The sequence below is a fragment of the Lathyrus oleraceus genome, chromosome 3, assembly GCF_024323335.1.
Source record: "Lathyrus oleraceus cultivar Zhongwan6 chromosome 3, CAAS_Psat_ZW6_1.0, whole genome shotgun sequence".
Classification (NCBI taxonomy): Eukaryota; Viridiplantae; Streptophyta; class Magnoliopsida; order Fabales; family Fabaceae; genus Lathyrus; species Lathyrus oleraceus.
In genome coordinates this window covers 208,429,665-208,501,753 of record NC_066581.1, presented here as the reverse complement: position 1 = coordinate 208,501,753, position 72,089 = coordinate 208,429,665, and the positions used below count along the sequence as shown (strand labels likewise).

Sequence of the window (72,089 nt, the reverse complement as noted above, 5' to 3'; positions counted from 1 at the left end):
AAATAAATATGCTATGATGCACATGATGCAGACTGGACTGGCTGGTTGCGCAAACTCTGATTGCTGGGTTGAAACTTCAGTCAAAATCGGAACATAAATCCAACTTAAGGTCAACTGAAAACTGTCGTCTGAACTAGAGTCACCAACAGAACCAAGTCACCAACAGAACCGAGTCACCAACAGTACCTGTAATGAATAACCCTTCCCCACTCACGGTGTAGTCTAGGCCAGGGTAAGGCTGAGAGAAACGCAGGATAAACAACCCTTTCAAGAAGTATTATCCTGTGCACACCCGATGTATGCACCGATAATACCCCATCAGAGTCTGAACTGCTCGTGATATCAATGTTCCGCTAAGTGGCGTACACCACCCGCTTCCCATGAATCACTCTATTCCTAGGTATCCTAGATTGCACTCATGGTCTGGGTATTGGACCTTTTACCTCAACTGACTCCCCCCCACACAGAGAAAAACAGACAGCCAGCCAGCAATGAATAATGAATATGAATGCAAACATCAATGCACACAATCAATGCAAACAATAAATGTACATATATACAATGAATGCAATAAAATACAACAAGCAGAAAGCAACCAAAACCCTAATCCTAGAGAGCGCTAGGAGAGACTCGCTCAGGGAAGATGGACCAGCATAGGTCAACTTCTCTACATCCCCAGCAGAGTCGCCAGCTGTCGCATCGCGCGAAAAACCGGCGGGAAAAGAAAGAAACAACAGAGCCGCCACCGTGCGTTATTTATCCCAAAAGAGGGAAAGGAAACGCTCGAAGTAAACCTGGGAAAGAACATGGTCTCGCGACCAAAGAGGATGGGTTCGGGAGTCGGTTATGCGAAGGGAAGGTGTTAGGCACCCTACGCATCCGTAGTACTCTACGGGATCCACGCACAAAAGGAAGGAATATTGGTTGCTAAACACTGCTCAAACTCACACACACTGGCTGAAAGAGACAAAAGAGACTGACTGAAACTGACTCGGCAGGATGTCGCATCCTGGGCCTACTTAGTCTATCAGGCATAGACATCAGAGTCGAAGTAGTTCGGACTGGGGAAACGACACATGCTCGCTAGGATATCGCATCCTATGCATACGTATCTTCTCGGACGAGAGAAGAATCAGAGCATTCGTAGCTCGGCTGACACGCACACAAACAAACACAGGCAAAGGCAAACGTGGAGCCCGACTGCCAATCACTGGACTTACATCAGCATCCAAACCAAAACGCACGCACACTGGAACCCAAATGCCACTCGATGGACTTACATCGGCTTCCAAGCACACAACAACACAACAAGTTAATAGGGAGTCAGGGACTCGAGCCTATAACTGTCAAGCACACACACAAACGAACAGACAACAGATTGCTAAGGAGTCAGGCACTCGAGCCTAGCAAAGGTCAGACAACACACACAAAAAAAAAAAGGGCGCCCGGAGAGATCAGCTCAATCTCCTGCCTACATACTTCATCTGGTATGAAGATCAGGGCGATGTAGTTCCCCTACGCAGGGACAAAGGATCTAGCCTAACCAGATAACAGAGGGAGACACAACTCTAGGGAGACTACGACTCGAGCCTAGATGTTGTCATGCAAAGTCAACCCTAAGTTAAGGTTTCTAGCTAAATGGCACAAGGGCCAACCTATCCTGAACAGACACAGGAAAAAGCAAAGTCTCGATTGCAACTAGGGCAAGAGAAAGGGGATATCTCAATCACAACAGGGGTGAGAGAAAAGAAATCAGTGTTAGTGGTTAGTCAAACTCGGCAAGACATCGCGTCTCGTGCCTACGTATCTCATCTGGACATGAGAATCAGAGTTGCCGTAGTTCGGCCAAACAACTCTAAACGTGGCTCACACAAGGGTTAAGCCACACAGACTTGACTTGCACAGGAAGCAAGTCAAGCACAACCTACCTTGCACAAGGGCAAGTCTAAGCTAAACCTAAAGAGGCAAAGCAAACAGGCAATCACACAAAGCACACTCTATATGCATACAAGAGGCGCAAGCAAAAGGTTAGGCACTAGGGCCAACTGTAATAGGGTAAGTGTTGCTCTTAACCTTGCCATTGAGAGGCTAAGGTGAAGCAGATGAATAGGTGATGAGGGGTGTGCCTCATTGCTTCTATCCCTAATCAGGGAGAGCATCAAATAATAGAAAGTGGGGGAGTTCAGAAAGATGGAACTCTTTCCCCATTATTGACTCGATAGATCTTGGGTTTTTATCTCGATGCTTCAACCATGTAATGGGAGCAGAGAGAAGACACACTGAATAGTGGGGGATAGATTGCTTATCCCTACCTTCCACCAATTGCCTCAAATGAGGACTTTTCCTGCTTGGGACAATTTTAAACAAACACAGGCATTGCCTCTTAAGGAGGACTTCAGACAGTTTGCCCGGTCAAATAACAGACCGGGTCTCCAGACTACATGAAGAAAGAAAGGTTTATACCTCAAAAGCAAATGCTAAAATAGCAAAGCAAGCAAGTTCAGAGAACTTAAGCAACTAAAGTACCTGAAAAAGTCAAACTTATTAGTAAACAAGTCGAAAGTTTAAATCAAAAGAAATGGCAAACAGTCAACACAGGGGATCAACTGAGCAAAGCATAAGACTCAAGTTATGAGTCAAACCATCTGCAAAACAAAGGTTAGCATGGGATAAACAAATCAAATTCAAACAAGTTTGAGTGATCTTTGAAGCATTGTGCTCAACCTGAAACAGATGAACTCAACATAAGTCCAAAGGACCACTAGGACTAGCCTAGGGTCAAACATGAAAGAAAAAGTCAAGGCAGCAAGGAAAAGTCAACTCAAAGTCAAAGTCAAACATTTGGGAAGCTAACACACTTGGGCCCACATTCAAATCATGCATCATTGTCATTTCATGAATATTTGAAGTCAAAACAAGGCAAAGGAAAGCATACAAAAGTCAACAGAATGACTTGCATCAAAAGTCAACTCAAACAATTCCAAAAATTATGAAATAAATCACATTCAATCCTAACATCTAACATGGTATACATGTAAAATTTCATGGCATTCAGATGAGAGGAAGGCAGCCAAATAAAATCATGAGGTCAAACCAAGTTCAAGCAAGCATAGTGAAAGTCAACAAACATGGGTCAACTTCAAAAATCCATATCAAATTGAAAACAGAAGAGAAATGAATGAGATTAACACCAATGCAAAGCTCAAAGAGTCTAATTATCACATATGAAATTTCATGGTCATGTGATATGTTATGAGAATTTCCCAAAAGATTTGGCAACATGTAGCACAAAAAGTCAACCATGGACTAGGCAGGGAAGAAAAATCACAATCAAATGGAAAATTGCACAATAAATTCCAAGAAAATTCATTCATGATATAGACATATGAGGGATCATTCATACAAAATTTGGGGTCAATTGGATGCAAGGAAGCATGTGAACAAAATTGGGGAAAATGCATGATCATGGTATAGCAACAAATGTAACACATGACTTCAAAAAATCATAAACAGCAAACCACAAATGGGAAACCCACAAACTCTATATGGAAACAAAGTTCAACATGTCTAGTTTCATCACAAAAAATTTCAAAGGCAATGGATATGTCAAGAGTATTTCACAATTGAAATGGTAAGATGTATCATTTGAGGTCACATAACACAAACCCTAGAGCCAATTAAAATCCAATGATCAGAAAAAATATTAAAAAATACGGTAAAATACTAGACATCCAACAGGTCACAATGCAAAAAATCCCATGTTTTTTGGAGTTGAATTGGATGAGAAATGAATTATTGAAGTTGAGTGAAATTTGGAAACAAACATGAACAAAATAAGATGAATGATGAGTCAAAGGTTTGACCGCATGGCACTTTTGTAATTCAACACGCCACTTATCCAAACGACTGTGCTTAAGGCCAGGCCACGAAATAATTTGATTGGTCATTTTCCAATAGAACAGTAACTTATGCAGAAAGTTCAAAACAGCCACCAATCATTTTCCATGTTTCTGGGAAATGGCTAGGGTTTAAGGAAGCTTAGGGTTTGTGCAACAACAGCAAGTATTCACCTTCATATTCATCATATCCTCACGAAATAAATTCAACCAGGGTTTTATGAGCAACACAGCAATAGAACAAAGGCATGTAATCTTAAACAGCAACAACCAAAACAATTCATGCAACTTTCTGGACAGGACAAGGGTTTAAACACAGCATCAATATCAACTCATTTTCAAACCTTAACCATGAACAACAACATAACCAGCATCAGCAATCAAACATGGTAAAGGAGTACTGTCATTATGCACCATCAGATGACACAAGACAAGCAAAGATCATGGAAAAAATTCTGGGCTTTCCTGGGGTTTAGAAACAGCAAGGCAATGGAAGCCAACACCAACAACCAACATTACAACAAAAGTCTGGACAGGACAGCAGGGCACTCATGTAATCCACAGCATAAGCAGCATTCGACCAAACATCATAGCAATGAGATACATCATGCAACATGATCAACAACACCAAACACCATGAAAAAACTGGAAGGTAGCTATGGTTAAAAAACAACAGGGTTTTTTAAAATGGCAACAGGGTTTTAACAGCATGATTAGCAGCATGGTATAGCAGCAATGTTCATGCACTCATAAGTAATAACAGCAGCATGTGTTCATCATCAATTGAAACTTCAATAGCATGGCAAGCAAGCATGACATTGGTACAAGTTTGTTCATGTAAAATCATCATCATACAGCATTAATTGACAACAGACCAAGCATAAGCAGAGGTTCATGCAACATTTAGGGTTTGGCAATGGCATTGGCATTCGATCAAAAACAACAAATGAATAGCAGCATATAATCATAACAATTATGCAACAAACCAAGTAGCCACAAACTATACACACCAACCACGAACCACATGGATTTCTGGGCAGATTAAAAAAAGCAAAACAGCAGGGCAATTCATGATTCAAGCATAACAGTACAAATGATCATGCAAATACCAATAACAACAGCAGGGCAATGCATTCATCATCAATCACGAAATTCAATAGCATACAAACAAACATGGCACAAAGCATCATCATCATGCAATCATCAATTGATATCTCAACAGTATGGTAACAGCATGGCTCATGTATTCATCAACATCCAAACAAAATTAACAGTGTAACAGCATTATTAAACAGCATCAGCCAACAGCAAAACAAGCATTAATCAAGGGAGAAATCTAGGCATGGCAGGCTCAAGCAACAACAGCATTCATTACCATCATCATGTGCTCATCATACGTAGACATCAAGCAAACATGGTATTGAACATCAATATTCCTCATTCAACCAACACAGCATGGTAGTAGTAAGGCTCTTCACGCAAGCTCATCATAAACAACAAGCCAAAACCAACAGTTCATGCGAAATCTTGGTAGGTTTTAAGGTTGCAGCTACAGGGTATCATCATCATGGCATTGTGTAAGGTTCATTGTGTAAGGTTCAGGGCAATGGTCAGGAGGTTTCAAACAGCAGCTTGTTTACGCATCAAGTTCATGGTATCAACCACAACAAACATCATGGTTCGACCAATCCACACAACAGCACATACACAGTATGGATTTTCTAGGCATGTTCATGTAATTCAAAACAGCAGCACACATTCATGTTTTCATGCAAGCATCAACATGAAACAAATTTCGAACAACCATCATAACAGCATAGCATTGACAAATCACAGGAGCACGACTCATGCACCATCAGACCAACAGCAAGAAAAAATTACTGGACAGTTGAGGTTTTGCAGCAGCAGGCATTCATCAATAGCAGCAGGGTTTATCAGTAGGGTTTATGCAGCAAGGTTTTAGCAGTAGGGTTTATGCAGCAAGTTTTATCATGTAATCAACATTGAGGTCATCAACATCATCAAACAACATGATTCAACCAAACATAATCATTAAAAACACAACCACATCCAAGAATCGATCAAAACAAGTTTATGCATACAAATGTGAATCCATATTTCTCATGATATAGTGGACCATTTTGAATGATTTAAAGTTCATTGGCATCAGCAATTCAAAGGCTACACATGGCATAGCATGGATGAGAGAAAATAGAGGGTTGAAAAACTTACTTGGTATGAAGAATTCAATGGAACAGTGGTGTTTTGGTGGTTACAAGCTTAGACAGTAGCTTCTTTTTGCCTTGCAATGATGAAGAGTGAAGTATGCTAGCTCAAAACCTCTTGAAAAACTTCCAACACTTGACCTGCCATTGTTGAGTTTGATGAGAAACAAAGTGAGGAAGGGGTTTACAGCAGGGGAATGGAGGTGAAAAGAAGTTCCCAATGGTGCTTGGATGATGAAGGAGTGAAGGTTACTCTAGGGTTTTGAATGGTTCGTGCAGAATTTCCTTTATGCCAAAAAATGCAAAGTGTGAAGGTGAGAGTATTTTTTCTGTGGCTGCAATCCCTAGGGTTTTCAAATGTCAGAGAAATGCCCTTTTATACTTCTGTTTTTTATTGCTTAATCATATGCTAAGTTAGTTTTGCTTAAAATGAGACATTTGCCATTTTGCTAATTATGGACAAGTGAATGATGGAGGGTGTAAACTTAGTCGAGCTGGGCCTTAAGACAGGCAGTAAATGACCCTGCCAAATGCTGTTTTGTGTGCTGCAGACCTGCTGTACTTGATTTGCTCAAATGGGGTTATTTGCATATTTCCAAATTTGCATTTTAATCCCAAATGGTGGTGTAATGGTGATATGGTTATGATTTAAGGTTTGAGACAAGTCACAAATGTAACATGGAACATTTCCCAATTGGCCAAATCAAGAAAAATTCAAAAACTCAAAAAAGTCAAAGTTTGGTCAAACTTTGAATTTTAATGAAAGAGGTCCAAAGATGCCATTTTGAATGGCAAGGTTTTAGGTCATGAAATTTATATTTTTGGAAAGAGGATGAAAAATGTGGTTTGTAGGAAAAAACCCCACCAAATTTGGCCTTATGGTTTGGGAGATATGCTCAGTTGAAGTTCACAAATTGATGAAAATGATTGGATCATATCTTGACAACCATACATGGGATTTGAGAGTTCTTGGACTTTTTGAAAATGGGAGAACAAGATCTTCAACTTTCATGTTGGGCAAAAATTCATTTGAAGCTTGTATCATGATGTAAGTTTAAGATCAAGAAGTTTCTATTTTTGGCAGTTGAAATTACAGGTCCACTTTCTATTTCTGGAAAATTTCTGTTTTGACTTGATTTTCTTCCATGATGAGGTTTGACATGATATATGAGGCCTATTAGGACATGAATAAACTCCTTCAAACCATTTCTATCCATCAGAACCAAAGAATCAACCACAGTTGACCAACTTTGACTTTCTAGGGTTTTGGACTTGACTGTGCACTTCTGATGAATTCCAAACCCTAGTTCCTTGAAATCTTGACTTCAAATGATGTCCCAAGACATATGAACTCTTGATGATTGATCATGGTGCCCAAATTCCACAAGAATGGCCACCATCCACTGCTTTGATTGATTGTTGACTGTCTAGGGTTTTCTGCCTGGCTATGCATTGACTGATGATCTCTGAACATCCAACCCTTGACTTGAACACTTCAAATGATACTCCAGGACATGTGAACTTGATGGGCAAACCCTAGGGCTTTGATTCCTTGAGAAACACCTTTGCTTGATTGGTAGACTGATCTCCTGATCAGTTTGACCTAATTCTTGCTTGCTTGCTCTTGAGGCAACTGAGGACAATGCAAATGTTATGCAATGGGTTATGTTATGCTATGACCTAACTTGAAATGATATGTACAATGCTAGGTGCAAATTTGAGGTGCTACAAAATCAAGTTGCACAAGTTGGACAATCAAAGGTGTGACACAAATTGTCACACCAAGTTAGCACAAGCATAAAACAGCAATGGAGCATTGGAAAAATACCAAACCAAAACCAAAATGTCAAGCAATGTGTCTAGAATTAGCATGCAAAATTTCAGGTTCATTGGATAAGAAACAAGCATTTCACAATGAGATAAGCAAGGCAAGGTCACAATTAGACATATGATCAATCAACCTAGAACAAATTATTTTTCCAGCCAGGCACAACTTGCAAATTTATGCTCATAAAAAACTAGACAGAATGAGGAGCATTTTGCAAAAAAATTGGGATGAATTTGGATGAGTTTTCAATTTGTTATGATTTTATGAAGTTCATGAAAAAAATTGAAGTCAAAAATGAGCATAGCATAAAAATGGGAGGGAAAGTGAAAAATAGCATGGCAATTTGAATAATGGTGCGCGCCAGGATCGAACCTGTTTGGTTTTCAAATATGCGCGCCTCACCAAAACGGTGGCGTTTTGGTAAAACCCTAAGCGCGCCCAGAAATCCGTAGCTAATTGAAGGATTCGTAGCAAAACCAAAGCAAATTCGCAGCAAGTTCTGGAAATGATGATCTTCATCTTCTTCCTCACGAAGAAGATGAACAGTTCATGAAGTTCATGCACGTCCAGAAAAATTTCTCCAGAAAATAAAAACTCATACATCATTTTAAAGCATTTTTCATGTAGATGATGAATCCAACAAAAGCTAAGCATGAATCATCATATCAAGAGCAAATCGAACAAAATAAAATTCATGCATGGAACTTTAATCTACCCTAACTCAGTCAATAGGACACCAAATTACACGATTCAAAGCTCAGATTCATCAGGACACCAAGATCTACAACAACATAGCAATGGATTTTAAAATTAAGAGATGCGAATTATGACCTCTTGAAGTGCAGAGCCTTTGAATTCACACAATCCATAGCTTGTATTGCTTCAATTCCACTCTACAATGCTGGAAATGAAGTTTGATGAAGTGGTTGAAGCTTGAATGGCTCTAGATCTAGCTCAAAACAGAAACTCCATTTGCATCTTCATGAACATAAACTGCACTATTCTTGCACGAATTCAACAAAACAGCAATTGATCCATACTAAATCCAAGCTTGTGAACAAGAATATGAAGTTAAATTGCAAAGTTCTTTGGAAAAAATTGGAATTATGGATGAGAGAAAAATTTGAAGTGAGAGAATTTTAGATCTAGAAATGTGAAAAATGATTAATTCCCCCAAATTCTGTTATGATTATGGTATTTATATGCTCTACTAATCACACTGAAAATGTTAATTAAGCTTGGTTAATGGTAATTGGCAAAAATGAGGTGTTTTGACAAAACTTGAAAATTAGTGGTGCATGAAGTAATACAACGTGAACAGTGCCAATGCATGATCAAAACAGAATTATGGATCGATACGAAACTCGTATGTATCAATACATAGCACATTTTGCCCTGCATGGATCGATACATAACTCGTATGGATCAATACATAGCACATTTTGCCTTGCATGGATCGATACAAAATTCGTATGTATCAATACATAGCACATTTTGCCTTGCATGGATCGATACATAACTCGTATGGATCGATACATAGAACATTTTGCCCATGCACACTTGATGATGATTTGATCATAACTCCTCAACCGTTCATCAGATTCTCATGATCTTGGACTTTTTGGAAATGGGAGAGAAAGATCTACAACTTTCATGTTCAACAAAATATCATTTGGAGCCATTTTGATGATGTAAGATTGAGTTGAAGTTGGTCCAAAACCCTTCCATTTTTGAAAATATTAGGTCACTTTCCATTTCTGGAAGCTTTTGACTTGACTTCAAATTCTTCAATGTGAGTGTTTGAGATGTCAAATGAGACTTGTTTGAACATGAATGAAGTATTTCTAATCATCTCCCACCTCCAAATCCACAGTTGACTTTCTAGGTCTTCAGATGACCTGAAAGTGTTCTGATGAAATTCAAGCCTCTACCACTTGGGATTTTGTTTCAAAATGACATCATAGATCATATGAACTCTTGATAATGATCATGGGGCCCAAATATCAAGAATAAACACCATCTATTGCTCAATGAATGCCTTTCATTGCTCGGCCTGCAAATGCTTCAGCTGCAAGTAACAAGGGTTAATGACATATTTTTGTACCTTTTGGTTAGTGATTAAAAGAAAAGCAATGATATACAAATGCAAGCAATGCTTGGTGATCAAGAACCACTCTCAAAGAATATCCCATCCACGGGGAAGGAAGCAAGGTGTCCAATGATCCTTGAGGCAATACAATGTTATGAGATAATGCCATGAGGGATCTTAGGGACAAAATTGGGGTCTTACAGATGCCCCTATTTAAGGTCATTCTAGCCGGAGAAGTGAAGGTTAAAGTCTTCATCTCGACGCGGTAGAATGGGCTTAAATAACAATAATGAGACGAATTTTGGTCCCTGAGAGACCTCATGATGCAAATGTATGAATGCAAAACCAACTATCTCTGTGGGGAATATGAGTCCACAAAGAAGAAAAGACGATCCATCGGAGTAATACACTCACTAGGAACAGAGACTCTAACAGGACTCTTATGGGGATAAGAAAAAAAAAGATGCGTGAGCAGGACACTACTCTGAATTAGGGAAAACTGACGCTGCGTGAGCAGGACACGACTGGACTGGAGACCTACACTGGGGAATAAAGGACTCAAATTGGGGAGAAAAGAGTTCCAAAGGAAGACACATCCATTGGAAAGACTCAAGTTGACTCAAAGAATACGTGTATCGGGGAAAACGCCAATACAGCAACACGGATATAACCACAACTCCGCTGGGGAAATTAACAAAGACTTTCCAGGGGAAGCCGAAGGATGAGATGTTACCGGTTAGTGAGTAACATTCTCGGGAAGAATGAATATCTAAGACCTGTGTACGGGTGAGAGATATCAATCGACCAAATCATCTGAGGAAAACCTGAAAAAGGTATACTTCATCTCAGGGAAATCTGACTCCACAGGGGACCAAGGTCATAATAGGGAGCAGACAGGAAGGAACACCAAGGATACCGGGTTGTAGGTATATAACAGGTGACCGACCAAGGTGTGAATTGGTGTGTGTTCCAAAACACTCATCATCCTGAAGAAAGCTAGAAAAGCAGACTTGTTTATAGGATGGATATTCGATTCTGTAAAGAATGCGAATCTTACTCAGTTGGGGAAACAAACAAAGGATTCAACCAAAGAGTGCATGAGATGTATTATCTATAGCCGTCAAAACGTAGATAATAACCTCGCATGGAAGATTATCCATAACCGGGTTGTAGGTTGTTAAAGGATAAATCATCCGAAATCGTGAATTGGTTTGTGTTCCAAAACACTCATCATCCTGAAGAAAGCTAGAAAAGCAGACTTGTTTATAGGATGGACATTCGATTCCACAAGGAATACGAATCTTACTCTGCTGGAGAAAACAATCGAAAGATTGACCAAAGAGTGCATGAGATATATTATCTATAGCCGTCAAAACATAGATAATATACTCGCATGGAAGATTATCCATAACCGGGTTGTAGGTTGTTAAAGGATAAATCAACCGAAAAGAGAAACAATCGTCACCAACAACAACAGGGTAGACGAAAGATGACTCACTGAGGATAGATTGGAAGCATCCGGCAATTATCCAAGAGGAAAAATGAATATTCGATTCCGCAAAGGGACAACGAATCTTACTCGACTGGGGAAACACGAAAGGCTTCGACCAAAGAGTGCACGAGATATATTATCTATAGCCGTCAAAACGTAGATAATATACTCGCATGGAAGATTATCCATAATTGGGTTGTAGGTTGTTAAAGGATAAATCAACCGAAAAGAAAGGCATCGGGATACCAAACTAGGTATATAATGATGACCAATCAAAGGGAGCAACAGACATTACCGACAAAAGGGTAAATGAAAGCTGACTCGCTGGGAACATATTGATGAAAATCAATGATCAAGGAACACAATCACTGGCAAACGGTGAAAGGACCCGCTGGGGATAAAATTGCTAGCAAAGAGCAATTACCCATAAGAGGGAAGGAAAATCAACATCGAATACTGGATGAAGATAACCACAAGGAGGGGATTACATCTACCAAAAACTGGGTAGAAAACCACAGAAGAGTAACTGTCATCGGTTGGGATGAACCACAAAGTTAACTCTGCTAGGGGAGAAAATAGGGTTTACAATTACCGGCTAGTAGGTAGTAAACCACACAGATAGGACTTACGACTGCTGGTTTGTAGGCAGAAAGCCAAGAGTTCCACTGAGGATAAGATGAATGAGCGTCGGTTAGTAAGCAACTATTCATTTATACCACAGGGAAGCACGAGAGACAGTTGAAAAAAGGGCCAATTTAGGATCAAACCAAAAAGGAGAACTTGAATCAAGACTCGTCCTAATGAGGATAGAACTCAAAAGGGAAAACCCGTCCCATTATGTGTGTTGGGAGGGAACGGAAACAACCGTCATCCACGAGGATGTATCTCAGTGGGGAAATGGCAGGAAAGGATAGACACTTTCTGCTTAAGGGCTGACTCTATATTGAGAGATTAAACACCGACATCTGCTTGGGGAGACCTACTGGAGAGATCTGTATCACCATTAGCAGGAGACAATAAACAAAAGATATATGGCAAAAACGCAACATGAATATCTTGTATGTTTATGCATGAATATGCGTGATTTATGTTTGATGAATGCTGACAAAACAGACATTTCTAACACAAACAGGCCCAGGGAACAAACGCCCGGTACTACACTTCCAGAGGAAAATCCAAGAAATCCAAATGGAAAGCGAATCTGCTGGAGATCTGAATGCTGAAAAGCAAAGATCTGCGAGGAAGCAAGAGATCAGAGATATCAAAGGAATCACCAAATCTCAAAGTGATGGATCAACAATCAACCCAACTGGGGAACAAAAGTTCAAAGCAGGCAGAAACTGCCACGAAAGCAACTCTATTGGAGATGTAGAGAAATCATGAGACTTCTGCAAGAGAAAGGTGCTCGCTGCACAGGCAAGAACTGCTGAAGAGAACATAACACACAAGTAGAATATATCCGCACAAGCAACTCTACTGGGGATACTGTTAGCGATTCCATTGGGGAACAACCCACTGAGGGAGAAAAGATCACACAAGTAGATTCTGCCATACAAGCCACTCTACTGGGGATCAAAACATCAGGAAATCACCCACTCTCTACAGGGGAGAAATCAACACAGATACAATCCACCATGCAACCAATCTACTGGAGATTTACCTGAGAAATAGAAGGAGAACCAGGGATCGACCACCAAGTACTGAACCTTCTGAAAATACCACAACTGCTGAGGAGGAAAGAATTCACTGCTCTGCTGAAGGGAGGGGAGGTGAAAACCTCAACAAGCACTCTGATGGGGAGATATCATATATGAAATATCATATCAACAACTCCTCTGGCGACTTCACCGGGGAAAAAGACAAAGCAATGGGGTATCAACCCAACAACTACTGAATCTTCCAAAAGGAAAGTGACCGTGCTGGGGAGAGAATGCTGCAAGAGAGGAAAACTGAGGTTTCCAACAAGCACTCTGCTCTGGAAAAACAAACCAACTCAACAGAAGCTCTGCTTGAGGAGCAACCCCAACAACGATCTGGAGAAAGAGGATACAAATGTCTTACCCTGTTGGAAATCATGCCACCCTTGGGAGAGCACTGAGAAATTCTTAGGTATCCTTTCATCATTGTGAATGTTCACTTTGTTTAAAACAATTTTTATGAAAAAAAACTGTTTGTTTAAAACAATGACATTTTATCAATTAAAACATGCAAAACATTTGTTGAATTGAAATAAATAAGAATGCAAATAATTGGATAAAAGCTCAAATTGATTTGACGGAATGGTAGTCTGCGAATGGCGAGACTCCATAGATCTGTACAAGTTTGAAATCAGTGATATATATTGGAAGAGGGCTACATTGAACATAATGATCCTTTCTCTACCAATTTGAATTTCGATGTATTCGAAGCTTCAGTCGGCGACGAATCGAGAATCTCTGACGGAAAGACAGTTGTGGAACAGAAAGTCTTGTCAGGATGCAGTTACTTGCCAAATCCCTAATTTTTGCCTAGATTTCCCCAGGGTGAGGTACTCAATCTAGCGGGATGCAAATTCATTTTTTTCTTTTATGTCTCTAATTTTTGCCTGGGTCTCCCTTTCGGGTTTTCCACCGAGACGCTCATTTTTGCCTAAGCCGCCCTTTCGGGTTTTCAACTTAGCGAGCTATTCTGTTTTTTCTATACTTTTTTTTAGGCAAAGTATTTCTTGACTGCATCTGAATTCACAGGACGAGTGAAATCCTCCCCATCCATAGTTGTGAGCATCAAAGCTCCGCCTGAAAAGGCTCTCTTGACAACATATGGACCTTCATAGTTTGGAGTCCACTTGCCCCTGGAATCGGGCGCGAAAGACAAGACTTTCTTGAGCACGAGGTCACCTTCTCGGAACACGCGAGACTTGACCTTCTTATCGAATGCTTTCTTCATTCTCTGCTGATATAACTGACCATGGCACATGGCAGTCAATCGCTTCTCTTCAATCAGATTCAACTGGTCATAACGACTCTGAATCCATTCAGCATCAGTCAACTAGGGATTTGAGGGTATCATTTTCCTTTTTTTTTTCTTTTTTTTTTTCTTTTTTTTGATTTTTGATTTTTTTTTACCCCTCTTTTTTTTTTTTTTGATTACATTTGTAATGCCCCAGTTTGACTGTTTTGCTGATTCTCGAGATACAACTGAGTGACCTTCTTTTCTGTGCTCAAGGAGACAGGAAATCTCGTCAGGAATCCCCTTCAACATCATCTTCCTCTGTTTCGAATACAGGGAATTCAAGATTGGGAGATGGCGTTGGATCATTATGTTCAATGGGTTTAGAAATCCCTGCATAATGATTTTGGATAATGAAAGCTTTTTGAAATCAAACAAGGCAATCATTATGCAGATGAAAAGTTTGATTTTATGCTTTTTAGGTTTTTTTGTGATCACCAATTTCATGCAAAAAAGCAAAAAGTGAAAACAAATGGAAAAACAAATGTTTAACATGCATCAATTGAATGAAAATATCATTGTTTTAAATGTTGCCAACAATGTCATCACTTCTCCTTTTGGCATGGGAGAAGGGTTTTCAAACAAAGTGAACATATTACGCTGACTTATGAATGACCGTAGGAACATCTACAGCTACCCAATTGTGGCAGATCCCGCCAGGGATAACAAAGTTGTCAGTGTCCTCTGCATCCTCTTCCAGAATAGCAGCAACTTTGTCAGCTTGAGCAGTGTGGATGAAACCTCCACTCTTGAACAGCCCTTTGTCGTTGAAGACCCCAGAAGAATAGCCAATGCCAGGCCGGGATTTATTGTCTTCAAGCTCGATCATCTTCCCTAAACCAGCGACTGCACCACATTCAATGGCCAATTTTGCATCACGATAGGAAGCAAATGAAGGAGACTTCTTCTCAATTGGCTCAGCAATAGACAAAGCTTGGAAAGGCGTTCCAACTTCATCCTCAGCATCAGTGAAGGAAGACAAGTGGCTAACCAAGAATAAATCCGTCAAAAGCACTTAGTCTGTCAAATTCCTCCTTGAGTTCACAGTTTTCTTGCTCAAGATGATCCATCAATCTCGAAGAATCGGCTCTGGTGTAGTACCGGGAAGTGCGTCTTCAAAATAAATGAAGAGCAACAGGGATCAGACCACAGGACCAGAGGTTGAGAACAACACACCTGCTTATGTAAATGATGCATGAAATGCTGGTGCATATGCTTTGTTTTTATTTCAAAGGAACTCGAGGGCTTTATTTGCAAACCTTTGAGTATTAAGCATTTTGAATTCAATGGAAAAAATCTCATCGAGTAATTCTTTGTTTGAAAATTTTTGCAAAGAAACCCCTTAAGTTCTTTGAAAAAAAAATCTCATTTTTCGATGATATGGATGCAGATGAATGCGTGAGTGCATGAATGCAACAATCACACTCAAGGATCAAGCAAATCACACCATACAAAGGTCATGGGAAAGCTCATAGCATCCTTAATATCAATCATCCATTTTGGTGGATTATGGTTTTCACCTTATCGACACCCAAGTTCCATTGATATTAACGATACATGAACCGGCTCAATCATCCTTAATATCAATCATCCATTTTGGTGGATTACGGTTTTCACCTTATCGACACCCAAGTTCCATTGATATTAAGGATGTCTGAACGACTCAACCATGAATCACGGGTTTGTTGCGAGTCACGAGCATGGAGTCTCGGTTAAGAACCACCCAAAGGGAGTATACTATGGTTTAAACCCGCCGAACATGTTCTACCAGAGGTTCCCATAGTCATCGTCCCATCTTTCGAATATTATCGGAGGAACGAATACTCGTAGTCCAAAAATATTCTCAAGAGAGACTCTTATGAGTGTAGTATCGCGTAACAATCGCATCATATCTTACATCTGAACGACCTCCGCACTACGTCCTAAAAATAGGCCAAGATGGGCTTGGTAAACTAAGGTCCTTGGCTTCTACGGCACATATCGGAAGAATAATGCCTAACCACAAATAACTTGTGTGACATCATTAATCCAACATGACCTCCACCAAGTGAATGGGCTCGTAAGTCAACTTGCTAAGGAATAACTCCACACAAGTCGACGAGACTATGCCATTCTCCTATCATAGGGTGCACTCGAGTTCGGGTATAGAACTCATCTCACAGAGATCACCAAACAAGCAAGCAATTGATATATCAAGCAAATCAATCATCACAAACAATACAGTAATCCCAAATTTGCACAAAAATATGTCATAAACAATATATCACAACAATTGTGAAAAGTTGGCAAACCCACTAGGAAGTTCTCTATCCCCAGCAGAGTTGCCACTTTTCTGTAGCGGTGTATTCGTCACTTTATGATTTATTGACTAAATCAAAAGTAAAGCATACAAAGATAGAGTCGCCACCGCACTTTTATTTATCTAAAGGAATGGCTAAAAAGTGAACAAAAGCCTAAGAAGTTTTACACATAGAAAACTAATGAAAAGGTCGGAGATCTGGGTAAGGGGTTAATTACGCAATGGGAAGGTGTTAGGCACCCGAAACGTCCTAGGTACTCCTAGGGAGCCCTTTTCACAACTTGTTGTATGAAATGTTATTTGTTTATGAAATATTTATTGTGCAAACATGGATTGAAGGGATGAGAGAAAGAATATACAATTTTTATTGTTTTTGTGTTTGAACGGATGAACCCGTTGCCTACGTACCTTTCCATGGAAGGTAAGGATCAAAACGCCGTAGTTCGGCTAAAAGATTTCCAAAAGTAAGTGAGTGGATTGATTTTAAACAAAAGCCCTAAGGTCTTTCATTATCCACGGGAGAAAACTCAACCTTATACAAACAACAAGTCCACCATGTGAGAATAGCTTCGACATACTAGAGGGGTTAACCCTGTTTTCAGTATGGAAGTCTTACGGTTCGATCACTAAGGACACAAGGCGAGATTAACATCAACCACAAAGATAATTGAAACCTATGGCTAATGTATGAAAACTTGTCAAGAAAGTGGACTTGAGCCACAAAACAATTGAATGAGTGGAATTAATCAATTAGAATTTATTCACAAAAGATGGTCAAAGTATGATTAGAATTCAATTCAAAAGAAGTATTGTGAAAATGAAATTTGAAAATCAAAGGCCTAAGGCCTAGGTTTCTAATTTGAAAAACAGATGAAAATGTTTGCACAATAGTTTTCAAGTTTTGGGTTAACATGCAAATGGAGGTTTAAAGAAACAAAAGGTGGGAGGGTGAGGAAATAAAACTTCTTAGATGTTCACCTCTTGAGATCATATGTAGATGATTCAAGTGATTCCTTTGGAAAAAGCAACAAGCAAATAACAGATGAACAAAGTAAATGGATACCGGATGCCAATCAATGGACTTATTCCAATCTCACAAAACAAAATGGATACCGGATGCCAATCAATGGACTTATACCAATCTCCTAAAACAAAGAAACAATGATACCAGATGCCAATCAATGGACTTATACTAGTCTCACAAAGCAAAGAGAAACATGGATACCAGATGCCACTCAATGGACTTACACTAGTCTCCAACCATATCACAGGACAACAAACTGCAAAATCAGTGGACTTATGCTTGCATCCTCCATGGACAAAACAAAATGTTACAAAGTGATGAACAATGTTTATGAAATGATATACAAGTAATGATGATAAATGCACAAAGGCACACTCAAGCAAATATGCACAGATGAATCAAGTAAGCAAACAAATAAGTCAAATAGCACACACTATACACAATCAATTAGGCTCAAGCAAGGTTAGGCTTTTCAGCCAACTGGAATGGGGTATTTTGAGCTCTTAACCCTAACATTGAGAGTTAGGGTGAAGCAGATGAAATGGAGATGAGGGGGTGTGCCTCATAGCTCTTATCCCTGGTCAGGGAGAACTTTGATCAATGGAAAGAGTGGGAGTTCAGAAAGTAGGAACTCTTCTCCACAAATGGACTCTATAAGATCTTGGGTTATTATTCACCATGCATCAACACATGGTGTGAGCAAGGTGAATGACACATTGAGTAGCAGGAGATGGATTAGACATCTCTTTTATCTGCCAATTGCCTCATAAGAGGGCTTTACCTGCTTGGCACAAAAATTAAACAATCACAAGCATTGCCTCTTAAGGAGGACTTTAGACAGGTGCCTACCAATAACAGTAGGTCTTCCAGACTACATGAAGATTAGGGTCATACCTAAGTGGTTAAGCAACCAATCAAAAGCAAAGTTCAAATGAACTTAAAGCAACTTAGGTACCTGTGGAAACACTAAACAAATCGGTACAAATGCTCAGACAAATAGACAACAGTCAATAAGCAACATATGATCTCAATGTACAAAATGTGTAAGCCATAAGGCAAACTCAAATGAGTTAGCATCAACCTACAAAACACACAAGTGTTAGTAATCAAAAACAAACATCAATATTCACATGATGGAGCATCATCAACTATGGAACTTGGATGCTTTAACCTGAAATCAAAACTCAAATATAAGCAACAAACCACTAGGTCAAAGCCTAGGGTCAAAGATGGAGAAAAAATCCAAAACAGGGGCTGAAATTTAACACAAAGTAACTTCACACACATATTGACATATCCTAAAAAGACTCACATCAAAATCAATCACCAAATGTATTTCATGATCAAGTGAAGTTCAAGGCAATTTCAAAGCTCATATGTGATCATCATGAATGAAAAATTCAAATCAAAACAGAAATGATTCAAATAAATTTGAAAAAAATTATGCATATTCAAGACATTTAACATGATCAACATACAAAAAATCAGGGGAATCAGAGATCATTTGGCATAGAAATCAAGTTGCACAAATTGGACAATCAAAGGTGTGACACAAATTGTCACACCAAGTTAGCACAAGCATAAAACAGCAATGGAGAATAGGAAAAATACCAAACCAAAACCAAAATGTCAAGCAATGTGTCTAGAATTAGCATGCAAAATTTCAGGTTCATTGGATAAGAAACAAGCATTTCACAATGAGATAAGCAAGGCAAGGTCACAATTAGACATATGATCAATCAACCTAGAACAAATTATTTTTCCAGCCAGGCAAAACTTGCAAATTTATGCTCATAAAAAACTAGACAGAATGAGGAGCATTTTGCAAAAAATTGGGATGAATTTGGATGAGTTTTCAATTTGTTATGATTTTATGAAGTTCATGAAAAAAAATTGAAGTAAAAAATGAGCATAGCATAAAAATGGGAGGGAAAGTGAAAAATAGCATGGCAATTTGAATAATGGTGCGCGCCAGGATCGAACCTGGTTGGTTTTCAAATATGCGCGCCTCACCAAAACGGTGGCGTTTTGGTAAAACCCTAAGCGCGCCCAGAAATTCGTAGCTAATTGAAGGATTCGTAGCAAAACCAAAGCAAATTCGCAGCAAGTTCTGGAAATGATGATCTTCATCTTCTTCCTCACGAAGAAGATGAACAGTTCATGAAGTTCATGCACGTCCAGAAAAATTTCTCCAGAAAATAAAAACTCATACATCATTTTAAAGCATTTTTCATGTAGATGATGAATCCAACAAAAGCTAAGCATGAATCATCATATCAAGAGCAAATCGAACAAAATAAAATTCATGCATGGAACTTTAATCTACCCTAACTCAGTCAATAGGACACCAAATTACACGATTCAAAGCTCAGATTCATCAGGACACCAAGATCTACAACAACATAGCAATGGATTTTAAAATTAAGAGATGCGAATTATGACCTCTTGAAGTGCAGAGCCTTTGAATTCACACAATCCACAGCTTGTATTGCTTCAATTCCACTCTACAATGCTGGAAATGAAGTTTGATGAAGTGGTTGAAGCTTGAATGGCTCTAGATCTAGCTCAAAACAGAAACTCCATTTGCATCTTCATGAACATAAACTGCACTATTCTTGCACGAATTCAACAAAACAGCAATTGATCCATACTAAATCCAAGCTTGTGAACAAGAATATGAAGTTAAATTGCAAAGTTCTTTGGAAAAAATTGGAATTATGGATGAGAGAAAAATTTGAAGTGAGAGAATTTTAGATCTAGAAATGTGAAAAATGATTAATTCCCCCAAATTCTGTTATGATTATGGTATTTATATGCTCTACTAATCACACTGAAAATGTTAATTAAGCTTGGTTAATCGTAATTGGCAAAAATGAGGTGTTTTGACAAAACTTGAAAATTAGTGGTGCATGAAGTAATACAACGTGAACAGTGCCAATGCATGATCAAAACAGAATTATAGATCGATACGAAACTCGTATGTATCAATACATAGCACATTTTGCCCTGCATGGATCGATACATAACTCGTATGGATCAATACATAGCATATTTTGCCTTGCATGGATCGATACGAAATTCGTATGTATCAATACATAGCACATTTTGCCTTGCATGGATCGATACATAACTCGTATGGATCGATACATAGAACATTTTGCCCATGCACACTTGATGATGATTTGATCATAACTCCTCAACCGTTCATCAGATTCTCATGATCTTGGACTTTTTGGAAATGGGAGAGAAAGATCTACAACTTTAATGTTCAACAAAATATCATTTGGGGCCATTTTGATGATGTAAGATTGAGTTGAAGTTGGTCCAAAACCCTTCCATTTTTGAAAATATTAGGTCACTTTCCATTTCTGGAAGCTTTTGACTTGACTTCAAATTCTTCAATGTGAGTGTTTGAGATGTCAAATGAGACTTGTTTGAACATGAATGAAGTATTTCTAATCATCTCCCACCTCCAAATCTACAATTGACTTTGCAGTTGACTTTCTAGGTCTTCAGATGACCTGAAAGTGTTCTGATGAAATTCAAGCCTCTACCACTTGGGATTTTGTTTCAAAATGACATCATAGCTCATATGAACTCTTGATAATGATCATGGGGCCCAAATATCAAGAATAAACACCATCTATTGCTCAATGAATGCCTTTCATTGCTTGGCCTGCAAATGCTTCAGCTGCAAGTAACAAGGGTTAATGACATATTTTTGTACCTTTTGGTTAGTGATTAAAAGAAAAGCAATGATATACAAATACAAGCAATGCTTGGTGATCAAGAACCACTCTCAAAGAATATCCCACCCACAGGGAAGGAAGCAAGGTGTCCAATGATCCTTGAGGCAATGCAATGTTATGATATAATGCCATGAGGGATCTTAGGGACAAAATTGGGGTCTTACACCTATGTTTAAGACTTGATAACTCCTTATCCATGATTCATGAGATGTGATCATCAGTCTATAAACATAATAGTTTTCATGCTTTAATGTTATCCCACTTCACAATAAAGCTCGACTACAGATACTTTAAGAATAATGTCCTTATGTTTAATGTGATCTCATGATTAAGTCATACTCGATACATTAAAAGGACTAGCTATTCTAGGGACTTTATTAAATAAACATAATAAAGAAAAAGCCTTTTATTATTAATAAATAATTCGATACAAGTACCAAAAGTATTGGCCTCTAGGGCTTACACCAACACTGTAGAGGCAACACATTAAACAAAGGCTACTGACTTTAAAAATGGAGTACGTGAGACAACCAGAAAATCATATGTGTCTACCTGTATAGGTCATATGTCGACATATGCAGTCAGCACATGCTACAGACTCTAAAAATGGAGTACATGAGCCGATATGAAAATCGTATGCACCGACCTATGCAGTCAACGGACACTATAGGCTCCAAAAATGACTTACATGTGTCGATCTGTAGCACGTATGTGTCGACACATAGGTTGTTTTTCCCATAAAAAAACATGTTTTTAATGCTTGGCACCTTTTCTAAATCCTTTCAAAATGTTTGTATGCTTCATAATACTAAGATGTACATTAAGACTCAGAGGATATTGTTCAATATATATAAACGCCACAGTTTCCTAGTTTTGACATCATACAAAATATATCTAACGAAAAGTTGCACTCACATACTCTCCATTTTTTATGATGGAAAAACATGAGACAATGCATTTTATGTCTTCATGAAGGCTTCCCTCAAATGTATGCATCCTAACTTCATCCTGTTTCTCCCCCTTTGACAACATCAAAAAGAGACAAAGTAATCCATAAGAAGTATCTTATATCACACGTATACCAATATTACACACATAGGCGTTTGCAAAGATAAGATCATTAATAAAATAATACTCACATAGAATGATGTAAATATTGAAAAATGTCTAAACATAAATAAAATCATTTAAAGCAACAATCTAATATGGTTGCCAAAACTCATGCCAAATAACATATACAATGAACATGAAAAAAATGAAGGATACAATGCAATAAAAAAACTCTTGATTTGCTACAAAAGAGACATGATTATGTGACATATACTTTTGGTGCTCCAGAATGCTGCACACGCATGTGCTCTAGCAAGGAGATATATAGATTTATCAACACTCAAACCAAAAACAGAGATGTTATCATAATAATGACACACTACAAGAATTTTGTTAACATTATAACATGTTCAAACATATTTCATGTCAGAATAGATAACCTGCTTATACATCAAGAGCATATTTCAAGTATGGAAGAAAAATAGCATGAAGTCACTATAAGTATATGATTGAAATACATTAATTGAAATATTTTGAAGTGAACGTTCATGAATTAGTTCATACATCAATCCTATTAAGCATTTGGAACATAGACAAAATGCAAAAGTAAAAGGCTTACTTTCAAAAAGGAAAAATGGAACAATATTACCTTATGTATGAATTAATGAAGGATGCACTCATATGTGATTGAACTTCCAAGGAAAGTTAGAGCAAAAGTACATAAAGTGCATGCAACAAATCAAATTTAAGCAAGATTTTTTATCTTCCATGCCATATATCTTTAGCAATTTATTGCAATATTTTGTTTGACACACAAATGTCCCTTTGTTGAGTTGCTTGATTTGAAGATAAAGGAAGTAATTTAACTCCCCCATGAGACTCATCTCAAACTCACCATGCATTAGCTTAGAAAACTCTTTGACAAGTTACATGTTAATGGAACCAAAAATGATACCATCGACATAAACTTGAAATCTTTGAAGCACGTATGAAATATTAACAATATAGAATACATGTGAAGACATTAAGATGAGGTCAATAAAAAAAAGTAAATTGAAACACACCATGGTCATCAATTGAAATTTATGGAAGTGAACACTCATAACATATACCATACACAATGTATATTATATACCTTTGAAAAATAAACAAGTGAATGAAAGGACTTACTTACAAAGTGAAAATTGAAATGACATTACCTCATCGTACGAATGATGGAGGATGCACTTGCATTCCACAAGGAACCCTCGAACAAAATTTAGAATAAATGCAAAATATGTCACAAAACCTTTTAATATCAACACTCTTACCACTTTTCACTTTGACAAAGTACTTGAAAGTGTGATTAATAATGTATCCAAGAAGGTTATTGACTTGATGATCATCCTTTATGATTGGACTTTCATTCTTGTCCATATCATGAAAGTTATCTTACTACTCATCAATTTTCATCGTCTTAGGTTGATCAATCCCTTATTAGATGTACTTGAGTATGTCTTGTTGAAGATAAACCTACATCATGAAACGCAATACCTTTTCCAACATTTCTTGGATGGGAAACATTAATAGTAATCAACACACTTTTACCACTTAATGAACGCTAGATGTTGATCTCCTTTGGTCACATAACCTTTCTTCCTTGCCATAAAGTCAATGAAATAGGGATATGTCACTCTCCCAAGCAACATGGGCTCTTCTAGACTTGCTATATTTCTTGTGATGGCCTTTCTCTTTCTCTTTCTTGATCATAGGACAATCCGTCTTATAATGACTGACCTCTCCATAATTATAGCATGAACTTCTAAGTTTACCCTTCTTATTCTCATCTTCTTTTGAGAAGTTAAATAACCTTCTAAATTTGATTAGGTTCTTGTCGGAGTGCTTGACTCTATTTTTACTTATGTAATTCACCTATTATACCTTTTGACGAACAACCCCATCTCTTCATCATCGGAGTTCTCGTTATCACTTGTTTCACAATCACTTTGCTTATTGGTTGAAGACCTTTAACTTGAATTCTTTAGAGCAATGGACTTATTTTCCACCTCTTTGTCCTTACCTCTATCCTTCTTCATCTTCTTCTCAAGCTTTTTCTCATATTTTCCAAGCAAGTGAGTTCTTGCTCACGTTCTTCTAGTTTGCCAAATAAAGTTATGAGATCAAGTGTTTTAAGATCATTCGCCTCTTTGATTATGGTGACCTTGGGTTGTCATTCCCTATTAAGATACCTCTAGAATTTATTAGTAGCAATATCATTAGAAATAGGCTTACCTAGAACATTCAACCGATTTATAAGATGTGCGAACCACTTTTGCATGTCGGTAATGGTTTCACCATGCTTCATGTGAAGAGTTCAAACCCTTGATTCAAGGTATTGATCTTAGATGGTTTAAATTCATTAGTTCCCTCATGGGAAACTTCTAATGTGTTCCACATAGCTTTGGCGGTTTCACAATGGGAAACACAATAATATTCATCAACACCAAGTATGAATATGAGAATATTTTGTGCCTCCCAATCATGTGACAATAATTTTTTATCATTATCATTCCATTGATTTTTCGGTTTTGGTACGATGACGCCTTCACCATTGGTTATTGTAATTTGATTAGGACCATTGATGATGACGTCACATACACCTTTATCAACTAAGTTTATAGGAATATGCATACAAGCTTTCCAATAGCCATAGTTTTCACCAATAAAAATAGGTGTTATATTGTACGCCCCTTTAGGTTCGGTAGCCCTTTTCTAATAAGAAAATATTTAAGCACATAATTAATCGGAGCTTATGATACCACTTGTTATACGATAGGCTTATATCTAGAGGGGGTGAATAGATCACTAGTTAAAAACTTTGACAAAATATTGTTTTGAAAAGTTTATGGCAAGCGGAAGTAACCCGGATCGAATCGTCTAACGAACCTCTATCGAAAAGATCGGATATGCATTAATGTTATCAACATATGATAATGAACACAAATTGATCAAAGACTTTAATCACTACCAATTTAATATTAAGCCATAATGATATTCTATTTCCAATGATCAATCACAAAAAAAATCTATTGAGATAAATTATCGAACACCTTGTGTGCAATTGAATTTGTTTGGAAACTTATATGGTTTTGTTGATCTTAAAATCCAATCACAATCTAAAGGATTGTGATCAACTCAACAAAACCTTTTTCAAAAGGTAATCAAAAATATTATCCAAACGTATTGATCGCACGATCGATGAATTCAATAATTTGCAAATGGAAAATAAGAGAGAGAGAGAGAGAGAGAGAGAGAGAGAGAGAGTACACAAGGATTTATTTAGGAAGTTCCCTAATCAACCTCGCTATGGGTATGTCTGCCCTTAATTCAAACTCGAATTGAGATAATGAAATTAACCTTACTTTGCAAAAGTATTTATACAAGAGAGATATAGAACTCCAACCCTACAAATCCTAAGTCTGATGTTGATTATGACACCTTCTCTTCCCTTAATCAAAGCTTGAACTAACCTAACAATGTCGATTTGATTCATTGTCTCATGTTACTTATTTGCAAGAAACCCATTGTTCTTCAAAGCTTTCACTCGATCAAATCCAAACCGTGAATTATTATAACCCAAGATTTACCAATATGATTCACCGTCCCACGCTACTCCTTTGCAAGAACCTTCCATTCTTCAAAGCCTTCGGTCAATCGGATCCAAATTTTGTAATCTTGTCCAAAACCTTCAAATCCCAAATTTATATTGAAGGAAAACTCCACCATGGTTTTCTTGTTTGTAACCCTCAAAGATCTCAACCCAATTTACAATTCAACAACCTAAGTTGGATGTTATCAACCATAATTCTAGATGACACCCAAATAAAGAATGATTATGTGTAGTCTGTTTGAGTGTATACATAGAATGAGGTTAAAGATGATGAGAACACTTTAAAATCCTGGCTTCATGTCGGTTTACTCTAGAACCTTGCTCGAAATGATGCATGTATTAATTATTTATATGCATGCATGTTTGAAGGCAAAAGGAATGCAAAAGATTTAAAAAAGTTATGAATATTTGGAAAAATGTGTTTCATGTGTCGACCTATGTAAGTCATATGTCGACCTGTTCGATGCATGCGCCGACCTGTATAGGTCATGTGTTGACCTGTAGAGGCGACACATCAAACAGAGTCTACAAACTTTAAAAATGGAGTGCATTAGTCGACCTGAAAATCATATGCGTCAACTTGTATAGGTCATACACCGACCTATGCAGTCAGTACATGGTACATGATTTAAAGATGGAGTACATGAGTCGACATGATAATTGTATGCCTCTACCTACGCAATCAACACATGCTACATGCTTTAAAAGTGACTTACATGTGTCGACCTGCAACACATATGTGTCGACACATAAACTATTTTTCCCTTAAAAAACTTGTTTTTAATTTATGCCACCTTTTTTTAAAATCCTTTCAAGATGTTTTTATGCTTCCTAATGCTAAGATGCACAATAAGACTCAGAGGATACCGTCCAATATACATAAACGCTACAATATCATAGTTTTGACATCATACGGAATAGATCTAATGGAAAATTACACTCATAAGGATCAACTTAGGAAGATGGAATATGATGTTTTTCAGGGGGGAAGTTGAAGCAGAAATCGTGTCCTTCGTTATTTGTGGTATTGTGCAAGAGCTGGGCGGATGATAGAAATGTATGTTTCCAAAAAAGGAAGTTCTTCAGGGTTAGTTGATTACACTTGAAGCTCATTATCCTGGCATCGATTCTAATAAAAATAGTGCTTGTTGGAGTGTCTTGTATCAATTGGAATCTTTAGCTCAGAAGCTTATTGCTTTTTGTGCTTCCTTCAGTCTTTTTTGACTACTTTATCATATATTACTCCACTGAATTCCTGTATGTAATTTTATATGTAGTTGTTTTGTACTTTTGAAAATACCTTTCTATATTTAGCATTTTTGACTGTTCGCATTTTGCTTTTGTCTAGTGAGATGTTGATATACCTATGCATTTGTACAACGCTCTGCGTCATAGAGGATCATTCCAAGCCAAAGGAAGAGGATCCTCACACCTTCCTTTGAGGTATGACTCAAATCAAGGTGGATGTCTCCAGGTTTCACCTCGTCCTTGGATTGGCTATATCCGAAGGAGGGGGTGCGTCAGCTACGCATAAAAGTGTGTATTTATTTGACAAAAAAGGTATTTGAATGTTATATTCGGATGTGAAAAACGTCTCCTATAACACCCCTGAGGGAATTTGTTGTTGTATTCGGATGTGCAAAGCATCTCTGGCTGCTCTCATGGATTCTGAAGGCATACGATGCTGTGGGGAATTTATTATTATAGTTGGGCACTTGAAGCGTATCTGACAATACCCTTGAATGTTGGAGTTCTACTACCCTAAAGGGGAAAATAAACAAACAAACAAGCAAGCAAAGTATTATAGGTAATGATTTTTCTTAAAAACATTGGTTAGTTCCATATAGTAGAGGTTTATATAATTAAAGCTTTCAAACTCGTTGTTTAGCTATAATACCATTTTGAGTCATTCCACGATCTAAGTATTTGTTCTCCTTCCATAGATTCCAAGTCGTATGCTCCTCATTCGATACTTTATTTTACTCTATAAGGCCCTTCCCGATTTGCTTCTAGTTTTCCATCCTGGGCATTCTTACCTCCAATGTCGGCTCTCTTTAGTACTAGATCTCCCAGTTGAAATTCCATGTGTTGCACGTGGCGGTTGTATCTGACAGTCGTGGTATCTTGGATGATTGTGCTCGTAACAGTGACCTTTAGTCTTGCTTCTTCCAACAAATCTACCTTTTCTCTCAGGGAGACATTATTTGCCTCCTTAGAAAGCGGGTTTTATTTCCCATGTTAACTCTTTGATTTCTACTAGGATATCTGTCTCTACCTCGGACATTAGTCGATATGGAGTGTGCCCTGTCTTGGACTAGGGGGTCGTGTGATATGCCTATAGCACATGCGGAAATTCATCTGCCAAGTTTCCCTTAGCTTCCTCTAGCCTTTTTTTCAGTCCATTAACCAACACCTGGTTGGCAGCTTCCGCTTGGTCATTGGTTTGAGGGTGCTCAACCGAAAAAAAATGTTGTTTGATCCTCAAATGTTCCATTAGTCTTTGAAATTTCCCATCTATGAATTATGTTCCATTGTTGGTCACGATGGATTGAGGAACTCCGAGTCGTGCCAACACGTTCTTCTTGAAGAATTTTAGAAAGTTCGCCATTATAATTTTTACTAGTGGTTCGACCTCAATCCATTTTTTGAAGTAGTCAACGGCTACAACCAAGTATCTAAGTTGGCTGAAGGTTAGAGAAAAGGTATCGAGAATGTCTATCCCCATTGCATGAAAGGCCAAGGCGAGGAAAGAACATGTAATTTGGTGGACATGGCGTTAAATACATCACCATGTCATTGACACTGATCATATTTCTTGACGGATTTTAGGGCATCTTAGGCCATGGTCGGCCGAAAATATCCCGCTCTAAGAAACGTTTTGGTTAATGCGACAACTCCCAAATGTTGGTCGACTATTCCCTCGTGTACTTCTAAGAGGGCATAATCAACTTCTGCCTTTTATAAGCATCTTAAAAGGGGTGTGGAAAGGCCCCTTTTGTATAGGATCCCCCGACTACTGTATTCCCGCTATATCTCTTCTTTACGAGCGTGGCATCTGCACAGTTTAAAGGAAGATTCCCTTATTCAATGTAGTTCTTGATCGGTATGGTCTAGGAAGTAAAGGTTGAGGCGTCAATGTCCATCATGGTTTCCTTTGTCATTTCTATTATATGCATTTTCTTTACCTCCTGAACGAATGAATGGTTGATCCCGTGACTCTGCATGCTAGCTGGTCGAGATAACACACCAATATGGGTGTTTACCTCACAGGGAACATGAGACATTGTGAACTCCTGGAAGCTCATCAGCTCTTCTCTAGCCAACTTAAAATATTGTTGCAATAATGGGTATTTAGCTTGCACTTCCCCCTAAATTTGGGATACAATAATTGGGAGTTTTTCTTCAACTCGAGACGTTCTGCCCCCATTTCTTTGGTTAATAATATCCCTGCAATAACCACCTCATACTCGGCTTGATTATTAGTGGTCGGGAATTCAAATATCAGCAAGACCTTCACTATGAGCCCACAATCTTTTTCCAATATGACTCTCGCGCCGCTTCCGCGGTAGTTGAACATCCCGTCTATAAAAACCATCCCAACTCGTTTTGAGGCCAAATTTGTCATGGTCATTTCTGCTAGGAAAGTATCAAATAGTTGGGTCTTTAGAGCTTTCCTAGACTTGAAAGAGACTTCAAACTCAGACAATTATATCTCCCATTTTGTTAATATTCTATCCAGGTTTAACCGGTATAATATATGCCTAAATGGTAAATATGTTCGAGTTATTATAGGATGCACCCAAAAATATTTTGTGAGTTTTTGAGATGCCACCATCACAACTAGGGTAACTTTCTCAATTTTCTGATACCTAGCTTTTGCTCCCGCTAAGTCTGTGAATACAAAGTATATTGGATTTTTCCCGTCATCCATTTATTTCATGAGGATGGAATTTACCGCTCACTCGTACACTGCTAGGTAGAGATATAACATCTCTCCTAGTGATAGTCGGGTGAGTACTGGCGGGGTATCCATGATCCTTTTTAAGGAGTCAAACACAAAACTACATTCGACATTCCAGTCAAATTCTTCCTGTTTCCTCAGCAATTTGTAGAACGACAATGCTTGCTGGGCTGATTTCAAGATGAACCTGTTCAGAGCCTTCAACATTCTATTCAATTTATGTATGTCCTTCTTGGATGTTGGGGCCCTTCATTTGAATGGTTGCTTCGTATTTGTCTGGGTTAGCTTCGATCCCTCATTTTGTTAAGTAGAAAACCTAAAAACTTGTCCGCCCTTACGACGAAGGTACATTTCTTGAGGTTAAGCCTCATGTTATATTGTTGAACCTTTTTAAACACTCATTTAATATTTGAGCATGTGTGGCGTTTACGCTAGACTTCACAATCATATCATCCATATATACTTTTAACGTTTCTCCTATTTATTCCCAAAAGACTTTGTTCATCATCCTTTGGTAGGTTACCCTAACGTTCTTTAGCCCGAACGACATGACATTAAACTGGTAGTTTGCTTGTTCTATCATGAACACGATTTTCACTCGGTCAGGATCGTACATCAGAATCTAATTGTACACGGAACACACGTCCATGAAAGATAAAAGCTATGTTGAATTATCGACGAGTTGGTCGATGTTGGGTAATAGATACAAATCTTTCGGACATGCGCGATTAAGGTTGGTGTAATCGACACACATCCTCCATTTACCCGAGGCTTTTTTAACCGGTACCACGTTAGATAACCATTAAGTATATTTTTCTTCTGAAATAAACTTGGCGTTTAATAGGCCTCTAACTATTTTCTCGGCAGCTTATGCTTTTTCGAGAGATTGTTTCCTCCATAACTGAGACATGTACTTAGAATTGACGTTTAGGTTTAGTCGATGACAAGCCACTTGTGGATCGATATCGGGAATTTCATGAGGGGAGATAACAAAGAGGTCGACATTCGTTTAGAGGCACTTGACTAGCCCGTATCGTATCTTTAGGGAAAGCCCGGACCCTATCTTGATCGACCTAGCCAGATTATCTCTTAGTTGCAGAAATTCGAATTGACCGTCCGAGGTAGGTCTAATTACGCTCTGGCGTGCATCGAGATCGAGCAGTCATAATTCTTTAATATCGAGGTTAAAATATCTTCGTGAATTCTTCTATGGACCCTCTTCGGTTCTTGTAAATGTGTGTTTATAGTTGTCAACGCTCCTTTTTTGTTGTGATAGGCTATCTTCAGATGGACCGTAAAGGCCACGACATCTAACTTAGCCATGAATGACCTTCCTAGAATGCCATTGAGGGCACTTTTTGACGATATCACGAAGAATAGAAGAGTCAACATTCTCTTCCTTATTCCATCCTCTACTGATAGTGTCAAGTTTATTGCTCCACAAGGATGAGTGACTAAATTATTAAAAGTCAATAGTTCTTCTCCCTCAGATGGAGTTAGGTCCGTCCGATGGAGACCTACCGATTTCAACGCCTCTTTGATTGAAGGGGGTGTACATGCAATCAAATTGCGTTCAAAACTTGTTACATGTAATGACACCCACCGCATATATAAGGGAGCTAAATAACTAATTCGTTAACTGTCCAACGTAGAATGTCGTGGACTATTGGAAGGGTGTATTTCCTACTTATAAATTACTAAAGGTCCAGCGGTCAGGAGGATATTCTAGAAGTTTTAGTATGTACTTGGGTTGGATCCTAGATGTTACGCCTAGAGGTGACTGGTTAAGAAAAGGAGCAGACCATATTAGATTAATTCAGGGAGTTATTTCCTTACGGTGTTCGAATCTCTAAAGATGAGTCGGATTGCCGAGGATATGACCGACCCACAACAAGACCCAATATAAAAAGTGCATACGACAAGCAAGAACAAGTAAGACCTTAACTAAGTACGCAATCATGACTAAGATCAATCAAACAATGATCTTTACAACGCGTCAGGTTGAACGAGAGCGGTTTTAACCGCTCGCCTCCACATGCCCAACTTTATGTATCGTTTCCACTTTCACTACAGATCACTTATTGAAAATTTCACTAACTTAGATATTGATATCCTAATTTTACAGATATACACCACTCCGTCGCATAAGAGATATTCACCATCTTACATTAAAATCTTGCTTCAATGTTTCGTATTCCTAGTTCATAATGGAATAAGTTCCACATTTTTTAACATTATAATATTAAAATTATGGATAAATTATATAGAAATGTTACTAAGACTACTATAGTAATTTTCTTAAAATAGTAAGTTTAAGAGATAGAGTGTTTTTTAAATAATGTCCATAAAATTTTCATAATTATTAAATATTAAAAAAAAGGTTTTTTTACTCCGAAATCGTATAAAAGATAATCCTAACTTATACTCTAACTCTAAGGCACACATTAAGAAATCTATTTATAAAAAAAGTTATATTAAAAAAGTAATAAAAATTTTATATTGAAAAAGTAATAAAAAAATAATTTTATATTGTTATTAAAATTAACACAATTTTTAAAATAACATTTATCTTTTACCAATTCTTAGTCGTAGAGATTAGCATTAGCCATAGAAAAAAATTAGGTTTTAAGTTGGACATTATTATTACTGCTACTATCGCGGGAGGGATATTTTAGTCTTTATGTAGTCAAGTGTTTTTCTCTTCTTGAACTGCGTAGTATGAATAAAACCCACCATCTAAAAATGAGACTAGTAGCGGTAACTCACATAGCTGGCTGAGACAAACTCAGTTTTCATCTTTTTCTTATTTCTGGAAAACTTCCAGAGAGAGATCTCAAAAACTAATATCACAAGTGCTGATAATTAGTACTCAGAGCCAAAAGAAAGGTAGTTTCATCTGAAATTCATGATTTCTTTTTGCAATTTGTTGGAACATTACTCTTTGTAAATTATTGTTGTGAATTTTCTTGGTGATGTTCTAGTTCAATCTCTCTCTAAAATTAGGGGATTTTCTATATTCTTTTATTTTTTATATGAAAAATTCTCCAATTTAGATTATATAATAAAAATTATGAGTCTTTTGATTTGTTTTGTGCCTTTTGAAATTTGGAGCAAATAGGTACCGCTATATGGATTCTGTACTTGGTAATTTGCCATCTTATAACCCTCACAATTTCAGTCAGATTCGACCTTCAGATCCTTCTAGTTCTTCTGTAAGTTGTTGTTTTTCTTTTATTCAAGTATATAAAACTGTAGTTATCTGAAAATTCTCACAGAGCTCTTTCAAGTTTGCAAATTTATGCTGTATCATTCTGATTCGGTAGATCCCGTTCCCGGGTTTTCGTTTTGCTACTATAGGTTTACATTTACTCCGGTTGAAAATTCAGTGAAATGAGATTTGCCTTATTTTAATACCAATCCCCTTTTCCATTTAGTACAAATTTTAGTTGCTTACCGGCAAGATCAGACCTTCTTTTAGTTTGTTAAGAGTTAGCATTAACCTAGTAATACACATGCATAGTAATACTCTTATTCTTCTCCCTTATGCTCGGTGTTGTTAAATAGCAGCTATAGCATACATAGCAGAATTTTGAGAACATTTATTCAATTTTTACTTGGTAGAGATTGAGATAAAAACTTCTAGTTGCAATCTTTAGTAGTTTAAGTTTGTTTTGTTTTTCCAAGCTACTTGGATGATCATAGCTCATAACATAATAACAATGTGGTGCAATTTGTTGTTGGCCCGAGGTTAAACTCATTAGCATTATTGTTATATGTAGCATCGTCTCTAGGAAGATATCCTTTTCATTGTAATAACTTAGTATATGTTTGGTTTTAGGTTTGGAGCATTCGAAATTGATTATGGATGTGTAGAATCGATTCTAACGTGTTTGTTTACTCTCGAGTATAATTGATTGTGCTTTCAATAATTGATTCCAATTGAAGATAGAATTTGTAGCTTTTAAGGCTATATGTGATTTTTACACTGAAATAATTTGTTCAATTCAATTTTGCAAGAATTTATGCAAACATAAATCACTTTACTTTCAATTCACTTTTATCCAGAATCAATTCACTCAAAATCAATTTTCTTCACCGCGGAACCATACACACACTTAACTGTTTGTCAAAATAACCTTACAGGAATTGAGAACTTAAAACTATTCAAGCATGGAATGGTATTTCTTTCCTTAGTTTCTTCTCATTTCATTCTAAAAGAATACTGGAAAATTTGGCTTTCTTTTCCAATATTGTTACTTAGATAAATTCTTCAATAAGAGAAGAGTTTTGCTTCTATTTTCTGGTAGATAAATTTCCCATCTTCAAGGAAAAGCATTCCGGTCCCCTATTAGAAAAATTCCTAATTCTTCCTTTTGGGCTAGTTAGTTGACAAACTAAAATTATACTTAATTTTCTTTTCTATCGATAAAAGAATCTCTCTCCACGGCTTTCAGTCATACCAGTCTCCATGATACCCTGCCACAAAATTGGTTGTTTTCAGATTTTATGATCTGATGGTTACAGTTGATATTGTCTTTTCTATAGATTTGCTTAACATATTACTAGCAAATGACATTATTACCAATATAATGAGGTGTGAGCTTTTGCAAATTGAGATCTTTCGATTCATTTTATGTCTTTGCTGAAGGATATAAAATATGCCCCTCTAATCAATTCTATTCATATATTTTCATTTTCTTTGTTGAAATGAAATTTCTATTTTCATGCAGAAGACACCACCTACTTACCATCCTACTCACAGCAGGACTCTTCCACCGCCCGATCAAGGTAGTCCCAAGAACCTTCTTCCACTTCTGCTGTAACGTTTCACTTTACTTATTTGATTTATAGTCTATTTGAAAATTTGCGTCTTTCCTTTGGATTGTTTCATTTCCCCCTAAATCATTATTTGGAGGAAAATAATTCAAAACAGACGATGTTTCCTTAAACCAAACATACCCTATTAGCTGCACTTGTAGTTTTCTTCTTTTTTTACGCCGCTGTATGCTGCCAATTTTTTGTTAGGTTAATTCTTTTGATTTATTTGGGATTTTGTAACTGAGGTTTGGCTTTCTAACCTTTGCAAAATTCTTTTGACAGTGATAAACACTGAAGCCAAAAATATCCTCCTAAGGCACATTTATCAGCATGCTCGGGAAAAGGTTAGTTTTGAAAGTTGTTAAGCGTTCCACATAAGATAATATATGGTGTGAACATGTGTTTTTAAGTTAGGGCAGTCCCCACCTTTTAAGTCGATTTTGTAGGGTTGAGTTAGACGCAATTATTTTTCATTGCAGTTGAAACCAAAAAGAGCTGCAGCTGGTAACCTTTTACCGGAGCACGGATGCAAGCAACCTAGGGTTTCCACTTGAGAGTGTTCATTGACCAACTACTCCATGCAATTGTCAGCAACGTTTTTCTCAAATGATAAAACATTTGTGTAAGAGTTTGGTGCTTGTTTGAAGTTGTAAGCTATTACTATTAGTCAGGTACATGTTTGGGGTGTGTAAATTTGACAACTCCCTCACCAATCAAAATATACAGCAAATGAAATTATCATGCTTTTATTGTATATTTTTGTGCCTTACTTCTTCTGCTACACAGTTGACAGCACCTTGTCCACACAAGTTAGGAAAAGATAGTACATGCTTTAATTGAGATTCCCAAAAATTATTACTATTTTCTTTGTTTTTTTTCCTTCTTAATTATATTAGTCTCTTAACTTTATTCTTTGTTTCATATTGGTCCTTGATTAATAAACGTCATTACTTTTTAATCTCATAATTATAACTTCATTAACCAATTTAGTCATTTCTATTAAATTTTAACAATAGTGTTAAATTTGTACATGTGGCGTATGACATGGCAAATGATGCCCACATGACATTAAATGATTCACCATTAATTTGACATTATGCACCAATAATATATATATTTTTATTTTATTTTTCATCCGAGAATACAGAAGAGATCTAGAGTGAGAAAAAAATGTAGAATTTTAAGGAGATTTCAACAAGCTCGTCTTTTGTTACTAGAGCAAGATGAAGTAGAAATTGAAGTTGAAAACCAAGAGAAAAAAGAAGCCATGACTAATAAAGATATCATTGGCATTTCCACCAAGCATGGAACATCAAATGCTATGAAATCTTTGATCCCAATGCCAGGAATTATGAATTCTGGTATCATAAGATCAGAGATCACAATTGCTCAATTTGAATTGAAGTCTATGATGATCCAAATGTTACGAGATATTGAATATACTCAGGTGTCGTGCTAGATGATTCTCATCTTCAGTTGAAGGCATGAAGCAGTTCTTGAATTTGCGAGCAGCTCAATGGGTGAAAGACTCAGATGGAGAAAATTGTCACACCACTTAGGTTACGAACCAATGGTGATCTACCTAGCACCACTCAAACTCATGCCTTTACTTAGGGTACTAAAAATTTTAGGGTACTAAATTTTTTAGAGATGTCAAGGTCATCATTTGCTTAAGAGGTTGCATGGAGTACTAAGATCCAAGTAGAGGCAACAACTAAATCTGAGTTTGAATCCCTAATATTGTCACCAAGGAAACAAAAATCTTAGAAAGATAAGTCACATGTCACATCACCCATAATTTCAACAGTGTCACCTGATGCTTCTAGAGCCGGTACATCTAAAATATTTGTATTGGGGGGAGGGATTTCAATAGTTATTTGGTGTGAAAATAAGAAAGAGAAAATTAATGGAGTAAATTTTTATGAAGAAAGACAATTAGATTTTTTTTATCGAATCCCTTGTACCAATGGATGAATTGTGTATCAAATGAAATACAATTAATCTATAATATCACAATGAATTAACAAGATCACTAATGTTAGACGGTGTGGCTAGTGATCGAGAGGGGGGTGAATAGATCACCTCTTTTAAAATAAATGGATTTAAAAAATCTTATCAGAGTTATTGAAACTTAGCGGAAAATTACAGTCCCGAATCGACTTCCGTCTATTCTGAACCGCTACTAGAAAACCGGACACGCGAATTTATTGCTGGATTTGAATTAGAACGATAGAGATTATTAACACCAGAATATTATCAAATCAAATGCACTTATCACTAAATTCTAATTCCAATGAATAAAACTCAGCTGACAGTTTTGTCAAACATTTGGTGTGTATGTGATCAATGATGAACAATGGTGGAGTTTAGATAAAGAAGTTTTCTTGCCACTATTGTATCACGAAATGTATAACCACAATACACCAACTGAAATCACAAAACTGTTGAAAACGTAAAAAGAGATAAGGAAAGAATACGATACGCAGAGATTTGGTAAGGAAGTTCCCCACTGTCGTCCTCGCGTGTGGGTACGTCTCCCTCTCAATTTCAAATGAAATTGAGAACTGTAATTATCAATAATGCCGAATTCGTTGATACAAGGTTACAATACAAAGACAGAAATCTAAATCCCAAGATCTTCTTCTTGTATAAAACCTCCACTTGATCTGAGCTCAATCAAGAATTTCCTGCAAGAAATTGCAAACAATTCACCGGTTCCACGACCTGTTTGCGAAATTACCCAATTTCCAAACCCTACGCTACGGCTGAATCTGTTCTGCAAACGTGACTAACAAACCCGCAAGAACACTCCAGTTCTTGAAGGACAAACCATTTGGTTTTTCCTCGAAACCCCCTTCAACCTTCAACTCAGCTAGATCCTCGATCGTTCCACTGAACACCTCAGCTAGATCCTTGATCGTTCCACAGAATGTTATCTCGTTGATCCTTTAATCCAAAGAACAAGAATGATTATGTGTTGATGTTCTTGAAGAAAAGAGATTGAGAAGATGAAGAAGATGAAGTCTCTTTCAGGTTTCTAACTGCTCAAACAATTGCTGCTACACACTCCTTTGATTTGTGTTACAACTATTTTTTTTTTACTTGTGAGTTCGTACACTTTAACTTTGCTGTCAAAATACTTCTTATATGTGAAAGACAGAAGTTGTTAGTAGACAAAACAGAATTATGTATTGATACAAAAGATTATGCATCGATACATTCTGTAGCTTTGATTAATTTTAGAGAATTAATACAAGCATGTATCGATACAAAGCTCGTATGTATCGATACATAAAATATTTTAACTAAGCATGTATCGATACAAAGCTCGTATGTATCGATACATATAACATTTTAACTAAGCATGTATCGATACAAAGCTCATATGTATCGATACATAGAACATTTTAACTAAGCATGTATCGATACAAAGCTCGTATGTATCGATACATACTGAAGCAAAAACGTTTTGTGATTTAAAACAAATTTATGTATCGATGCAGATGAACATGTATCGATACATACTGACACAAAACCGTTTTTATGAGTTCTTTTAAGAAATGTATCAATGTGGATCTTTATGTATAGACACGAAACAATAGTATAGGCTAAAAACACAAATGAAACATGTAAAATAATGCACAACCAACAATTAGACAATGATCACACAATTTGCTATCATTCAAAACTTATTCATAGTAAAGAATTTGCTCACAAACTCCCCCTTTTTGATGATGGCAAATTTTTAGCAAGATGTGTGATACTCCCCCTGAGTTTGTGCATATCTGTCAACATCTGCATTTCTCCCCCTTTGTCAACATCAAAAAGAAGAGAAAAACAGTTTTATCAAGGCAACATGTTGTAGCAGGACACAGCAAAAATGATAAAGAAGCTAACAATCACAAAGAAGGAAGCTTAAAAAGTAAAGAATCACTCACAAAGAATGACAAATAAGGGCAATAACACCAGAAGTAAGCAGAAGGAAATAAGCATTTAACTAGTAGAAAGTATTTAAAAATTACATAAGCCAAGACATATAAGGTGCAACTAATCTGAAAAGAAAAAAAACTCAAGCAACATGCAATGAAATGCAGTGAAATGAAATGATAATGGTTTAATGTGGATTATAGCCACCACAGGACTCCTCGTCATCTCTATCAGGATCTCTGAAGCTTGGCGGAGGCGGAGGAGGAGGCATTGCATCTGGATTGTGGCCCATGAAGGTGTAGTGCCTGAACCGGTCCTGAACTTCAACACTTCTGAATTTGTCCATAATACCAGGATTGGCACGGCAGTCGTCCATAAAACCAGACATTTCATTGTAGAAGACTTGGTGCCACTTAACCAAGTCCGTGTGCCAAGAGTGTTGGTTATGGTACATCCGTGTATGATCGTCATGCCACTCACGATGCTCCTTATGCCACTCACTTTGTTGTACATGCCAAGACCGTTCCTCTTCATGACGTTCTTGGTTGGCAAGCTCCATTTGTTGAAGCATTTGAGTTAGGTGCGCAGTAGGTATTGAAGATGAAGCACCGCCGGAGAACGGAGGAACCGTTGGTTCAGGTACATAGTTGGTTGGAGACCACCTTTGTGGCACCCAATCACCCCAACCAACATTGTCATCAGCTGCAGGCACATCTGCTTCGTTCACATCATGCATTTCTTCATCAAGTTGGTCTTCAACTACATGAATTCGTTCAGAAGGCACATCAAAATTATAGATCCTTGTTTTGGATTTCCTTTCAAAGAAATAGAAACATTGACGTTCCTTGTCCCACCGATATCCCATATGAGATAAAGTGGAAGAGTCAAACTCTTGAGCATCAGATGGTGATGTGAGAGGAACTAAAGGGATTGCAACATTCCAGAACGTAAGAATTTTCATGATTTGAGACGCATAACCAAGAGCAACATTCTTGGCACTGTTACGCACGAAAAAGAGACGCTTCACAAAGTAATTTGCCCAATTCAAGGGAACCTTATTTTGAAGAGTATACAAGAGATGAATGCCTGCCCTGTCTAACCTAGAATGTCCACTGTTTGCTGGACGCAGAATGTGCGAGATAATCCAATGAAGTATACGAGGAATTTTCTTAATCATACCAGACGTAACCTGTTCATCCTCACCCAGCGGTCTGTCCAATTTCAAGATAGATAGAGTAAACTCCTTCAGGTTAAAGTCAGTATCAAACTTCAAGTCATGCCAAGTCTTGAAATTATGCGACGGAAGCGGAATTTGAAACACTGTTTCCCAATCACCAGCCTTAAAAGTATAGGTTCTGACACCAATAGAACACTTAAACATATATCCTTTACCAGATTGTAAGCCAGCATAAAATGCACGGATAAAATCCTCATGGTATTCATCCTTTGTAGTAAAAAATGAACCAAGTTTTTGTGCATTAAGGAGTTCAACCACATCATTGAGATGCAGATGAATATCATCATGTTTATCGAAGACATGGGGTTTCATAACTAACCTTGTCTTGAAAGAATCCTCAAACTCAGTAGCAATTGCAGGATGAAGCAAATCTAAGGCATTAGGAGGAATTTCTGGTAACTGTTGAGAAATGCCAATCGGTTCCTTTCGTTTCCCTTTTTCCCTTTCTCTAGCCGGAATGATTCTTGGAGGCATGGTGATGAAAAATTAAAGAAAAGTGAGATGAATTTAGGGTTTTGGAGAGAATGATGATGAAGGAGATTAGGGTTAGCCGCAGGTTTTTGAGAGGTAGGGGAACTGCTGATACCAAGTTTGTGAAAAGATGTGATAATAATTGCTGATGTGTCGATCCATGAGTGAAATAAAATGCATTTAATGCAAAAACAATCAGTATGTGTCGATACATATGGGAATGGATCGATCCATGTCACGAGTTTTTTGTTTTTAAAAAGGTTTATGTATCGATACAAATGATGAATGGATCGATACATACTGAACCAAATTTGACAAATGTGAAATGAAGAAGACATGAATCGATACATACATCTTTGAATCGATACATACTGATGCCAAACCAAATTTTAATTAATTTTTATGCAGTATGGTTATGCATTATGAAGTATGTCATGATAATGATGCCCAAGTATAATTCACAAATCAGATATTAATGTTCAAACAATATATGCAAAGAAATTCACATAAACGAAAATAAGGAATTTTGTTCTAACATACACAATCACATAGTTCTAAAAGAGATATAGAAAGGAGTGATATTACCTCTGTTGATGTAACCTTGTGAGGTATAAATGAAATCTAAAACAAATCTCATCAACCAAGGTGAGGCATAATATAAATAAGAAGAAACATGCTTAAGACAACAATGGAGAGAGATCTAAGATCCCTAATTCACGACGAATGTTGAAGAACGGTTCCGTTGCCAAAGGTTTAGTGAAAATGTCAGCAAGCTGGTTTTTAGTATCAACATGCTCAAATACAACATCTTCTTTTTCAACATGATCGCGAAGAAAGTGATGTCTAATCTCTATGTGTTTAGTGCGTGAGTGTAAAACAGGATTTTTAGTAAGGTTTATGGCACTAGTGTTGTCACATTTTATTGGAATACGTTTGAGTTGAATGTTAAAGTCTTGTAGTTGTTGCTTTAGCCACAAAATCTGAGCGCAACAACTACCGGCTGCAACGTACTCAGCCTCTGCAGTTGACAAAGCCACATATACCTGCTTTTTGCTATGCCAACTTATCAAGGAGTTTGAAAACAAGTGACATGTACCACTCGTGCTTTTCCTATCTGATTTGTAGCCAACAAAATCAGAATCGGAGTAACCTACTAAGCTACAATCACTTCCTTTGGAATACCAAAGCCCATATTTAGATGTTCCATGAAGATATCTAAATATACGCTTAACAACTTTCAGGTGTGATTCCTTAGGATTTGATTGATATCGTGCACACATACAAACACTAAACATGATGTCAGGTCTAGAAGCAGAAAGATACAGAAGAGACCCAATCATACCTCTAAACTTTTTGACATCTACACTCTTACCATGCTCATCTTTATCTAGATTTCCATTGGTAGGCATAGGGGTGTCAATTGATTTTGAGTCGTTCATTCCAAAGCGCTTGAGTAGTTCTCTGCAGTACTTTGTTTGACATACTGCTGTACCCTCATCAAGTTGCTTTATCTGAAGACCTAGGAAGTAATTCAGCTCCCCCATAAGACTCATCTCAAATTCACCCTGCATAACCTTAGAAAATTCTTCGACCAAGTGTGTGTTAGTTGAACCAAAAATTATATCGTCTACATAAACTTGAACTAAAAGAATGTGCTTTCCCTTGTGTTTAATAAAGAGAGTATTATCCACTTTACCTCTTGAATATCCATGATCAATTAGAAATTTGCTAAGCCTTTCATACCAAACCCGAGGGGCTTGTTTAAGACCATACAAAGCTCGTTTTAATTTGTAAACATAATCTGGATTTTCAGCATTCTCAAAACCAGGAGGTTGTGAGATATATACCTCTTCATTTATGACACCATTTAGAAACACACTATTTACGTCCATTTGGTAAAGCTTAAAATTATTAGAACACGCATAGGCAAGCAAGAGACGTATAGCTTCAAGGCGAGCAACTGGAGCATAAGTTTCCTCATAGTCTATGCCCTCCTCTTGGTTATACCCTTGTGCTACTAAACATGCCTTGTTCCTAGTTATCACTCCGTTTTCATCAAGCTTATTTCTAAAAACCATTTAGTACCTATGATATGATGATCTCGCGGACGAGGGACAAGTTCCCAAACGTCATTTCTTTTAAATTGATTAAGCTCTTCTTGCATGGCCATTAGCCAACATTCATCAATCAAGGCCTCTTTGGCATTTTTAGGTTCTACTTGGGAAACAAAAGCGAAGTGAGAACAAAAATTACTTATCTTAGAACGAGTCATTACTCCCTTTGAAATATCTCCCAAGATGTTGTCAATAGGATGGTCTTTTGAAGATTTCCAAGCTGGTGGAAGGCCATTCACTTCAGTTGTCATTTCTTCCTCATCTTCTTCATGACTAGTATCTTCCTCCTTCTCATGGGCAACTGTTCTGGACTGATCAGTTTCCGTAACAGCTTCCTTGAGTATGTCTTATGTAGATACACCTGCGTCATCAAAAGAAATACCTTTTCTGACATTTTTCGGATAAGACTCATCAAAAGAAACATGGACAGATTCTTCAACAGTAAGTAAACGCTTATTATATACTCTATATGCTTTACTTGATTGTGAGTATCCAAGAAAGATACCTTCATCCGCTTTTGCATCAAACTTCCCAATATTTTCCTTACCATTATTCAAAACAAAACACTTACAATCGAATACGTGAAGATGTGACAAGTTTGGCTTTCTTCCTTTTTAGAAGCTCATAAGGAGTTTTATTTAAAATAGGACGAATTAAGATCCTGTTTAAAACATAACAAGCTGTGCTAACTGCATCAGCCCAAAAATATTTTGGTAATCCACCCTCATTTAGCATTGTTCTTGCCAACTCCTCTAAAACACGATTTTTACGCTCCACAATGCCATTTTGTTGTGGAGTTCGAGGAGCTGAAAAGTTATGCTCAATACCATACTTGTCACAGTACTTATCAAAGTGATAGTTTTGAAATTCACCACCATGATCGCTACGAATTGTAACTATTTTGGAATTCATTTTGTTTTGGGACAGATTTGCAAAATTCTTAAAAGCAGAAAAGTTTCATCTTTGCTATGAAGGAATATAGTCCAACTAAATCTAGAATAGTCATCAACGATTACAAAACCATAATAATTTCCACCTAAGCTCTTTGTCCTAGAAGGTCCAAAGAGATCCATATGGAGAAGCTCAAGGGGTCGTGAAGTTGAAATTACATTTTTAGATTTAAAAGAGACCCTCGTTTGTTTTCCCATTTGGCACGCGTCACATAGGTGGTCTTTTGAAAATTTTATTTTTGGAAGACCGAATACTAGATCCTTAGATACAACCTTATTAAGCAAATTGAAATTAACATGCGCTAAACGTCTATGCCAAAGCCAAGAATCATCATTCAAGGTAACTAGACATTTAGTACTTGTTAAAGATACATCAAAAAGGTCAAGCATATAGATATTGTTTACTCTTACACCCTTAAACACAACGTTCTGTTCAGCATGTTCAATTATGCAGCAAGTTTTTGTGAAAGAAACTTTATAACCCTTGTCACACAATTGACTTATGCTTAACAAATTGTGTTTAAGCCCCTCTACTAAATGGACATCAGAAATAGTAGTGGTAGATGGATTACCTACACTACCTTTGCCAAGTATAGCTCCTTTGTTATTGTCTCCATAAGTAACATATCCCTTCTTCTTTGCTTTGAAGTCTATAAAAAGCGATATGTCACCGGTCATGTGCCTTGAGCAACCGCTTTCAAGAAACCATCTCCTATCTACGGAAGCAAGGCACTCATCCTACAATATCAAAAGAGAGAAGTTGGTACCCAATTTTCATTGGGTCCAAGTGGGTAAGTGCTAACATGGTTGCCTTTTGGCTTCCATTAATAAATACCTTTAGGAACAAGAAGTCTCCTAAACTTGCATTTCTCAATGGTATGGCCAGCACGACAACAATAATGACATAAACCATGATGATGTGTTTGTTTATTCTTGTTCATTAAATCCTTTGGAATAAAAGAGTATTTTGCATATGGTGGATTTAATGACTTCTTAAACAACCTAGAGTCAATGGCATAAGTAACCTTAGGTTGTAAAGCTTTTTACAATTTGACTTTGAGAGTGTTTACCTCTTGTTGCCAAATATGACAAGCTTCACAATACCCAACTTTACTACATCCATCAATGTCAATATTTTTTGAATTTTCTGCAATACTAGCTTTTAACCATTCTAAATCTTTTTCAACTTTGTATACTTTACCTTCCAGAAATGAAAAAATTTGTTTATCGGAAGATAATCTTTTAAAAGCATCTACAACTTCGTTTTGCAGTTTTTCAAAAGCTATTTTCAGTTCAGAAAAAGACATAGAAGAGAAATTATTATAATAGGCTTGTTTTACCTTTTTATCATTGATTTTCTTCTTGTGGTAGGACAGATTTTTGGTGTGAGCCATAAGGCACAGATTTGCGGTTTCATCACTATCACTTGAACTTTGTGTGCTTGATGAATCACTATCACTTTCCCATGCAATGTAAGCTCTTCTTTGTTTGTTGTACCCTTTTGGTGGAGCTTTTCCTTGATCCTTATACTTCATAGGACAATCTGTTTTATAATGTCCAGATTTACCACAATTAAAACAAGATCCTTTTCCTCTACTCTTCTTATTCTCTTCCTGTTTTGAATCTGTAGATTGTCTTCGAAACTTCATGAGGTTTTTGTCGGAATGCTTGACTCCATTCTTTAGAATGAATCTATTATATCTCCTTATGAAAAGTCCCATTTCCTCATCATCCGAATCTTTGTCACTACTAGAATCATTGTCACTTTGCTCTTTTCGTGAGGACTTAGAGCTAGAAGCCACAAGAGCTATTGGCTTCTTCTCTCCCTCTTTGTCTCTCTTCTTCTCCTTTTCCTTCTTACTTTTGTTCTTAAACTTTTCAAGACTTTCTAATGCTTGCTGATGTTCTTCCAGCTTTCCAAACAGACTTGTAATCGTAAGTGTCGTTAGATCATTGGCTTCCTTAATAGCTGTTACTTTAGGTTGCCATTCCCTGTTAAGACATCTCAGGATTTTATTAGTAGCTATTTCATTGGAAACAGGTTTTCCAAGTGCATTCAAACGATTAGTGAGATGAGTAAATCTCTTTTGCATGTCGGAGATAAATTCTCCTTGTTTCATGCGAAAGAGCTCAAACTCTTGATTGAGTGTGCTAATGCGGGACTGTTTTACTTCAGTAGTACCCTCATGGGCAACTTCTAAAGCATCCCACATTTCTTTAGCTGTCGTGCAATGGGATACCCGATAATACTCATCAACACCAAGTGCTGAAATTAGCATATTTCGAGCTCTCCAATCACTCGACCACTTTTTCTCATCTTTCTCATTCCAATCACCTTCTGGTTTAGGAACTATGGCGCCAGCCGCATTTGTCATAGTAATTTGAAAAGGACCATTTTCAATGGCAGCCCATACTAGCCTATCAACAGAATTTATATGAACTCGCATGCAGTCTTTCTAGTAGCCGTAATTTTCACCGTTGAAAATCGGCGCTCTATTATACGCCCCCTTTGGTTCAGAATCCATATCGTTACAGGCAGCCACAGAACACCAGCGAACCGGCCCTCTGATACCACTTGTTAGACGGCATGGCTAGTGATCGAGAGGGGGGGGGGGGGTGAATAGATCACCTCTTATAAAATAAACGGATTTAAAAAATCTTATCAGAGTTATTAAAACTTAGCGGAAAATTACAGTCCCGAATCGACTTCCGTCTATTCTGAACCGCTACTAGAAAACCGGACACCCGAATTTATTGTTGGATTTGAATTAGAACGATATAGATTATTAACACCAGAATATTATCAAATCAAATGCACTTATCACTAAATTCTAATTCCAATGAATAAAACTTAGCTGACAGTTTTGTCAAACATTTGGTGTGTATGTGATCAATGATGAACAATGGTGGAGTTTAGATAAAGAAGTTTTCTTGCCACTATTGTATCACGAAATGTATAGCCACAATACACCAACTGAAATCACAAAACTGTTGAAAACGTAAAGAGAGATAAGGAAAGAATACGATACGCAGAGATTTGGTAAGGAAGTTCCCCACTGTCGTCCTCGCGTGTGGGTACGTCTCCCTCTCAATTTCAAATGAAATTGAGAACTGTAATTATCAATAATGCCGAATTCGTTGATACAAGGTTACAATACAAAGACAGAAATCTAAATCCCAAGATCTTCTTCTTGTATAAAACCTCCACTTGATCTGAGCTCAATCAAGAATTTCCTGCAAGAAATTGCAAACAATTCACCGGTTCCACGACCTGTTTGCGAAATTACCCAATTTCCAAACCCTACGCTACGGCTGAATCTGTTCTGCAAACGTGACTAACAAACCCGCAAGAACACTCCAGTTCTTGAAGGACAAACCATTTGGTTTTTCCTCGAAACCCCCTTCAACCTTCAACTCAGCTAGATCCTCGATCGTTCCACTGAACACCTCAGCTAGATCCTTGATCGTTCCACTGAATGTTATCTCGTTGATCCTTTAATCCAAAGAACAAGAATGATTATGTGTTGATGTTCTTGAAGAAAAGAGATTGAGAAGATGAAGTCTCTTTCAGGTTTCTAACTGCTCAAACAATCGCTGCTACACACTCCTTTGATTTGTGTTACAATTGTTTTGTTTTTTACTTGTGAATTCGTACACTTTAACTTTGCTGTCAAAATACTTCTTATATGTGAAAGACAAAAGCTGTTAGTAGACAAAACAGAATTATGTATTGATGCAAAAGATTATGCATCGATACATACTGTAGCTTTGATTAATTTTAGAGAATTAATACAAGCATGTATCGATACAAAGCTCGTATGTATCGATACATAGAACATTTTAACTAAGCATGTATTGATACAAAGCTCGTATGTATCGATACATAGAACATTTTAACTAAGCATGTATCGATACAAAGCTCGTATGTATCGATACATAGAACATTTTAACTAAGCATGTATCGATACAAAGCTCGTATGTATCGATACATACTAAAGCAAAAACGTTTTGTGATTTAAAACAAATTTATGTATCGATGCAGATGAACATGTATCGATACATACTGACACAAAACAGTTTTTATGAGTTCTTTTAAGAAATGTATCAATATGGATCTTTATGTATTGACACGAAACAATAGTATAGGCTAAAAACACAAATGAAACATGTAAAATAATGCACAACCAACAATTAGACAACGATCACACAATTTGCTATCATTCAAAACTTATTCAAAGTAAAGAATTTGCTCACAACTAATTCTTTGGTGTACAACTCACTAATTTATATAATAATTCCCTAATTTCTTAGGCCAATTCAGAGTTCAATAGTTATTTGGTGCGAAAACAAGAACGAGAAAATTAACGGAGTAAAGTTCGATGAGGAAAAACAATTAGATTTTTTTTCTCGAATCCCCTAGTTATACCTATTGAGGAATTATGTATCAAATGAAATACAACTAATCTATAATATCAAAACCAATTAAAGATCACTAATTCTTTGGTGTACAACTCACTAATTTACATAATAATTCCTTAATTCCTTAGGTCAATTCAGAGTTAAATCAGGTGTTTCTAAGTTTGTTAATTCAAAAGCCACGACTTATAGTTACCTATTCCTAGTTAATTACTAAGTTGAATAATTATCATAACTCAGATCGTTAGACTCATAATCAATAATCCTTACTCATCTGATATTAATTTGCACGCTTGTCAAGACACAAACATCATTAAGCACAAGAACAATTAAATTGTGATATAACATAAATGAATTCCAATAATATCAAACAATCTTATGATCCAACAGGGTAGAATTAGGTTCATCTCAGAAGATCTAATCTAAAATAACTTAGTTACTCATAGTAAAAATAACAATTACCATGAATTGATAAGAAGTATACATCTAAATCAATGTAAAATATGATCTTCAATGACTCCAATGCTCTCCAAATTCGTGCTAAAAACGTATGGCTGCCACTTTCTTTCTCAAATTCGAAACCCCTAAATAAGTAGCAAAATTCTCCTTTTAAAGCTACAAAAAACGTGTCAGGATTTTGCCGCATTGTGACCGCGTTGGTAACCATTGCGACCCCGAGAAAAACAGAAGGAAAATCACTTCTTCCTTTTTGTTCAATTTTTCACAAAGTCCTAACTTTCTTCCTCTTGGTTATTTTTGCTCACTTCTTCATCATTTTAGCTTAGCTTTTGCTCATTATTCCACCAGTTTGTTCGAAATTTCTCGCAAATATTACATAATGATCAAGTGTTATCACAACTCCAAATTTTATTTGTTCTTTGTCCTCAACTAACTTGTCTGCATACTGAGAATTTCATTAGAAATAAAATGTGTACTCTTACAAATAACACCACCTTTCTTTTTCTGATCAACATGTCTGTTCCCTGCTTCCATCTAATTAACTTGGAAAAGTTCTTCCAAACACACAAGTACTCAACATGTCCCTGATATCACCTTTATTCACTCATTTTGGCAAGGTAATCACACAATTAACGTACAACAACATTATTAATGAGTTTGTAAAATTTCTATCAAAGTCATGTTTAAACACATACTTTTAAGGTATATTTACGGTTGTAACGTGACTTATGTAGGATAGGATATTCTGGGATAATGAGCATAAACCTTTGGAGTTAGGTTCATAGTTTTTCTTATGTTACTTGATTCCTTTCATATCACTCTTTTTATGATCACTCAATGTGTTGGTCATATTCATCATTTTTTTCTTTTTCACAATTTTTTTTGAAGAAGTCATTTTTAACTTCTTCATTTTCTTTTCTTTCTTTTCACCAATTTATCTAGTACCCCGATCCTAAACTTAAACGTTGCTAACTTCCAAATGCAACCCCACTTATTCTTTTGCATCATGCAGGGAAAATCAATTTTCTTCGTAAATCCAAAGAGTGGAAAGATTTAATCTTTCAAGTCAAATGGCTATATAACATGTCACGTCACCAAAAGAATGACTAAGGATCAAAGTGGTTAGCAAGGAATATAATCATATTAGAACAGGTTGACTTAAAAGGCTCAGAGTTTTCACAAATAACTGCCTCAATGTGTATTTATCAGACCAATAAACCAATTAGAAAAAAGTAAATTCTAGAAAATAACTAATGTACAAATACTCTTATAATAAAGAAAAGTGAACAATGGAAATATTTGGATCAAACCTTACTAGATGAGGTATCTGAAGATTGAGTACAAGTAATTGCCATATATTTTCTTCATCATATGTCAATCCTCAAGGGAACTTCAATATTGATCACTTTTGTTCATTCTTTTTCTGGTGACTCCGATTTTTCTTTTTCATACTGGCATTGATAAGGTAGAAAATCAAAACTGAAAGAAACAACAATAGCAAATTGATTAATTAATTCAAAGCAAAGAGAAGTACAAAATGAAGAGCATTCTTGAGAGCTAACTATTACTCTTCCTTGGATCATAGTACAAAAAGGAAATAAAACAAAAACTGATAAAATGCTAAAAACTCATAAGTCACATGTCATCATAGTTGTAGTAGTCTTACAATTTATCAATCTCTCCTCTAAATTCTTGATTTTTCCTGTTCCAGGCGGTCCTCATTTCATCCCTTTGGTTTGTAAAGGCTTGGTCTTTCTATCTAAAATATGTTTCCATTGTTTCAGCAGTTGGAAATTTTCCCCTTAAGTTCTGAACTGGCATGTGGTCACTGTGCTCATTATATAAAGCCTGATAACTCAGTCTAATTCTAGGTAGTTCACAATACAAGTTAGGTGTCATTTCGGTGGCCCAACTCGTCATGCCAAAAACATACTCCTCTAGCTTGTGCAAACGATTAGGTTGTTGTTGTTGTTGTTATTGTTGTTGTTAATGTTGTGGGACTCCTTCTGGTTGTTGTATCTTAGGATGATAGAATTGATCTTGCTCTTCCTGGTGTGCTTCATATTGGAACCTTCTTTATTTGTTGGATGTGTGGGAATTCTTCTCATAGAACATTTTTTTATTGGCAAGATAAGAATCACCATCACATCATCAGGGTGACTTGGGACTCAAACTAACATGCATAACTCATTAGTGATGCAAAAATGCCCACAAGTTCGTTGTGGTGCGTCATCCATGAACTTAATATTATCAGCAATCAATATACCAACATCATTTGGCTCTTGATTTAGGATGGCCATCAGAGTATGACACCTTTTCACATTAAACTCAAATTGGTTAGATGCAGACTCTAGAGTTTGGATAACAAAGGAGGTCCATGGTCTTGGTATTGGGCACATCGGCCTTGTGCACAACCTCAATGATTTCTTACTCACAATAACCCATTCAACTCCATGTTGACAAAACTCTTCCAACATCCCCTCATACATTCTCTAGGTCATGCTCACAACCCTTATATTTTGGAAACTACACCTAGATGGAGGTTGGAGATGAAATAAAGCATTAGTTTTAGAAGGATTATAATCAATAATTTTACCTCACATGTAGGATGTGTAGTCTTTGAACGGATGCAAGGAAGCATTCAATAGAACACGAGCCCAATGGAATGGTTGGTTTCTTTGACCATGCAATTCAACCTCATCCAACCTCTATTCCAACATGATGATCAACTCTTCATAGCCTTCCAAGTCTTGAACATCAAATGCTCTCTTTTCACCATGTTGAAGTCTTTAACCTTGAGATATTTTTCAACATTAGCTTGCAAAAATAAAAGGTGGTTTGGGAAGAGAGAAACATCTTGAGTAGAAGGTGTAGATGACGTAGAAGCTTGAGAGATTTTGCTTGTTTTTGGTGCCATATCTCTATAGCAAAGTAAAACAAAACAACACAAAATATTGCAAGAAAAATGAAAAGAATTTAAGTAGCAAAGAGTAGAAAAAGTGATTGTACGGAAGAAATGCCAAAATTGATAATTTGATCCTCTAGCACGCTTATTGCGACACGTTAAAGTGCACCGTAACCGTAATGCCCAACGGTAACTTTCAACGTCTCCGTCACAACCGCGTTAAGGTGCACCACAACCGCGATAAAGTACCAACGCGACCACGATGAACTCAATGCGGGCGCGTGAAATCCAGTAGCCCTTTTCTCTTTTCTCCTTCACTTTTGCATTGTACCTCTTTTTACTTGATTCCTTTTCCCTTTTTATCATAACTCATTTTCTAATAACATGCTACAAAATTAACAGAATATTAAACAAAATCAAAGCAACGACAAAATAAACTTCAAGAAATTCAAAATGTGATAAAATAAAATTTGATGGGTTGCCTCCCATTAAGCGATTCTTAGGGTCATTAGCTTAACTCTTTTGTTTAAGGCTCTACGAGCATCAAAGATACCTTCTCCGATGCTATTTCTCCTCCCGAATATATGTTTAGTTTCTTGCCCTTCACAGTAAAGGTGCACGATGAAGGAAAATTGCGATCCAAGACGCAACAGAAATTAAAAAATTTCCTTTAGTGATCCTTACGAATGGGCATGATCAGTGATAGAAACCGTTACCTCTTGTGACAATTGAAACCTTTGATGCAGATCTAAGGAGTGATCACGAGTATTGAATGAACACCTCTCTCAATCCACACGAATGGATTCCTTCAGTCTCAGTGCTAGTTGTTATGAATGAAGGCTTTGAGTGTGTGTGTGTGTATGTGCGTGTGTGTGTGTGTGTGTGTGTGTGTGTGAGAGAGAGAGAGAGAGAGAGAGAGAGAGAGAGAGAGAGAGAAACTAAATTTCCTCTAGTGAAATGCTTCTGCACAAGGGTTCTATTTATAGAACCAGTTGTGTGGGCTGCAAGCTAAAAAGCCCAATTAAGTGTATGTGGCCCATATCTTATGGTATACCGAAAATCACTTAAGCGCGTGGTACCTTACCATATTTCGTATTCTACTTAAGTGCATCGTACCTTACGGTGTTCCTTATTTACTCCGTCTCTCATCAATCCGTCCTTTTGTGTGTGACCCTGTAGGTTTTCGTGATATTGACAGTTATATTAAATCACGTATTGAACATAATAAATAGTGAGCGATATTTAGAAACACATCACTGCTACCCAAGATACGAAAATGTCATGTGATCTGACAAATCCCTTTTGTGATAATAATTGTATGTACAATTACCCTTTTTGCCCTTATGTCTATATTGAACACAAGGCATAGACTGTGTCATCCTTGTCCAATTCAATATTGGGCCCTTAGACATTTCTCTTGTTACGCAGGATGGACAAATTCCATCTAGGTCACTCATGTCCCTCAACATGCTTCGTGGTGTACCCATCAACTGTCTTTATGGTCATATAGTTACGGACAATGTTTAATCAGCAATACACCACTATCACCATGAGAATAACTTATGACACTTTGCATAATATTCTATGTAGTATTCTCATAGTGGGTCAATCCAGTATAAATATTACTCATAATATTCATACTTTTGTTTAAGACTTGATAACTCTTTATCCATGATCCATGAGATGTGATCATCATTCTATATACATAATAGTATCAATGCTTTAATGTTATCCCACTTCACAACAAAGCTCGACTATGAATAATTTAAGAATAGGGTCCTTATATTTAATGGGATCTCATGATTAAGTCACACTTGATACATTAAACGAACTAGATATTCTAGGGACTTTATTAAACAAACATAATAAAGAAAAAGCCTTTTATTATTAATAAATAATTCGATACAAGTACCAAAAGTATTGACCTCTAGGACTTACACCAACAATGAATCTCCTGGATCTTTTATTTCCATTCCACCATCTGCAAATACTTTGTTAACAATAAAATGACCAAACTCCCTAGAATTCCACTTACCAATTAACCTCTTTAAGTGCGATTTATGCAGCAAAACCTTTTGTCCTACCTGACATTATTTGCTCACTAACTTCTTTCCAAGGTGCCCTTTACATATTTCTTTCATCATGTTCATCTGGTAACATTGAGGGTTTTCTTTTTAATGTTTTATCGCTTCAAACACGTTAAAGACGAATTTTTCATTGTTAAAACTTAATATTAACTACCCCAATGCTATATTAATGAGAGCCTTACCTGTTTCTAGGAATGGTCTTCCCAACAATAATGGTGTCTCAAAATATTCAAGCATGTCAAGAATTACGAAATTAGTTGGAAAGAATAATGCATAGACCATAATAAGGACATCTTCAAGAACTCCATAAGGATACGAGATTCATTAAGTTCCTGATCAATAATGGGTAGAATAGGGGATGGATGTATAAAACTATATATGTGAAAAACCATGGAGGAAATCTCATGATAGACCAAATTTATGTTGATGACATAACCTTTGGTGGGATGTTAGACAAGATGGTGGAACATTTTGGTTAGAAAATGCAGTATGAGTTTGAGATGAGTCTTGTAGGAGAATTCACTTACTTTCTTGGTCTTCAAATAAAGAAAATGGAAGATTATGTTTTTGTATCTCAAAGCAAGTATGCAAAGAGTATAATGAAGAAATTTGGTCTTGACAAGGCTAGCCATAAGAGAACTCCAACTGAAACTAATGTGAAGTTATTAGAAGATGAAGACGAAGTTGATGTAAATCAAACTCTCTATAGAAGTATGATAGGAAGTCTACTATGCCTCATAACAAGCAGGCCTGACATCACTTTTGTTGTAGTAGTATGTGCAAGATACCAATATAAACCAAAGGCCAGTCAAATGAATCAAGTAAAGAGAATCATGAAGTACATAAATGGAACCTGTGACTATGATATTATTTATTCTCATTCTACCAATTAAATATTAGTAGGATACTGTGATGTAGATTGGGTTGAGAGTGATGATGATAGAAAGAGCACATCTGGTGGATGTTTCTTGCTTGGAAACAATTTAATCTAATGGTTTAACATGAAGCATGATTTTGTCTCACTACCTACTACAAAAGATGAGTACATCATTGTACGAAGCAGTTTCACCAACTGCTTTGTATGAAATAGATGTTGAAAGAGTAAAATGTCGAACAAGATGTCATGACATTATATTGCGATAATATAAGTGCTAATAATATTTCAAAGAATCATGCCCAACACAGTAGAAACAAGTCTAAGCTAAATTTTGGAGAGTATCTATTTGACCAAACCATGAAGCATGTTGATTCTTTTGCTGTAAAGCTTCCCATAGATTTTCCTTGTTTAATCACTGTAATTATCTTGAACCAACACCCTAATATTTTTCATTACAAAGAAATTAAGAACAAAAAGGCAGCCCCACTGACTCTTGACTACATGATGTTTGTTGGAACACATGTTCTAGACATTGTGATGTCAAGAAACCAAGATAAATTTGCTGATGGAAACTCTTCTCCTTTATCAAAATCCACCAAGAAGGATATACTACTTGAACTCAATGAAGTCTCAAAAGCCCTTGAAGAAACTATCTAATCAAACACCTTAAGAAATCAAAACGTGGATAAAATCATTAAAGTGATGTCCAAAGAAGAGGATGCTAAGAAAGAAGAAGAAGTTGGAAGTTCAAAATCCTCAAGTGAAGAAGAAGAATCTAGCTATGCAGATTCAGGTCATCAAGTTGGAGTTATTTGTTCTATTCTGAAGAAAGATTTAAATTGATTTTCTTTTTATAAATTTTTTGGCCTCTGTAGTGATCCTTTAACAATGATCCTTATACACTAATCATGATTTGTTACTCAGTTTGTGGTTCTTAAATTTCTCTGATTTTCATTTTCTAACCTTTACCAAACTGTGGCAAAAACATGGGAGTAATGGTGTGTGCATGTTGAAGGAGAAGGGCAATCCAAAACGCAGCGGAATTTAAAAAAAAACTCCTTTAATGATCCTTACGAATGGGCATGATCAGTGATAGAATCGTTACCTCTTGTGGCGATTGTAAACTTTGATGCAGATCTACAGAGCGATCACGAACGTTGAACGATGACAACGCCTCTACTCAGTCCACACGAACAGATTCCTTTAATCTCAGTGCTAGTTGCTACGAATGAAGGCTTTGAGTGAGAGAGAGAGAGAGAGAGAGAGAGAGAAACTAAATTGGAACTGCACAAATGATTCTGCACAAGGGTTCTATTTATGGAACCACTTGTGTGGGCTGCAAGCTAAAAAGCCTACTTAAGTGTATGTCGCCCATATCTTATAGTATGCCAAAATCACTTAAGCGCGTGGTACCTTACCATATTTCATATTCTACTTAAGTACACCATACCTTACGATGTCCTACAATTCACTTAAGTACACCGTACCTTACGGTGTTCCTTAGTTACTCTATCTCTCATCAATCAGTCCTTTTGTGTGTGACCCTGTAGGTTTTTGCGACATTGGCAATTATATTAAATCACGTATTTAACATAATAAACAGTGAGCGGTATCTAGCAACACATCACTGCTACCAAAGACACGAAAATGCCATGTGATCTGACAAATCCTTTTGTGATAATACTTATGTGTAAAATGACCCTTTTGCCCTTATGTCTATATTGAACACAAGGCATAGACCGTGTCATCCTTGTCCATTTCAATATTGGACCCATAGACATTTATCCTGTTACGCAGGATGGGCAAATTCTATCTAGGTCACTCATGTCCCTTAGCATGCTTCGTGGAGTACCCATCAACTGTCTTTATGGTCATCCAGTTACGGACAATGTTTGATCAGCAATAAGGCATTCAACTCTACATCTAGGGTCCATAGTGGTTTCAAGTCGAAGGGTGGTATACACCATTATCACCATGAGAATAACTTATGACACTTTGCATAACATTCTATATAGTATTCTCATAGCAGGTCAATCCGGTATAAATATTACTCTTAATATTCATACCTATGTTTAAGACTTGATAACTCCTTATCCATGATCCATGAGATGTGATCATCAGTCTATATACATAATAGTCTTAATGCTTTAATGTTATTCCACTTCACAATAAGGCTCGACTAAGGATACTTTAAGAATAGTGTCCTTATGTTTAATGTGATCTCATGATTAAGTCACACTTGATACATTAAACGGATTAGCTATTCTAGGGACTTTATTAAACAACCATAATAAAGAAAAAGCCTTTTATAATAATTCGATACAAGTACCAAAAATATTGGCCTCTAGGGATTACACCAACAATCTCCCACTAGCACTATAGCCAATCAGGCATACCCCTAATGCCCATAGATCTAGTATGACCATCATGATTCTACTGCGCAAGAGGCTTTGTCAGTGGGTCAACAATATTGTCAAGTGTAAGTGCTCTGCATATTTTCATATTTCCTCTATCTATTATCTCTCGAATGAGGTGATAACGCCTAAGTATGTGTTTGGATTGTTGGTGAGATCTAGGCTCCTTAGCTTGTGCGATAGCACCATTGTTATCACAATAGAGACCAATGGGATCCACAATGCTAGGAACTCTTCCAAGTTCACTAATGAACTTTTTGATCAAAATAGCTTCCTTTGCTGCACTTGAGGAAGCAATATACTCGACCTCGGTTGTAGAATCAACAACTATATCTTGCTTTGAACTTTTCCAGCTCACAACGCCACCATTTAAGCAAAACACATAACCAGATTGCGATTTAAAGTCATCCTTATCTGTCTGGAAGCTAGCATCGGTGTATCCAATTACAATAAGCTTTTCCTGATCTCCATATATCAAGAATGAATCCTTAGTCTTTCTCAAATACTTAAGGATATTCTTGACAGCTACCCAATGAGCATCATCGGGATCAGATTGGTACCTACTCGTTGCACTTAAAGCATACGAGACATCTGGTCGAGTACATAACATGGCATACATGATATATCCTATTCCAGATGCATAGGAAATCTTATTCATGCGATCGCTTTCTTCCTTGGTTGAAGGGAATTGTGTTTTTGATAGACACATGCCATGTTGCATAGGTATGAATCCTTTCTTAGAATCATGCATATTAAAGCGTCTCAGCACTTTGTCTATGTATGTACTCTGACTTAGGCCAAGCAATTTTTGTGATCTATCTCTATAGATTATGATTCCTAATATATAGGTTGCTTCACCTAGGTCTTTCATAGAAAAGCATTTCCCCAACCAAGACTTTACTTGTTGTAGGGTAGGGATGTAACACCCCCTTTTCTACCCCAAAATACTTAACATATAATCAGAGTAAATAAGCACGCATATAAACAAAAGGGCGTCACATCGACGTTTTCAAAAACTAAAAGCTTTCAAAAACCAAACATCATTCATCATCAATATACAATACACCTGGTCATTCAAAATAACACATTTCAATCATCATGAATATTCAAGAATATGCGTTCGCAGCGGAAAATAATGAATACTCATGTATTTCATAAAATGATCATGTCCCATACCATGATCACCTCTCAATAATCTCTTCAAGATAAAATAAAACCATATCCAGAATATTTGACACTATGGCCTCTCAAACAGCAAATGTAAATAAGCTTGTTCACAAGTAATAATATAATGCATATCCAAATAAGATATGAGTTCAATACTACTAATCTACCCCGTGTTACATGACCAGAGCATTGACTCATTACCTAGTCTCTAAGCTAAAACACGGAAACTCTCTGGCTAAATCTCGAGTGAGCTACCGTCCACTTACTTCAGCAATACTACTCTGGAGTATCTGCACGATACCCATGTAAAGGTAACATTCAAACAGAAAGGGTGAGAATTCAAATCATTATGAAGAAGTATAATAAGGCACAATGATTAAATCAACAATTAAAGGAATTCATCACACTTCGTATAACCATGTAAATAATATTTGTCAACATTTATTTCACATGTTTCAAACATCCATCAAAACTTAAGGAGTACAATATTAAAATCCAATACTATATTCCCAAAAATACACATAACTACAATTATCACATAATCACATATTTTGCAAAGTTATGTACTCAAACATCACCAAATTCAACTACCATATCTAATACACACATCACAATCACAACAATGCATACACTCAATTATCACATAACTCTAATGTGACTCAATGCAAGACATGTGACTCTATGCATGCGGTACCTCAACGTGAACCCAAAGTTTCACCGCTTTCCGATTCAATATCTAGAATCCAAGCCACGCTTCCGATCCGGACAAGATCAAAGCCACTACGCCTATTTCCAATTAAGGATCAACGTCTATATCGACCCAACATTCCACCGCTTTCTGATTCAATATCTAGAATCCAAGCCACTACGCCTATTTCCAATTAAGGATCAACGTCTGCTACGCCTATTTCCATTCAAGGATCAACGTCTAATACCATGTGAACCCACAGTTTCACCGCTTCCACCATGAAGCCGACCATGCCATGAATGAATGTACAAATACCAACGCATATGCAATTAAGATCATCTCTACCATCTTAACATTCCACATATCACCATAATTCAACTCTATGATTTATCCACCAATGGTACATATACACATTCATAACAACATATCATTCACAAATATGCAATTAAGATCATCTCTACTATCTTAACATTCCACATATCACCATATATAAACTAATTATCAAATACGCACAATTAGATTTCATTCCAAGATGATTACAACTTTTAAAATCTCAAATTTTCATTTTTCACAGCAAGTAACCGGTTAACGCTCGGTGGGTAACCGGTTAACATAAAACAAAATTAATTTCCTGCACAGATTTTCAAGCAAGTAACCGGTTAACGTTCGATGGGTAACCGGCTAACACAAAACAGAATCAACAGATTTTTAAGCAAGTAACCGGTTAACGCTCGGTGGGTAACCGGTTAACATGAAAACAGAATGTAGAATTTTTAGCAAGTAACCGATTAACGCTCGGTGGGTAACCGGTTAACATAAAACAGAATGCAGAATTTTCTGCGTTTGTCATCGTTGGAGGACTTTCGGACCTCCGATTTCGATTCCGTAAAAAGCCAAACGTTCAGAAAATTATGACTCATACAGTACTCTAAGTATGTAACATTAATTTACAGTTTTAACACAATCAAATCACCATAAATCGAGAATACTCATCAACCTAACAATTTCAAACAACCATACAAAATTAGGGATTTTAACTTAAACATACATCTACCCATTGACCCGATCATACTAACCCATAATAACAAGGATTCCCCCCTTACCTCTTTAGTTTTCTGGAAACCCTAGCTTCTCTCTTATTCTTCCCCTCTTCTCCTTACTTTTCCTCTTCTCTTTCTCTATTGTTGTCAAATGATCAAATGAATCCTAATTCTCACTCTCCTCACTTCTTATATACTAGTATTCTATTTGGGCTTAAAGCATGATACCTCTAATTTAATAAATAGGCCAATAAGACCTAATATTTAAATATCTCTATTTAATTCAAATAAATCAAACCAACTCAATATACACACCAAGTTAATTAATTCCATTATTCATTATATCTCATATCAACTAAATAATTAATTAACACACCAAATTAATTAATATAATCGATTGTTATACTACCTAACAACCAATTAACTAATTAACACTCCAAATAAATAAAATAAAATATAGTAATACTAACATAAGAAATAATTACTAAAATTGGGTTGTTGCAAGGGACATCGTTTCCAATGAGTAATATGTCATCTACATATAATACCAGGAAAACAATCATGCTCCCACTAACCTTCTTGTAGACACAAGGCTCATCTTCGTTCTTGATGAATTCATATTGTTTTACTGTTTCAACAAAACAAAGATTCCAGCTTCTGGAAGCTTGCTTCAATCCATAGATTGATATTTGTAACTTACATATCTTTTGGGCTTCTTCTAGTATGTCAAATCCTTCAGGCTGTGTCATGTACACATCCTCAAGAAGATTCCCATTAAGGAAAGCAGTTTTGACATCCATCTGCCATATTTCATAATCATGATATGCAGCGATAGCAAGTAAAATCCGAACAGATTTAAGCATTGCAACTGGTGAAAAGGTTTCATCATAGTCAACCCCATGAATTTGTTTATATCCTTTTGCAACCAGTCTTTCCTTATAGGTATGTACCTTACCATCCATGTTAGTCTTCTTTTTAAAGACCCACTTGCATCCTATAGGGTTAACTCCTACAGGAGGTTCTACTAAGGTCCAAACTTGGTTTGTGTACATGAAATCCATTTCAGATTTCATGGCTTCTAGCCACTTCTCAGACTCGGGACCAGTTATGGCCTCTTGGTAGGTCACAGGCTCATCTTGATCCATGAGTAATACATTACCTTGATCAGTTATGAGATATCCATATCTCTCAGGTAGGTGACGTATCCTGCTTGTCCTACGTTGGTCTTGTTCTACTTGAGCAGGTTGCTCTTCCACCACTACTTGTGTTTCCTACTCTAATTCCTCCATAGGTGTATCAATGCTTTGTGATTCTTGAATTTCTTCATGCTCTACTTTCCTCCCACCGATTCCTTTGGAAATAAAATCCTTTTCTAGGAAAACTCCAGTTCGAGCGACAAACACTTTGCCCTCAGAAGGATTGTAGAAGTAATACCCTCTTGTTTCTTTAGGATACCCCACAAATAAGCATTTGTCAGATTTGGGCTCAAGCTTAGTTGAAATTTGTCGTTTCACATAAACTTCGCAAGCCCAAATCTTCATGTAAGACATATGTGGTTTCTTACCACTCATATCTCATATGGTGTCTTCTCAACCTTTTTGGATGGAACACGGTTAAGTGTGTAAGCTGCTGTCAATAATGCATGTCCCCAAAAGGAGTTTGGAAGATCGGCGTGACTCATCATGGATCGTACCATGTCTAACAGGGTTCGATTTCTTCTCTCAGATACATCGTTCCATTGGGGTGTTCCAGGAGGAGTAAGTTGGGATAGGATCCCACACTCTTTCAGATGGTCATCAAACTCTAGGCTTAAATACTCACCACCTCGATCTGATCGAAGAGTTTTAATATTCTTACCTAGTTGGTTTTGTACTTCATTCTTGAATTCCTTGAACTTTTCAAAGGACTTTGATTTGTGTTTCATTAAATACACATAACCATATCTACTGAAATCATCAGTAAATGTGATGAAGTACTGAAAATCTCCTCTTGCTGGTATGTTCAGTGGTCCACATACATCAATATGTATGAGAGCCAAAAGATCATCAACTCTTTCACCTTTTCCTGTGAATGGAGACTTTGTCATCTTTCCAATTAAACAAGATCTGCATGTCTCATATGATTCATAATCAAAAGAGTCAAAGAGTCCATCTTTATGGAGTTTGGAAATGCGTTTCTCATTTATGTGGCCTAATCGACAATACCAAAGGTAAGTTGGATTTAACTCATTAGGTTTCATCCTTTTAGTATTAATGTTATATATGGGCATTTCAAGATCAAGGACATATAGTCCATTGTTCATTTGTGCAGTAGCATAGAATATATCATTCAAATAAATTGAGCAACAATTGTTCTTTATTATAAATGAAAAACCAAACTTGTCCAAACAAGAAACAGAAATAATATTCCTGCTAATTGCAAGTACATAATAACAGTTTGTCCAAAGAAGAAACGAAAATAATATTCCTGCTAATTGCAGGTACATAATAACAGTTCTCTAACTGAATTATTAAACCACTAGGTAAAGTCAATACATAAGTTCCTACGGCTAAAGCAGCAACCTTTGCTCCATTGCCAACTCGTAGGTCAACTTCACCCTTTGCCAAATCTACACTCCTTTTTAGCTCCTGCACATTGGTACAAATGTGAGAACCGTATCCAGTATCTAATACCCATGATGCAGAAGTAGATAAATTAATTTCAATAACAAAAATACCTGAAGTTGAAGTCTCTACTCCATTCTTCTTATCTTCCAGGTACTTTTGACAGTTTCTCTTCCAGTGTCCGGTCTTACCGCAATGGAAGCAGGTGCCTTCCTTTGCTATGCCTCCACTAGGCTTCAAAGTAGCAACAATGGGTTTGGGTTTGGTAACTTCCTTTCCTTTCCCTTTACCACCCTGCTTGGTGGGTCTTTTGTTCTGTCTCTTTCCATTTTCGATCATCAGAATGGACTTCCCTTTTGACTTCAGATTCTGCTCAGCAGTTCTTAACATGGCTAGCAGTTCAGAAAGAGATTTGTCCATATCATTCATATTGAAATTTAGGACAAATTGACTGAATCTATCTGACAACGATTGCAAGATCAAATCAGTCGCAAGTTTCTTTCCGAGGGGAAAACCCAAACTCTCAAGGTTTTCCATATACCCAATCATCTTGAGCACATGGGGACCTACAGGGGCTCCCTCAGCTAACTTGCCTTGAAAAAAGGCTTTTGAAACTTCAAACCTTTCATGCCTTGCTTGCTCTTGATAGAGCATCTTTAGGTGTTCGATCATATCGAAAGCTGCCATGTTCTCATGTTGGTTTTGCAACTCTGAGTTCATGGTAGCTAGCATGAGACAAGCAATTTCATTGGCATCATCGACATGCTTCTTATAAGCATCTCTTTCTGCCTTAGGTACAGAACTAGGAGGTTCCTCTTCAGGAACAGGTTTCTCCAAGACATATAACTTTCTATCATGTTTGAGGATAATCCTCAGATTTCGGTGCCAATCCAGAAAATTTGTCCCAGACAATTTTTCCTTGTCAAGGATTGATCGCAAAATGTTGTTAGAGGTGTTTGTTGTCATGGTAATCTACATGAAAATAATTAAAATATAAGTATCAATAACATATTTAATTAGGCCTTTAATTAAATATGCTCCCACTATTTTACTCAAAACAAATGACCCTCACCATTTGATTCGGAAAATCCCGTTGGAAGATTTTCTAGTGAGTCGAGATCCACATTTCACTTTGTTTTAAGTCCGCGTAGGCGGATTACACAAAACTAGGTTATTTAGGTAGAAACTCCTTCTAATTATATCTAATACAACTCTCGAATATTTTAGTTGGGTGAATAACTCCTTATTCCAATCCATTACATGGATCATTTCCAACTCTTGCTTCTAAACATATATAATCTTATTATAATTTGTTTAGATAAGTTTGACCCATTATTTTAGCAATTGGATATTACAATCATCCCATCACACCTTACTAATATAGAACATGCACCTCGCGTAGGCGAAACCTACATTATCCGATACTAGTCTTGATGAGTGCTAAAACTTGGAAAGCATGAACTTAATATTTAATTTGAGGGAATTTATAATTATTCTGATCTCACCGGCTTATTTATCATATAAATCGTCTATCACATGCATCAACATACATTCACATGCATCAACATACATAATGAAACAGTTATGGCCCCTAGCGCAATTGTTCTCCAAAGCCAATGAGAGAACCTAAGCTAACCTAATAACGATCTAAGCTTCTCCAAGCAAGATCTTCAAGGTTGTCCTCCTTTGATATTGAATTCTTCTCTTTCTTCATACCATTACATTAGATAAAAGAAACTCGTTTTTCATACGAGGGGGTGAGATGAGAAAAGAAGTTACATTAAGAGATTAAAAGAGAGGCACGACATGTAGGTCATATTTTAAAAACCCAAAACAAAATAAAGGAAAACTAAGACCATAACCGATCACCACAAGACAATAATAATAACCACATTATTATTATTAATTTTAATTCTTTTAATTAATTAAAACCAAATTAAATTTTGGCGACCAATCAAACTACGTCGTTTTTCGCATCAACACTTGATACTTTAAGGCACAACTCTTGCGCAGTCACAACCCTAATCGCATAACTCTTTGACAACACAACCCTTGTGCCGTCATTAACCCTAATGCACCAATTTCAAACCGTCAAACACATCTCGATTGTTGATTCAGTATGATTGATCAACACGTCATTGTTTCACCATACTAATGTCGGATCAAGAAGCAAACGACCATTGATCGCTCAAAGGAAAACAACCATTAAGTGTTTGAATGAACGATAAACAATATATCATATATACCGTATTTTGTATCAGGATTACTTATATCATATATATAACTTGATCGATCTCAATTGCATAACTTATGGACGATTGATGTATCGCTGCTTCACCATACTAATGTCGGATTCCGAAGCATAGTCAACATCAATCATCCAAATCGTACACACATGATGCCAAATTTAATTACTCGTTTATTCTTTGATCTATTTTGTCTTTTAATCGTATTAATACAGAAAATAAAGAAAATAAACAGCTATCAGATGCATGGTTTCATAAGTGGCTCTGATACCATTGAAGGAAAAGGGCGATCCAAAACGCAGCGGAATTTAAAAATTCACCTTTAGTGATCCTTACGAATGGGCATGATCAGTGATAAAATTGTTACCTCTTGTGGCGATTGTAACCTTTTGATGCAGATCTACGGAGCGATCACGAACGTTGAACGATGACAACGCCTCTACTCAGTCCACACGAACAGATTCCTTCAATCTCAGTGCTAGCTGCTACGAATGAAGGCTTTGAGTGAGAGAGAGAGAGAGAGAAACAAAATTGCAATTGCACAAATGCTTCTACGCAAGAGTTCTATTTATAGAACCACTTGTGTGGGCTGCAAGCTAAAAAGCCCACTCAAGTGTATGTGGCCCTTATCTTATAATATGCCAGAATCACTTAAGTGCGTGGTACCTTAACATATTTCATATTCTAGTTAAGTACACCGTACCTTACGGTGTTCTACAATTCACTTAAGGGCACCGTACATTACGGTATTCCTTGGTTACTTTATCTCTCATCAATCCGTCCTTTTGTGTGTGACCCTGTAGGTTTTCGCGGCATTGGCAATTATATTAAATCACGTATTTAACATAATAAACAGTAAGCGGTATCTAGCAACACATCACTTCTACCCAAGACACGAAAATGTCATGTGATCTGACAAATCCTTTTGTGATAGTACTTATATATACAATTACCCTTTTGCCCTTATGTCTATATTGAACACAAGGCATAGACCGTGTCATCCTTGTCCAGTTCAATATTGGGCCCATAGACACTTATCTTGTTACGTGGGATGGGCAAATTCCATTTAGGTCACTCATGTCCCTTAGCACGCTCTGTGTGTTCTTATTTCTGAAAAAGCTTTTCTTTCCAAAAACAATTCAACCCCCCCTTTCTTGATTTTCTCAACCTTCAGTTGGTATCAGAGCTTCGGCTATGTTATTGATTTTCTAATCTAACACTTAACAGTGTAGAGAGATCCAGAGTGAGAAAAACTATGGCAAACACAAATGAAAGAGATAGTTACAACGCTAAACCTCCAGTCTTTAATGGAGAGAAATTTGATTATTGGAAAGACAAAATTGAAAGTTTCTTTCTGGGCTACGATGCTGATCTCTGGGATATTGTCATAATTGGTTAACACCACTTGTGGCAGATACTTGAGTTGCTATTCCCAGAAGCAAAATGTCAGATGATCAGAAGCGTGAATTCAAGAACCATCACAAAGCCAGAACGATACTACTCAATGCCATTTCCTACAATGAATATGAGAAGATCACCAACAGGGAAACAACTAAAGAAACACTTGACTCCCCGCGGATGACTCACGAAGGAAAATCTCAAGTCAAAGAAACAAAGGCTCTGACTCTAATCCAGAAATATGAAGCCTTCAAAATGGAGGACTATGAAGCTGTAGAGGTAATGTTTTCTAGATTCCAAAGTTTAATTGCAGGACTAAAAGTGCTAGATAAAGGATATACAACTGCGGATCATGTCAGAAAGATCATCAGAAGCTTGCCAAAGAAATGGAGACCTATGGTCACAGCCTTAAAACTATCAAAGGATCTGAACAACATCAGCCTTGAAGAACTCGTCAGTTCACTCAGAAGTCACGAGATAAAACTGGAGGAAGATGAGCCTCAAAAGAAGATCAATTTTGTAGCACTAAAGTTCAGATTAGAAAGACGCAAGTCTGATAGAAACAAAGCCTTCTAGGCTGAAGAAGAAGACATTGATGACTCTGAAAAGGAAGACTATGACGATGAAGAAGAATTACCCCTTTTACCTAGAAGAGTAAAACAACTCTGAAGAAAAAGGAATAATAACTTCAGAAAACCAAGATCCAAAGGAGATCGATCAGAACCAACTTCAAAAGGTAAATCTAACAAAGATATAACTTGTTATGAATGTAAGGAAACAGGTCATTACAGAAACGAATGTCCCAAGTTGAAGAAAGAAATCTCCAGAAGAGAAAATTTCAAGAAAAGTTCCTTCAGAACCAAAAAGGGACTGATGGCTACCTGGGATGATAGTGGATCTGACTCATCAATATTAGACTCTGATGAACAGGCAAATGTGGCACTCATGGCTACCACCTCCAGGAATACATCAGATGGAGAATCTGAATCCGAAGAGGTATTTTCTAATCTTTCTTGCTCTGACCTCGAATCATGCCTGTCTGAAACTCTAAATTCATATCAGGAACTTAAACAAAACTTTAAAGCTATGAAAGAAGTTCTTGAAGAAACCCTCGAAGAATGTGGTAAACTTGAGATAACAGTTTCATATCTAAAAGATGAAAATCGAATTTTAACATTAAAAAGAGATTCCACAAATAAACAATGTTTAAAACTTGAAGAAGCGTTATCTTAAGCTCCACAAACTTCAAACACAGTAATTTATGAATATGAAAAATCTTTTTAAAAGTTTCTGAAGAATGGGATAGAGAGAAGCAGAATGGCATCCATGATTTATGGGGTCAGTCAGAACAATAGAAGAGGAATTAGGTATGATCCTAGTGAAGATAAATCTTCCACTAATGACAAACCTAAATCTTCGTTTTCTTATCACTACACACATACACAAGCATAACACTTTGATAATGCCAGAAAACCCAAAGTGTTAAGAAACTCTGGGAAAACTAATCACAAAGGACCCAAAAGATTCTGGATACCAAAGGATAAGATTGTTTATGTTTCAGATATCTTATGCAGTAGAGTTAAAACACCAGTCATGGTACCTGGACTCTGGATGCTCGCGACACATGACAGGAAGAAAGTATATGTTCCAAAACCTGGAACTTAAAGATGTTGGCTTTGTAGGTTTCAGAGGAAATCAGAAAGGAAGGATCAGAGGCTCCGAAACTATTGGTATTGGTACTCTTCCCTCTATATCTGATGTTCTCTATGTAGAAGGATTAATGCATAATATGTTATCAATAAGTCAATCAAGTGATAACGGCTATGACGTAATCTTCAATCAAAAAACATGTAAAGCAATTAATCAGAACAATGGAACAATCCTGTTCACTGGCAAGAGGAAAAACAATATTTACAAAATAAATCTTTCAAACTTAAAAGAATAAAATGTAAAATGTTTAATGTCTGCTCATGAAGAGCAATGGGTATGGCACAGACGTTTGGGTCACATTAGCATGAGAAAGTTATCTCAGCTAAATAAACTCGAGTTAGTTAGAGGTCTACCTAAGCAGAAGTTTTCTTCAGATGCTCTATGTGAAGCATGTCAGAAAGGAAAATTTTCAAAATCATCATTTAAAAAGAAAAATATTGTTTCTACCTCTAAGCCACTTGAACTCCTTCACATTGATCTGTTTGGTCCTGTTAAAACAGCATCAGTCAATGGGAAGAAATATGGACTAGTTATTGTTGATGATTTTAGTCGTTGGACATGGGTAAAATTCTTAAAGCACAAGAGTGAGTCTCACTCTGTATTCACTAGCTTCTGTTCCAAAGTGCAAAATGAATTTGACTCTAAAATCATCAGAGTCAGAAGTGATCATGGTGGAGAATTTGAAAATAAATTTTTTGAAAAACTATTTGATTCTAAAGGAATACCCCATGATTTCTCCTATCCTAGAACTCCACAACAAAATGGAGTTGTAGAAAGGAAAAATAGGACACTCCAAGAGATGGCCAGGACCATGATCAATGAAACAAATGTGGCTAAGCACTTTTGGGCTGAAGCATTAAATACAGCGTGTTATATTCATAATAGAATCTCCATAAGACCCATTTTAGAAAAGACTCCCTATGAACTGTGTAAAGGAAGAAAACCCAACATCTCTTATTTTCATCCTTTTGGATGCTTTTGCTTTATTCTAAATACTAAAGAACATCTGAACAAGTTTGATTCAAAAGCACAAAAAGGTATTATGTTATGCTCTAAAGGCTACAGAGTATACAACATAAAAACCAAAATTGTGAACGAATCAATTCATGTCAGATTTGATGATAAGCTTGACCCTGAAAAGTCAAAGTTAGTTGAGAAACTTGCAGATCTGGAGATTACTCTTGCAGGTTCTGACAAAAAGATCAAAACACCAGAAGTATCTGATATACAAAGTTCAGAAGGAACTAAAGCCCCAACGATCCAAAAGAAATCAAAAAGTCGCCCCAACATCTCTGAAGATTTGATTCTGGGAAACAAGGATGAACCTATCTGAACTAGGTCAACATTCAAGGTACCTGAAGAAATTCCTTTGGAGCTAGTATCTCTGATTGAGCCTACTTCCTGTGATGAGGCACTTCAAGATGATGATTGGGTTCTAGCCATGCAAGAAGATCTAGATCAATTCTCAAAGAGTGACGTCTGGGATCTTGTTCCCAAGCCCGAAGGCACTCACATTATTGGAACAAGATGGGTGTTCAGAAACAAGCTAAATAAAAAAGGCGAAGTTGTAATAAATAAAGCTCGACTGGTGGGACAAGGGTACAATCAACAAGAAGGCATTGACTACAACAAAACCTTTTCCCCAGTCTCCAGGTTAGAATCTATTTGCTTACTTGTTTCATTCGCTGTAAATCATTCTATCAAACTATATCAAATGGATGTCAAGAGCGCATTTCTTAATGGTTATATATCAGAAGAAGTGTATGTCAATCAACCTCCAGGTTTTGAAAATTCAAATTGTCCAGAACATGTCTTTAAACTTAAGAAATCTTTATACGGATTAAAACAAGCTCCTAGAGCTTGGTATGAAAGGCTAAGCAATTTTCTTCTGGAACATGACTTTATTAGAGGGAAAGTTGACTCTACACTCTTCTGTAAAAACATTAATAATGACCTCATGATATGCCAGATATATGTTGATGACATTATTTTTGGTTCAACTAACCCTTCTGTATGTCAATAATTCTCTGAGCTAATGCAGGCAAAATTTGAAATGAGCTTAATGCAAGAACTAAAGTTCTTTCTAGGAATTCAAATCAATCAAGCCTCAAAAGTCACCTATGTTCATCAAAGTAAATACATAAAAGACATTCTGAAGAAATTCGAAATGGCGTAATGCAAACCTGCTAAGACAACCATGCATCCAACTTGCATTCTGGAAAAAGAAGAAGTTAGTCAGAAGGTTTGTCAGAAGCTCTATCGTGGTATGATAGGCTCTCTTCTCTATCTAACGGCCACACGTCCTGATATTCTGTTTAGTGTATGTCTCTGGGCCAGATTCCAATCAGAGCCTAGAGAATCTCATTTAACAGTTGTTAAAAGAATACTCAGATATCTGAAAGGAACTCCTAACATGAGCCTGATGTATGAGAAAACATCAGAGTATAGACTTTCTGGTTATTGTGATGCAGATTAAGCAGGGGGCAAAATGGAACGTAAAAGTACATCTGGGAATTGTCAGCTCTTGAGAAAGAATCTAATATCCTGGGCTAGCAAAAGACAATCAACCATAGCTTTGTCCACTGCATAAGCTGAATATATTTCAGCATCTTTATGCACTACTCAGATGCTCTGGATGAAGAATCAACTAGAAGATCTTCAAATTTTTTAGAGTAACATTCCTATCTTTTGTGACAATACTATTGCCATCTGTTTAAGTAAGAATCCTATTTTGCACTCCAGAGCTAAGCACATAGAAATAAAACATCATTTCATTAGAGACTATGTTCAGAAAGGGGTAGTAACGTTAAAATCTATTGATATAGACCATCAATGGGCTGACATTTTTACCAAACCCCTTGCTGAAGATAGATTCTCTTTTATCTTAAAAAATCTAAACATTCAAAATTGTCCTGAATGAAATGTGCCTCTGAGTTAGCAAAATAAGACTCTGAAGTAAACAGCTGGATTCTGTATCTGACTCTAATGCAACTACCAGTTAGAAGTCATCTGAGTTAGAAATCTCCAGGAACCAACCCTTTGGTATTCCTGAAGATCAGATAAAGTAACACGTGGAGCATCATGCGTCTGACCTTGGAACTTCTAGACAACTGTCTAGCAGTTATCGAGAAGCAGTCTCTTGATATCTCCTCGAGCAGTGTGTTGATTTTGGGATTAGACATCATTTATGAGCTGTAATCATTCTCCCTTCTAGCGTGCGTACTGAAGGAGAATTGCGACCCAAAGCGCAGCGGAAATTAAAATTTTCTCCTTTAGAGATCCTTACGAATGGTCATGATCAGTGATAGAATATTTACCTCTTGTGACGGTTGAAACCTTTGGTGCAGATCTCTTGTGACAATCAAAACCTTTGATGCAAATCCACGAAGCGATCACGAACGTTGAACGATGACAACGTCTCTACTCAGTCCACACGAACGGGTTCCTTCAATCTCAGTGCTAGCTGGTACGAATGAAGGCTTTGAGTGAGAGAGAAAGAGAGTGAAAACGAAAAGAATGCAACCGCTAATTTTTGCTTCTGCACAAGGGGTTCTATTTATAGAACCACTTGTGTGGGCTTCAAGCTAAAAGCCCACTTAAGTGTATTTTGGCCCATATCTTATAATATGCCCAAAATCACTTAAGCCCATGGTACCTTACCATATTTCGTATTCTACTCAAGTACACCGTACCTTACGATGTTCCATAACTCACTTAAGGGCACCGTACCTTACGGTATTCCTTAGTTATCCTATCTCTCATCAATCCGTCCTTTGTGTGTGACCCTGTAGGTTTTCGCGGCGTTGGCAATTATATTAAATCATGTATTTAACATAATAAACAGTGAGCGGTATCTAGCAACACATCACTCCTACCCAAGACACGAAAATGTCATGTGATCTGACAAAACCTTCTGTGATAATACTTATGTGTATAATTACCCTTTTGCCCTTATGTCTATATTGAACACAAGGTATAGACCGTGTCATCCTTGTCTAGTTCAATATTGGGCCCATAGACATTTATCCTGTTACGCAGGATGGGCAAATTCCATCTAGGACACTCATGTCCCTCAGCATGCTTTGTGGAGTACCCATTAACTGTCTTTATGGTTATCCAGTTACGGACAACGTTGGATCAGCAATAAAGCACTCGACTCTACATCTAGGATCCATAGTGGTTTCAGGTCGAAGAGTGGAATACACTATTATCACCATGAGAATAACTTATGACACCTTGCATAACTTTCTATATAGTATCCTCATAGTGGGTCAATCCGGTATAAATATTACTCCTAATATTCATACCTATG

The 72,089-nt window shown here is 36.9% G+C and overlaps 1 protein-coding gene across 1 annotated transcript; it reads left to right on the top strand.

Annotated features, from left to right (window-relative positions):
• The first annotated feature begins 32,912 nt into the window (after positions 1-32,912).
• LOC127126351 (DET1- and DDB1-associated protein 1) lies at positions 32,913-35,822 on the top strand. Its single transcript, XM_051055265.1, has 5 exons — positions 32,913-33,136; positions 33,369-33,462; positions 34,981-35,038; positions 35,351-35,412; positions 35,548-35,822. Exons 2-5 carry the CDS (start codon positions 33,379-33,381, stop codon positions 35,620-35,622), a joined length of 279 nt encoding a protein of 92 aa, XP_050911222.1. The 5' UTR covers positions 32,913-33,136; positions 33,369-33,378; the 3' UTR covers positions 35,623-35,822.
• Positions 35,823-72,089: the final 36,267 nt, after the last annotated feature.

Coding starts and splice junctions, on each gene's coding strand:
- LOC127126351 (XM_051055265.1), top strand. CDS start 33,379: ATGGATTCTGTACTTGGTAATTTGCCATCTTATAACCCTCACAATTTC. Junction 35,039..35,350: donor TCTTCCACCGCCCGATCAAG/GTAGTCCCAAGA, acceptor TTCTTTTGACAG/TGATAAACACTGAAGCCAAA. Junction 35,413..35,547: donor ATCAGCATGCTCGGGAAAAG/GTTAGTTTTGAA, acceptor TTTTCATTGCAG/TTGAAACCAAAAAGAGCTGC.